This window comes from Akebia trifoliata, chromosome 16, assembly GCF_017979445.1.
Source record: "Akebia trifoliata isolate Shusen 1 chromosome 16, ASM1797944v1, whole genome shotgun sequence".
In the NCBI taxonomy this organism is placed as follows: Eukaryota; Viridiplantae; Streptophyta; class Magnoliopsida; order Ranunculales; family Lardizabalaceae; genus Akebia; species Akebia trifoliata.
The window spans coordinates 22,052,125-22,113,072 of record NC_141390.1 but is presented as its reverse complement, the minus strand read 5'-3'; the positions used below and the strand labels follow the sequence as shown (position 1 = coordinate 22,113,072).

The 60,948-nt window shown below is 34.0% G+C and overlaps 4 protein-coding genes across 5 annotated transcripts in view; 1 reads left to right on the top strand and 3 right to left on the bottom strand.

Annotated features, from left to right (window-relative positions):
- Positions 1-253: 253 nt before the first annotated feature.
- LOC147382868 (auxin-responsive protein IAA12-like) lies at positions 254-5,241 on the top strand. The gene is made up of 5 exons (XM_086428054.1): positions 254-821; positions 1,810-2,132; positions 2,726-2,858; positions 4,589-4,650; positions 4,736-5,241. Exons 1-5 carry the CDS (start codon positions 436-438, stop codon positions 4,783-4,785), a joined length of 954 nt encoding a protein of 317 aa, XP_086284180.1. The 5' UTR covers positions 254-435; the 3' UTR covers positions 4,786-5,241.
- Positions 5,242-16,237: 10,996 nt separating this feature from the next.
- On the bottom strand, positions 16,238-20,030 carry LOC147382867 (uncharacterized). Its single transcript, XM_086428050.1, has 2 exons — positions 17,219-20,030; positions 16,238-16,715 (listed from the first exon to the last, which is right to left on the bottom strand). The coding sequence occupies exons 1-2, from the start codon at positions 19,881-19,883 to the stop codon at positions 16,318-16,320; spliced, it is 3,063 nt and encodes a 1,020-aa protein (XP_086284176.1). The 5' UTR covers positions 19,884-20,030; the 3' UTR covers positions 16,238-16,317.
- Positions 20,031-39,392: 19,362 nt separating this feature from the next.
- LOC147382866 (putative folate-biopterin transporter 9, chloroplastic) lies at positions 39,393-43,273 on the bottom strand. 2 transcript variants are annotated; one of them, XM_086428939.1, is made up of 2 exons: positions 42,613-43,273; positions 39,393-40,792 (listed from the first exon to the last, which is right to left on the bottom strand). In XM_086428939.1, exons 1-2 carry the CDS (start codon positions 43,124-43,126, stop codon positions 39,684-39,686), a joined length of 1,623 nt encoding a protein of 540 aa, XP_086285065.1. In that variant the 5' UTR covers positions 43,127-43,273; the 3' UTR covers positions 39,393-39,683. The 2 variants fall into 2 exon arrangements, with proteins under 2 accessions (XP_086285065.1, XP_086285066.1); XM_086428940.1 differs by having other exon boundaries at positions 39,393-40,781; positions 42,613-43,020.
- Positions 43,274-58,764: 15,491 nt separating this feature from the next.
- LOC147382865 (uncharacterized) overlaps positions 58,765-60,948 on the bottom strand; it is an 11,620-nt gene continuing 9,436 nt past the window's right edge. Inside the window, exons 2-3 of the mRNA XM_086427445.1 lie at positions 59,684-59,838; positions 58,765-59,179 (exon numbers count right to left, since the gene is read on the bottom strand). Coding sequence (XP_086283571.1) covers positions 58,937-59,179; positions 59,684-59,838 — 398 coding nt within the window. The 3' untranslated portion in view covers positions 58,765-58,936. The remainder of the gene's footprint in view (positions 59,180-59,683; positions 59,839-60,948) is intronic.

The following is a 60,948-nucleotide window of genomic DNA, read 5'->3' as shown; positions in this document are numbered from 1 at the left end:
AGTAATTTAAGAAATTAGGTTAAACAAGTAAAAGTTGAGGTGGCAATAGCAACTCTCTTTATTAAGATGGAGGTGCTTTTTTTAACTAAAAATTAAAAAGAAAAAAAAAAAGGTTAAAGAAACGAAAATCATGATGATATATAAAGAGACAAGATGATGGCAGAGATAGTCAGAGAGGGTTTAGAGTACCTATACCAATAAACACATGGGACCCACCACCATCACTTCCTCCACCACACGCCTACCTTTCCATTAACGCTTGCTCTCTTTACAATAAACAATCTCTCTTTCCCTCTCATTTCTCTGCTTTCTCCTCTCCTTTGTCGTCTACTTTGTTCTACTGATCTTTCCCTCTCTTAAACCCACCCTCAATATTCTTTTTCTTCTTCTTCTTCTCCTCTCTTTCTCTCCTTCAATACTTCTTTTTCTTTGATCATGGAAGGTGGTTTGGATTTGTTAGGTGGTGTTGGTGGTGGTGGTGGTGGTGATGGAGGGGTTTCATTGGGAGGAGAATCGACTAATGGGTCGTCATCAACTGTGTCATCTGAGGTGTCTTCGTACCCTACAGAGGCTGATCTTGAATTGGGTCTTGGTTTGAGCCTTGGTGGTGTTGCAGTGAAGGCTAAACCCTTAATATGGGGAGATTATGGTAGAATCTTGACTGCTAATGAATTTCCTTCTAAGGTCTCTGGTGGGTCTTCTGCTTCTTCTTCGTGTTCCTCTGTTAAAGCTAATGCTTCTTCTGCAACTGGTGCTGGTGCTGGCACAAAGAGAGCAGCTGATTCTATTGCTCAGGAAGAAGGAGCTGTTCATGGTGTAAGGTGAGATTGATGGATAGAAGTGAGGAAATTTTTGTTTTCTTTTAATCTGTTTTTCAAATATCTGTTATTAATGGGTTTTGGTGATTTTGATCTCTGTTGATGTAAATAAGCTTTTATTAACTCATTTTCTGTTTTTTTTTGGGGGGGAGGTTTCTCTTTTGAAATTGTTTTTTAAATATCTGTTATTATTTATTAATGGGTTCTGGTGATTTTGATCTGAGTTGATGTGAATAAGCTTTTATTAACTCATTTTGGATCTTCTCTATCATGCTTGTGGTAGGTTTTCTTCTTCTTCTTCTTCTTTTTTTTTTTTGTTGATTGTTTGTTTGAGGTTTCTCTTTTGAATTTGTTTTTTAAATTTCTATTGTTAATGGGTTGTGGTGATTTTGATCTGAATTGATGTAAATAAGCTTTTATTTCCTCATTTTGTGTCTTCTCTATCTTGCTTGTCTTGGGTTTTCTTTCTTCTTCTTTTGTTTTTCCTGATTTCTTACTGATCTGCTATTAATGAGGTTTTAGTGTTTTTTGATTTTATTATGTAATGAGTTCTGGTGATTTTGATCTGTTGATGTAAATAAGTTTTTTTTTTCCTCATTTTGGGTCTTCTGATTTCTCATTTGTCTACTATTAATGGGTTTAGGTGATTTTTGATCTCATGACGTTTATGGGTTCTTACAATTTTCATTCCAAATTTTTCTCCTTTTTCTATTTTCTTTCCTTGATACATGTTTGATTCACTAGTTTGGGTTTTTTCTGTTTGGTGCATTAATTCCTTGGTTACTTCTGATTTCTCACTTTTCTGTTATAAATGAAGTTTGGTGATTCTTGATCTTAAATGTGTTTTTACCATTTTCATTCCAATTATTTTTCACCTTTATCTGTCTTATTTTTTCCTTGATCTTTGTTTGGTTCACTAGTTTGGGGGACTGCCTTCAATTCTTTTATATTTCTGTTTTTTGATCTGTATTTTTGTGTTCTTGGTGAACAGTCAGGTTGTGGGATGGCCACCCATAAGGGCTTTTCGGATGAATAGTTTGGTCAATCAGACCAAGGTTCCAGATGCCAAAGAAGGAGATAACATGGTTGTTGAGAACAGTAAAAATAACGATGATTTGAAGAAGACGACGTCGACTATCAACAACAAAAGTAAAGTTCAAGAGAAAGTTCATATTGGGAATTCTTTACTTGTGAAGGTCAACATGGATGGAGTACCCATTGGGAGGAAGGTGGATTTAAATGTTCATGCTTGTTATGAGACTCTTTCCCAAACATTGGAGGAAATGTTTCATGGACCCACTACCAATTCCATATGTGAGTCTCTGTTTATTTATCTTTTGTTCTGCAAATGCAGAAGTGAAAATCAAATTAAGGATTGAAATATCTGTTTAAATCTTATTTGTTGGTACACAGATTAGGAAAACGTAGTAACCAAATTCGAATTAGGCAATTATTGAGGGGAGGGGAGGGGGTGTCATAGAAAACAATTGGGGATTATATAAGTGTATTTTTAACCAATAACATAGGAGCATTAGAGAGTTAGGTTTTCGAGAGATGGAGAGAGTGAAGGTTAGGGATGATTCAGTCGATAAGACCCTTTTTTTTTTTTTCCGATTGAACAACTAGCCGATTTAAGTAACGACTAATTTGCCAGATTTTGGAAAAATTTAGAGAATTTTGTGACTGCACTTCTGCTGGCTCGGCTAATTCAGTGTGTAACTTGAATGATACATCATTTTATGGTGAAATTTTTAATACTTCCTACCTATAACACGTTTTTTTTGGTTTGCTTAGATATGTATGTGGAGGTAAATGAGTTAGGTGTGTAAACTGCCTACCATACTGGTAAGTAGTTTAGATTTTATGTTCATATGTGATGACGGTGGAATTGGGTTTTGTGTGATTAGGCACAAACAGGGAGAAGGAGCATGGTGTAGAGGCAGCAAAGCCCTCCAAACTGTTGGATGGATCATCTGAGTTTGTGCTTACTTATGAAGATAAGGAAGGAGATTTAATGCTTGTTGGAGATGTTCCTTGGGGGTATGCATTCATTCCATTCTATATTCCACATGCATGCACGCACGCACAAACACTTGTTTGCATAATCTTCGACCAAATGAGTAGCATCCATACATGTGCATGTACACGACGCACACATGCATACACACAAGACTTGATGCAGACACCTCCACTTGTACCTACTGCATTTGCACTTAATCCAGAATATACAAGTAGCATCCATTTCCTGCATGTCACAGCTCAAAATATTTTCAAATTGGGATTTAATATCTTGTCACTTTTCAAATAACTCTTATTTTCAACTATCGTTCAAACCCTACATGATTGGAAATTTATAGTGGTCATATTATTTGGATTGATGGGAATGTGAACAAATTGGGTAGTAGAAATGTTATTTTCAACTATCCTTCAAAACCTACATGATTGGTTATTTATAGTGGTCATATTAGAGCTGTGATAATCTGACTTAGACACGTGGCATACTCAATTGACTTACCTGATGTGGCAGTCTTGGAAATCGTAGATCTGCTGTCCTCAGGATACAAAACCAGATCTTTATGGGGAACCACAGTTTTGTATCTCGAGGAGAGCAGATCTACGGTTTCCGAGCCTGTCACGTCAGGTAAGTCATGGAGTATGCCACGTGCCTAAGTCAGATTATCAGTAGTGGTCATATTATTTGGATTGATGGGAATGTGAACAAATTGGGTAGTAGAAATGTTTTTTAATATAACTAGGATTTGGTTAATGGTTCATCTTACAGGAAGCTGATTGGGGGGCAGTGTTACCTTGGTATTTCAAATTGCGAAGTTTTTGCCATGCTGACATGACATGCCTAGACACATTTTTTTTTTGTTGATAACAAAGGGTATCTGGGCCAGCTTGCGCACATCCTGACTAGTCCCTACGCCCTACACCCAGGCTATGGCTGGTGCCTGCTTGGTCCAAGCCAGTGCATGGCCACCATAGGAATATAGTTGAACTTGAGACCAACTAGGGAGCAAACCTAATGATACCCAAGTCTACCACTCAACCATCCTTGCGATGGTTGACATGCCTAGACACTTGCCATGCATATGGTAAAACTAGAACCCCGAATTCTTTTTTCAAATGAATTAATGTTAAGGGTGTGAATCATATACTAGTAACTTGGGTAGGTATTCAAATTCTTCATTTCCTTCATGTGCCATAAAAGGCCAGAGTGCTACCTAGAAGATCTGTTCTACTTGTACGGTCATTGCCACCATATTGTAATTTCTGAATGTTTTTGTGCCATTGGAAGTTGGCACCCATTCCATGTGTCAAGTTGACACTGGGCGAACCAAAGAAAAAAGATGAGTCATACTTGCACAAGATAATTACCACGGCTGTATGCTTACCCACTCCAATCCTTCTTAACACAAAAATAGTGTCCCTTTATTTTAATGATTTTCTGAAATAGGCCCATCCTTCATCTTCTAATTTATTAATTTTTAAACACAACAATGATATGATTTTATAAATCTACTTATTATGAAGTTAGGGTGCATAGAAACATTTTCTTGTCATATATTTCTTTCCTTGTTTTTATTCTTTTGTAAAAGAAAACCTATTGAGTTAATATAGCTGAAATGTTATAATACAATACACACATGTCGTGACTCGTGTCATTGTCACATTGATTATGGTTTGGAAATTATGTCCACCACCTTTGCATTCTTTGATGAATCTATTACTGTTCATGATACCTATCTACTCTCATCTGTACCTAGGATGTTTCTTAACACTGTGAAGAGGCTCAGAATCATGAGGACATCTGAGGCTAATGGACTTGGTATGTAGATTTTCAATAACCCTCCTGTATACTTGTTAGTTTTCCTTAATTCTTTCATATTTAGTTACTCCATTTTCATTTGCAGCTCCTCGTTTTCAAGACGGTAGTCGGAGACAAAGAACCAAACCCATATAGCATCATCATCATCATTCTCACCTATATGCCCGACTAAAAGATGAAGAATACCCTACACCCACAGTTTAAAAGAAGAATTATAGAACTGAAGCTTCGTGTTTTTTGCGATTTTGCTAAGTATACATCGATCTACCAATACCCAATGGTTTGTCCTTTTTGTTGGTTTTCCATCCATTTACCAGAAAGTCCAGCTTTTATTTTTTTATTTTTGGGGGGTTCTTTTATTTTCAGTTGAAAGCCATACTTGCATTACCCAGCTCAGCTGAATGCCTGCTTTCTCATACTGTAAATATAGGAGTGTTTTTATTGCTCTAGGGTTTTGAGTTTGCTGAAACACATAGTGAACTTTAAAGAAAAGTTGCATTGTTTCAATTTCTTAACAATTTCATTTGTATTGGGTGGTTGCCATATCTTCTATATATTTTTATTATTTTTAATTGTTAGAAATCTGAGCTATCCATTGGTGTTCGTTTGGTACTATAATGTGGCTTCCACTAAGAAGCGTTGATGATGAGGACGATGATCTAGTTACAGTGGATTGAGTTGGTGTAGCTCCCATGAGTACAGGTGCCACACTAAACAATGGTCCCCTCTCCAGTCTCCACTAGTTAAAATTGCATGGACTTGGCATGACTATCTATCTACCTAGATGGGTGTGGCACCCAAAAACATATCTGGGTTCCATGTGGATATAAGAACACAGAAGTTTAAGAATTAAAAAAAGAGGAAAATGATATACTGACTTTATTGAACACTGCGTTTAACACTATGCAGATGATGGGGCAGTGTGTAGAGAATCGTTGATTTTTTAGCATGTATCTTGAGGAAAGAAATCTATGGTTATTGTGGCAGTGCAGTGTTGAACGCAGTAACCAGTGAAGTTAGTGCAGTGCAACTCAAAAAAAAAAAAAAAATTGGTTTACCATTTAAAATTTTTGGGAGTTCAAATCAAAAGCCAATCATTTTGGAAGTCTTTGATCAAGAAAAATACATTTTTTTTAAGTTTAATTTTTTAAATCTTACGTAATCCCGAAGAAAAATCTATGGTTCGCACATGCCACTTCGATGAGTTGAGGTCCTCATAGTGATTCATTGGCCTTTTTCCTAAAACAAGGTTATTATGAATGTATAATCAATAAAAGGACGAAATTTGGCTGTAAGGGCAGAAGTTACGAATTGTTAAATAAAGTCACCCTAAAAATTAGGGCTGGCAATGGGACGGGTATGGGTTGGATGAAGCTATTGCCATATTCTTAACTAATTCAATGTCCGATCTTTAACTCATTTATGTTAAGGATATCCATATCCGACTATTTATTCATTTTTTTAAAAGATATCCGTATCTGACTTGTATCCAAATTTCAAGTGGATATTCAAGTTGGATATATATATATATATCTCATTGTGAAGATGGAAAATTTTAATTTTGGATTATACATATATTTTATTGTGAATTTATCGTATTAACCTCGGATAAACGAATATTTGGGTTGAATGAGACACATATCCATATTTGATCCTAAAAATATTCAGATAAAAATAATTACGGATAAATTTATCCAAATTCTTAAATGGATAAAAAAATTATACCCATACCCAAATAACTTAACTTGAGTAGGATGAATTGGGTAAATGGATATTATCCGATCCATTGCCAGTCCTACCAAAAATGGAGTCATCCCAATGTATCATCCATTTTGCCCATATGATACTGCGAACAAAAAAACAAGACACAAACATGACACATTTCAATGTATAAATGTAAAGTGGGCTAAGAAGTAGTATAGTAATTTGTATCCATTCTTTAAGATCTAGGAAGATTAGTTGACCTAATCAACCAGCTCTTATGATAACGAATTAAAATGGCAATTTCAGTCAACCAACTAGTTTGTTTGGCTTAGCCCCCGCCATTCTTGAATTCTCTTTCAAGGGCTCTTTTTCAATTATCCATATTTTAATAATCTCCTCCAATTATTCTTGAGTTTCTATTTTCTATTTTATTTTTTTATTATGATTTATTCTCTTAATTCTATCATTATTTAATTCACAAAAGGCCTGCCTTAGCCGGTTCTCTAGATGGGATCACATCTAGAGATTGGAAGTAATTGAATAAAAGTAGTTTAGAGGTTGAGAAATTGGTCTTCTTGTATTTGATCAATTTGAATAGTAGAAGGTTTTAATCCTCAAGATTATGGGTATGATCCTTGTTATAGTTTCTTCAACTCCTAATCACAAAAATAAATTGATTTTAACATTGTGTTTGGATTGGGGGAAATGGAAAGAAAAGGAACTCTATTTCTCTCTGTTGTAAGATGACTCAAAAATCAATTAGGTCCAGTCCAAGTGTATATTTTTTGGTCGGTCTGAGGTAATTTGGATTGGATTTATAACTTATGTAAGTGACCCATTTTGTGGTATTTATAAAAATGATTTTATTTTCTTTTGTTGTAAGAAGTTTAACTTCAAGTCTAAGTTTTTTATATAGAAAAGAGTAAAGAAAAAAAGAAACCCAAGGTTGAGAGATTTGGGAAGATTGACATCCAGAAGACGGTGAAGCTAAGTGATAGATGTGTGTTTTCTTGTATCGATTTGTCCCATTTTCTTCATAGTAAAATCAAGCTCCAACCATCATACCTCCGTGGACGTAACCTTTAGGTGAACCACGTACAATCTCGTATTGTAGGTATTGTGTTCTTACTCTTTCTTTGTGTGGATATTTATCTTTTTTGTATTTGCTACTATTAGTTGAGTTATCCTTCATTGTCATCATCAAACGAGATTTTGGAAGGTGTGACATACAAGGTGTTTGGTGAAATATCTAATAAGTGTTTGATCAAATTACTAAGTGAACTTTACAAAGATGTTCACATACACAACAAGTGGTATTAGAGCCTAGGTTATCTATGGAGTTTGTAATGATAAGAAAAAGTACAACGATGATAAGAAGTTTTGATGGGGTGAAATTTGAAGTGAAGTCATTTGATGAAAAAACAAACTTTACATTTTGACAAAGCCTTATCCAACAAAGGCTTCATAATTGCATTCGAGATATTGAAGTGAAGTCGGAGAGCATGTCTAATGAAATATGAGAATAGTTGAATTTGAAGACTATTAGTTCCATTGAGTTACATGTTTCTGATGAAATCATGTACAACGTCATGAAAGAAAAGATGACAAAGAGAACATGGGATAAGCTTGAGAAACTTTACATGGGGAAGACTTAGTCTAATAAGCTATTCCTTAAGGACCAACTCTATAGCCTAAGGATAGAGGATGGATAAGATATCATGGAGCACCTGAACACATTCAATCAATATTTTAGTGATTTGTTGAAGGTAGAAGTGAATTTTGAAGAAGAAAATAAAGCATTACTTTTGTTGAAATCACTTCCTTATTCCTTCAAATACTTGTGACTACACTTATATTTGGTAGAGAGGCTCTCAAGTTTGAAGAGGTAGTTTAAGACCTTATCTCTCACGTGACCATAAACAAGTTAAGTGAGAATGATGCTCAAGGGGAATGACTCATTGCAAAGGATTCAAGTGAGTGGGGTTGAACAAAGGAGAAATGAAAATCTGAAAAAAAAAATTTAGATCCAAATCTAGAAATAAAAAAGAAGTGGAATATTACTATTGCGGGAAGAAATGATATTACAAAAGAGATTGTAGAAAGTACAAAGCAAAAGTAAAATAATGGAAGAAATTCGAGTCAAACTCCATGGTAAGTATAGCATCGAAAAGTGAGAGAGAGCTCTTAACGACATCTTTAGGTAATCTCACCTCTGGATGTACTTTTCATATGTGTTCCAATCGTGATTGATTTGACTCCTATAAATCTCATGACTATGGAGATGTTTTAATGGGTAACGATGCGGCATGAAAAGTCATTGGAATGAGTACCATGAAGATAAGAATGTATGATGGGGTTATTAGAACCTTGGGTTGAGGTATGTGCCGACACTTAAAAAGAATTTGATATCCTTAGACACACTCGACTCAAATGGATGATGGAATACTCAAGGTATCTAAGAGAGTCATGGTGATGATAAGATGTATGAAACTTGCAAATAACCTCTACGAGCTTTCAGTGAACACAATTTTAGGTGGAGTTTCAATAGTTACGAAAGAAAATTCTAGTAAGAATGAAACTCAACTTTGATACTTAAGACTTAGCTATATGAGTAAAATAACAATGCAATAGTTACACCAACTACAGTTGTTAAAGGGTGTTGAAGTATGCAAGTTAGAATTTTGTAAGTTTTGTGTCACGGGAAAGCAAAGTAAGGTGTCGTTCAAGCTTGCAAACAAAAGAATCAAGAATAAGGGATTGCTAGACTACATTCATTTTTGATGTGTGGGGGCTCGCACCTAGTAAATCAAAAGGTGAACCTCACAACTTTGTCATTTTCATGGATGATTTTTCACGGAAGGTTTGGATCTACTTTATGAAGGAGAAATCCGATGTCTTTACCAAGTTTGTGGAATAGAAGATCGAGATAGAAAATCAAATGGGAAGAAAAATCAAATAATTGAAAAGTGACAATGGGGATGAATATAAATATGACAAGTTCCTAAAATTTTGCAAAAAAGAAGGCATCACAAGGCATTTCATCATGAAGAAAAATTCTCAACAAAATGACATAGCCAAGGGGATGAATAGAACTCTCATGGAAAGGGAGAGATGCAGGAGGCTACATATTGAGTTGCCCAAACTATTTTGGGCGGAATCGATTAACCATGCTTGCTATTTGGTTAATCGATCACCATCTAAGCTACTTGAATTTAACTATGCCGAAGAGGTGTGAATGGAAAAATAAGTGGACTACTTTGCATTGAAGGTGTTGGATGTAATGCATATGTTCTCATTCCTAATGATGAGAGAAACAAGTTGCAATCAAAGTTACTCAAGTGCATTTTCCTCAAATTTGAGAAGAAAGTGAAGGGATTCAAGCTTAGAGATCCGGTAAACAAAAATAAAATCCTTAGTAGAGATGTAGTCTTTGATGAATGTTACATGGCAAAAGGAGAATTCAAGAAAAATGATGGTGAGAAATCGATTGTTGGTGACAATGTAGTTGTTACCGAAATTCCTATTAGTATGGAAAAGATTACAAGAGAAGAACCTCAAATTCGATTTGAGGAGGGTAGTACATTCGGTAGGAAATACCAACAACAAAAAATGGTTCATGATGAGCTTTCTACCATAGTACAAGGAATGCCAAGAAGAACCACCATACCACCTTAAAGGTATGAATGGGAAGATAAAGTGCACTTTGTACTAGTGGCAAGTGAGGGAGACCTCATTAAGCCGATTACAAGGGACAAGTTTGAGCATTGCTTGACTTGTTTAAAATTTTGCTTGTTGAGATTGGAGGGCACCTACCCACTTGAGGTGCATGGAAATGAGAGGTTTCTCATCAAGGTAGAGGTGTTATAAATACATTGAGGTTTCAACAATTTCAAGGGTCGAAGAGTTTTTTCGTCAAGGTATATATTATTGAAGTATGGCTCAAAAATTAATTAGGCACAGTCCAAGTGTGTATTTTTTGGTCGGTCCAAGGTAATTTGGATTGGATTTGTAACTTATGTAAATGACCCACTTTGTATTGTTTATAAAAAGGGTTTTGTTTTCTTTTGTTGTAAGAAATTTAACTTCAAGTCTAAGTCTTTTTTTAGAGAAAATAGTAAAGAAAGAAATAAACCCAAGAGATGAAAGGTTGAGAGATTTGGGAAGATTGAGATCTAGAAAACGGTAAAGCTAAGTGATAGAGGTGTGTTTCCTTATATCGATTTGCCCCATTTTCTTCATAGTAAAATCAAGTTCCAACGCTCATACCTCGGTGGATGTAGCCTTTGGGTAAATCACATACAATCTCGTGTTATGAGTATTGTGTTCTTACTCTTTCTTTGTGTGATTGTTTATTTTCTTTGCATTTGTTATTATTAGTTGGGTTATCCTTCATTGCCATTATTAAACAAGATTTTGAAAGGTGTGACATACAAGGTGTTTAGTGAAATTCTCAATAAGTGTTTGTTCAAATTATTAAGTAAACTTTACAAAGGTGTTCACATACACAACACTCTCCACCCCGTTTGGTTTAACAGGAGAGAGAAGTAAAGAAACTTTATTTCTCTTGTTTGATTAGCAGTCATGAGAAAAAAGAAAAGTAATTATTTTAAGTCAAATGACTATTATACCCATAAAGATATGATTATCAAAGTCCAAACTTTACAATGAAATAAAATATAAAGACTTGACATCATTTATAAATAACGTAATAGATCCGCATCTTTCAATCAACCATTATACAAAAATATAAACATAAATTAAAATAAAATCTTAAAAATTATATAATGGATCCCAAAAAAGTAACCACAATAAAAAATATCCATTAGTTATAATCAAGTTATTTATCAATCAATGATCACCAAAAGTTATGGTCAAGTTACACCACAAAAAAAAATAGTTAAATTATAAAAAAACCCAAAGTTATAGTTTAGTTACATCACAAAAAAAATTCCAAAAAGCACCATTAATTCCCAACCGAACAACCAAATGACCAATGATTTTCATGGTTATTCATCATCATCATCAAATATCGCACATGCCTCTCAAGCGGACAACCAAAGAATGCCCGTATCCTTCCTTGTTTTTCAGTGGGAAGAGAGTAGGCATGGTCAAGTAATTCATCATTAATTCCCAACCTTTCCAACTCATCAAAAACATCTTCCTCCTTGTAAACGCGTGAGCGCCTCTCAATAATATGATTTCCTCTATTGATTGCCAATGCAACTTCTCTAATTGAATTCTCTATTCTCGGATAATCATTTGAAGATGACGCCTTTCTCTTTTTGGAATATAATGAGGTGGTAGACTTGTTTGCTGGTTTAGAATTTACTTCACGAGGAGTTGTTGGTTGAGATCGATCATACATGTCATGTGTACCTCCAAAACTCTCCAAAAACACATCATTTACACTCTAAGACTACTTAATTAAATAAGCACCCACAAGACAAACAATGTATGCAGCCATATGACATTGTTGATCCCACTCTTCAATCAAATCATCCGAGTCTTCCTCAATATCCATAACTATATAAAATAATCACATTATTACAATGATATAAAAGCATTATTAAAGGCATACTTACAATTACATTACCTTCAACATATTACAAATGATGTTTTTGAGTTTGTGCCTATAGTCCAAAGAGGGCTCCCTTCATGAGCCTTAATTTGGGTTCAAGTATTCAACACATCTATGGTGATCAATCGCCAATTGGTCATTCTCTATGGGAAGTTCAAGTATCCAAAGTTTGCCAAAGTGTGCTGTTTTTTCTCCAAAAAAGTTTGTCTTGGTTGTAACCTACATACCTACTTCCTTATTCCTTTAAATGAGAGTTAAATAAGTTCACCTTGTTCAAGTTCCATAGATTTCTATGTTCAAATCACTAAGTTCACCTACATACACTAAAAACCAACTCTATATACATTTTCACAACAAGTACAATAAATCACCTGAATTCATTCATTTTTCCATGGGATTAAATTTTTTTCTAGAAAATGTTTTCTGTACATTCATGCACACCCTCAATAATCATCGAATAGGGAACATTGAATCCATGTGCTAATGTCATGGTCATAGTAATCAAATTCGGACTCGAAAATTATTAGATGGGTCAATTCTGTTAATTTAAATAAATTTGAGAAAGCTTTGAAAAAAAAATCGATTAATGTTTTCCCTCAATTTTCCTAAAGAAATTGAATTTATCATTTAAATATTTTTATTTATTTATTTTATGAAATCATTCAATGAGGATTTTCTTGAGGATTATGCCTCAAAAGTTCACTACAATCTATGAAAAAAATTAATTAATATTGCTGAAATATGGGGTGGGGTCATATTAAGTGATTGTGAGGATGATGTTTAGCAGTTTAAGTCTGAATTTGTGTCAATTTGAGGTTTTGAAGTTTACTTTTGATTAAATTTTCTGACGTTATGCATAAGAAAGTGCTGAAATGAAGAAAAGTAATCGAAGGAGATTACAAACTAAAGAATTCTGATATTGGATAAGATAAAACATATAGCTTACTCCTTCAAACAAGATTTGAAAAAAAAAAAAAACAGAGAGGAAAGAAAGATGTTTAGTGATTCCTAATCACCAAGGCCAACTCCCATGGCTAGAAATCTCCACTGAAGATACTCAAATCTATGGCTAAAATAACCTCACAATTTCTAAAATCAATCTGTACCAGAGAGAATCAGACGAGATTTATGGGGTGGGGTTTCTTTATCTCTTCGTAATCCTACTGCACAGTGGGGCTTAAAAGTAGGGAGCAAGACTTGGGACTTTCCCTCATAGTAATCAAATTTGGAATTTCTTTTCAAAAGTTTGCCAAAAAATATTGCTAGTGCACTGAACTGAAATATTCAACACATTTTCACCTCACCACAGCAACAAAAACTTCACAAATCATTCTTACATGATCCCTAATCAAGTTCAAAATCAAAATAATGGGAGAGAAAGAGACGAAAAGAGAGAAAGAACATAATACTTTAAGTTTCTCCTGTTTGGTTAGCAGTCATAAGAGGCGAGAAGAGAAGGGAAACTGTTTATAGTCAACTATTATACCCTTCACAGTCCAAAGAAAGCAAAGTTCTACAATGATATAAAATATAAACACCTAAAGATTTTTATAAAGAACATGATAAATATTCATCTCCCAACCAAATATCATCAAGCAAATCATCCAATTCTTCCTCTCTAACCATCTAGCAACTACGACAATAAGACCCAATAAAAGAAAATCATTAAAATTCATAGAACAACAGACCAATCAATAAAAATTGCACCATTAGTGCTCTTGTGGATGAGTTTCTGCTTTTAACTATCAGGATTAGTGCATGCAGCATCATGGAAAACACTATTAAATAATCCTAATTAACCTTTTGAACGGAAACACAAACCATCACACCATTTGCTTTTGAAGAAACTTTATAGCTTATATTATGTACCCATATGTAGTGGTATGTCCATTGAATTCATTCACATAAAGTTAAATTTAATGTTGAACTTGTCTCTGTCTAAGGAGTCAATATGGCTTCTCAATCTTCCTCTAATTCCAATATAATCTGATGCCAACCACTGGTAGAAGAGAGAGAGAGAGAGAGATTTGGCCTTGGGGGGAACTATAAAGTATAAATAAAGAAACCAATGAACAAAGCTTAAAGCACCAACATATGCCACATATACAGCACAGGATGATCTAAAAGAACTATTCCTCATTTTAATTTAAGGACACTCAGCATTGTATGAGAACTTTATACCTCATTACTCAAATGCAAACTTGAAACAACAAGAGAACATTATGTGGTTTGTTACTTGTTTTGTGAATAGATCATGTAAACCTTTGCTAAGAATCTAACCCCAACTAACCATCCATTGCTGGAGAAGTCTAATTTTCTCTTTATTTTTTATTTTCCCATATTATTCAAAGGTGACAATTAAGAAAAGTGAAAAGGGAAAAAAGAATAATACAATGATATTCCTCATGAATCATACCATTATCATCTTTTTTTTTTTTGCTTGGTGTGGGGTTATTGGTTAACAGTTAGCATTTAGTATAAGAAGGGGTTCGAACCAACCTCCACAAGGTCTTACCACTTAGCCAAGTGATCCTTCTTATACCATTAACATATGAGTCGTGATGAATGCACGCAGTCTTGATATGCAGCTGATGTGGCAAGGGCACAGAACCATAGATCGTTTTCATCGGGATACAAAGGAAAAAAGATGTGCGGTTTTGTGCCCTTGCCGCGTATCAAGACCGTGTGCATTCATCATTACTCTTAACATAATATAACAGGGTTATGCAATTAACACACGACGTAGCATTGTATGTGATATTGATCAATGTGTCATGGTGTATTGTTTTGTTTTGTACCTTATCCTTTTTTTCTTCCTTGCTTTTGCATCTATTTTCTTGTTATTTATACTCCAGACTGCTTCGAAAAAAACAAACGCAGAATATGAGGGTACACACATCAAGCAGTTTTGTGTTGCTTGTAATGTTGTTAAGCAGTTTTGTCCACTTTTTCTTCTCTTTGATGAATAAAGTTGATAAAAAACAATGCTAATCAAAACCAACACAAAAACAGAGAGAACAAATGGAAACCATTAGGAAACATGTAGCAACGGAAACCTAGGTTTTTATCTCGTATTTCAGTAGTAGGTTTGAGAATCATGAATTATCATAGAAATAGCAGAATACCATCAGGACAAAAGCTTGTCACAGTTCAATTCAGAACTTGTTTACGAAAAACAGATCTGGGTTGAAGCGGGTTTCTTTAAAGAAAAAAAAAAAACACATTTTTTACTTGGGGTGTGCATAGCAAAAGTTGGTGTGCTAATATTATTTCTCTTTGGAATTTTTGAAAATGATCAAGGGTGAAGTTGGAATGTAAACTTCTTTCTTTTCTCTTCTCTATATCCGAATCTCTCTAGACAAAACTTGGCATTTTATCCCTACTATATATGCTCTCGCAACTTAACAATCCAAACAAGAGAAATGGAGAGAAACTTGCGTATTTTCTCCTCTTCTCTCCAAAATGGAGAGAATATAATGTCCTTTTATCCATTTAAACTTTGCGGTAAAGAACTAGATATCTAAAGGGGTGAATTACCATTTAGTGAGTTGAAAATGAGTTATTTACGATTCAGGCTCACTCTTCATTTTAATTATCAAATGTGAATAATCACATTTTTGTTTTAAAAAATTCAGAACAAAGTGACTATTTCGCAGGTTTTAAGTGACAACTTCGCAGGTAAACCTGCAAAATAGTCATTTTAAAATCCCCCAAATTCGTTATCATTCACATTTTGATAATTAAAATGAACAGTGAGCCGAAATCATAAATTCGTCAAAAGTTGATCACTTTTTTCAATAGCAAGATGAAGAAAATTACGGTTTAGTAAATTAAGCATTTCGAACCACTTTGGCCTACTTATTTATAATTGCATTACGGCCGAAGACTTTCAAGATATGGTTATGTGATGTTCTTGTTATGGCTGTATCAAGTTTTGATCTCAAATTCAATGAATATTTTTGTAATGGTCTCTGCCAGGATTACATGTCTAGGGACTATTTGATTTCTGCTTTAGTTTCTACACGTCGTAACTCTAATTCACGAAAAGTGAAATTTAATGGAAAGAATCAGCTCATTTTGGCCAGGGATTAGGACTTCAACCATTTTTCTTCAATTAATTTAAACTTTTAAACCAATTTTGGTTTGTATTCAGATCCCCTCCTATATGAATATTGATCATAATCATTGACAGTTTTCTTAAACATAAGCGTAAGTGTTAAAATTCAACCCAACAGATTACAAAAAATGGACACTTTATTTATAACAAAGAAAAATAAAAACAATTCCAAAAAAACCCATTTATGTTCTACACACAACAAAGAAAGATTTACATGCAAAAATAAATACTGGACAAAAGAACGGCACGAGGGACACATTTCTTGTCCCTACAGAAGGCCTGCTACAGGTGACGTGCTAAAGATCGGTTTATCTTTATTAACATTGTTGCTACTGCTTTTCCTTCGAGGCTTCGCTTCACCAAGCATTGTTATAATGTCTCTCATGCAGGGTCTGTCCTTGGGTAGCTTAGCAGTACATAGAAGTGCAATCCTAAGGACTAAAAGCATCTCTTCTTGAACAGGTTTGCACTGACCACCTACGTTGGAGTCTAGTGCTTCTTCCAAGGCTATGTTATTTCTAATCTTCGTGCTTACCCATTCGACAATGTCGATGGATTCTCCAAACTCGGGATCTAAGGGCCTTTTCCCTGTGAGAAGCTCCATGAGTACAACGCCAAAGCTGTATATATCGCTCTTTTCATCGACCTTCAATGTGTATCCATATTCTGCAATTGAAGAATCCAAACATAGATTAGTTTATGGCTAATTTGCCAAAACATGCATCGAAAATTGAAAAATTCCCAAAACGATGCACTATTCAAATTAATTCTGAAAATGGTAATTTATCGTTTTCAAAAATAATTTTTTTTTTAGTAAATGCCCTTTTTTTTAATCTTTGCATTGAAATTATTTAATTACCCTTCTTTTAATTTATATTCAAATTAAAATGGTCTTTTTACTACTCAATAGCACATAAAAGAGTTGGGTTTTGATAAATGTGAAGGGTAAAATGGTAGAAGAAAGCGAAAAGGGAATTTTTGGAAAGAAAATGTAGACAGTACTGTTCATTCTTTTTTTTTTTACCGTTTCGGTAAAAAAAAAAATTTTATTCCATAAACAGTTAATTAACTTTTTTTGGATTAATTTGAATAGTGTACTGTTTTGTTAATTTTCTCATTTATTACTGAATTACTTCAAACACAAAATAAGTTCATAATTTGAAACTCACCCGGTGCAATGTACCCATAGGATCCAGCAACCTTTGAAACTGTCTCGTTCTTTGTGACCATCATTCTTGCTAGCCCAAAATCAGCGATTCTCGCTTCAAGATTCACATCGAGAAGTATGTTGTTCGACTTGACATCCCGATGGATGACTGGTGGATGGCAGTCATGGTGGAGATAGGCCAGCCCTTGTGCCACCCCGAGCGCAATATTATACCTCGAAACCCAATCAACCAACAACCTCCCTGATTGTTTTCCATGTAATGCTTCCCAAAGGCTACCATTTTGCATGAACTCGTATAATACCATCACTTGGGCATCTTTATGAAGATACCCCAACAACCTTACAATGTTCCGATGCCGAAGCCTCCCTAGGAGATTCACCTCTCCTACTAGATTGTCATCGTTACTTCCTGACTCAATATCGGTCCCTGCCCTCCATAGCTTTTTCACAGCAACAATTGTGTGCGGTCGTTGTATCTCTGCCTTGTAAACAATTCCACTCGCACCCATACCGATCACATTTGATTCCTTTATACATGCTAGGATGTCCCCAGTAGTGAAGCCAAGTCTCTGAAATGCCATCATCCTCCAGGGCCACTCCTCATTTCCTACATTGAATCGATATTCAAAGCAACCGCCGCTTGAGTACCATCTTTTATACATCCGTCTCCCAACAAAAACCGCGATCCCAATAGCCAAAACTACTGAAATTCCGACAACCCAACCAGTGATGATGTGTTTGACATGTGTCCTTCGTTCTCTTGACAATGTCACACTGGAGCTTCTAGAACATGAAGGAAGCACTCCTCCACATAGACCCACATTGCCGATAAGATCATCTGGGTTCATTGTCCTCAGCATACCATTTGTAGGGACTGGTCCCTCAAGCTTATTGTACGACACGTTGAGCATTTCTAAGGCTGGCGAGCTACCAAAATTATCTGGTAAAGCACCCGAAAGCGAATTGTTGGATAGATCGAGAATGGCTAATGTGGGCATCATCGCGATCGCTCTTGGGATTTCTCCTGTGAGCCCATTGTTTCGAAGGTTCAAATTCACTAACTTTCCACAGGAAGCAATGCTTGCTGGAACTATTCCCGTGAGGTCGTTGGTTGATAGATCGAGCATTGCAAGTGATGGGCAGTCCTGGAATTGATCTGGGATCTCACCTTTCAAATTATTATTAGAAACTAAAAAACTTTGAAGATTTGGTATCGAAAGAATGCTTGAAGGGAGGGAGGATTGGAGGTTGTTTCGAGAGAGGTCGATGAAGGAAAGTGAAATGGACGAAGAGATATCATCTGGGATTTCGCCGATGAGATTATTGTTCGCCAATTCCAACCGTTGAAGCTTTGTGAGTTTCCCAAGTCCGAGGGGAATTTTTCCTGAAAGATGATTATTTTGCACCCGAACTCGAACTAGAGAGAAACATGTCGAAAGACTAATAGGAATCGGACCCGAAAAGGCATTGTTGAAGAGAATGAGTTTAGTAAGATTACCAAGATTGCACAAACCAGGTGGAATTTCACCCGAGAATGAATTTGATGATAGATCCAACCATTGCAAAGGTGAATTCTGCCCAAGATTCATCGGCAAAGGACCCGATAAAGAATTGTTCCACAGCTCGAGCACCTCTAATCGTTTCAAATCACCAAATCCGAATGGAACGTGACCTGTTAATCTGTTGCACATCAGATTCAAGAGTTGCAAATTCTTCAACTCTGATAACTCGGCCGGGATCTCTCCTGACAAAAGATTATCAGAAATATCCAACATTACTAAGGAAGTAATGTTGCCGATTTCGAATGGAATCTTTCCCTCGAAATTGTTCTTATAGAAAAAAATCGTGTTCAGCTGCTTTAGCTTCCCCAACTCAGCTGGAATCTGCCCACCAAGATTACCGACTGACAGGTCTAAATAACGAAGATTGGTGAGATTACCAAACTCTGCTGGAATTTCACCTTCGAACTCATTGTATCCGAGAATTATACTCTCCAGTGACGAAAGCTGCCCAAGCTCTCTCGGTATTTGACCTGTGAGATTATTACCCGAGAGCCCGAGAAACTTCAATTTCATCAAATTCTTGTAGGCCGTCGGGACCAAACCTTCGAAAAAATTTCCTCGTAAATCTAGGCTCTCGAGCGACGTAACATTTCCAAGGTCTTCGGGTAGAAAACCGGAGAAATTGTTGCTTGATGAATTAATGGTCTTCAGTCCTTCCACTCTTCCAAGGCCTTTAGGGAAGTCGCCGAAGAAGTAGTTCTGACTGACATCGAAATTCTTTAAAAGCATGAGATTAGATATCGATTTAGGCAATAACGACGAGAACCCATTGCAGCAAATGTTGAGGAAAGTGAGACTATGAAGCCGTTGGATATCTTCGGATACACGACCACTAAGATTCATATAAGAAAGATCGAGCTTCTCGACTGCGCCATTGGAGTTGCACCAAATTCCATTCCAATTGCAGTGAAGTGAACTATTCTTAATCCCATTATTGTCATGCAATTTCCAATCTTTAAGGTGATCTAATGGGTCGATAAGACTTGCTTTTATCAATAATAAAGCTGATGCCTCACTGTTTGATACAATGGGCATTACTTCATTAGCAAGAACAAGAGAAATGCCAATGTAATAGTAGAAGAACAGCAAATGTTTGGTCTTCATTTCGATGTTCTTCAGCTCTCTCTCTCTCCTCTCTGTTTTTCTTATTTTTCAACCATGTTCTCTCTGAAACAACCACAGAGGAGGTGTGATGTAAGAGGGAGAATTATGGAGAGAGTGATATATATGTGGAGGGATGAGAGAAGATTGGATTAGAGTTTGTTTTTGGGTGATTAAGATTAAGACATGTCCCTTCACGTTTTGGAGAATATTTGAGACACCCTCTATGTTTTCAAACTGATGACATGCGCCCCTTGACATCATTCTACTTTAGAAGACTAATAGAAAATGAATTAATGCCCTCATCTTCAACTTATGGCCTAAAAAATTAGGTTTTTTCTTTCAAAAACCTATCATCTTCAATCTCTTGGGAAAATTGTTTTTAACCTATTCAACCTTTTATTGAATCTATTAAAAATACCAAGGTGTTAGTGATGCAAAAAGTTAAGCACGTATCTCTTGGGGTCGTAATATACCATCATATACACTGCGGTTGATGTTTGCGCATACCAATCTGTAGTGGTTTTTACTTTGATACCCTTCAGATCCCTAGGTGAATATTTATCCTAGTCACCCATTCCACTAACATCTTTTTTTTTTTTTTGATAACGAAGGGTATCCGGGCCAGTTTGCACGCACCAGACTAGTCCCTACGCCCCGCACTCAGGCTATACCCCACTACGTGGAGTGGTGCGTGGCCACCAAGGTTTTTTATGGGTAGTGGGATTTGAACTTGAGACCATAGAAAGAGTAGATTCCTTGGCCCCAAGTTACTACCATTCAGCCACCCCCATGGTGGTACCCACTTTGTGGTAATTTTCACTTTATTACCTTTTTTTTTTGAGACCTTAAGCAGTCTTTTCTCAAAGTTGCTTCTTTTGTGGTTTGACCCAAGATGTGGTACTAGTTCTAATACCCAATGATATGGATCTTACCAAAACACCAAAAATACCTAGACGTTCGTGTGCGAAAAATTGAGCCCAAATCTCTTTAGGGTCACAGAAAATTCTTGAAGGGGATAGGATCTTAAGATTGAATATGTAGGTAAAAAGTTCTATGGACGAGGTTAAAGATGACTGATTTTGGGATGAAAAAATCAAAGTAATTTGACTAGAGGTTGAAGATGAGGGCAGATAGGTAATCTTTTATTAGCTTCTCAGAGAAAACTGAGGTCAAGGGGCATGTTGCTAGTTTGAAACCACAAGGGGTATCTCAAATATTCTCAAAAACATGGAGGGTTATACCAAGATCACACTTTGTTTTTTAATAAAAAGTGTTATTAGTTTTATTTATTGTAAGCTCGTGAGGTTTCGGGTTCTGTAACAGCTGTTAATATGCTTACAACCTTTGGACTTATTGAAAATTTCCCCGACGTTAAACATACAAAGAATGTGCTGAGTTACTGAGCATATTTCTTCTTCTTCTTCTTCTCCTTCCATGAACATAGTCAACCTAAGTGGGTGATAATAATAGTAGTAATTATAATAATTTTGTTTCTTTTTTGTTTTTTATATAATTAATATTGTTTCTAATTTCAATTAAGAAAACCCTAATCATTAAATTGGAAATAGTGGAAAGGGAAGTATTCCATACACCCTTGATAATGCATTGAGGATCATGCAGCTTACCACCAAATACATTTGAAATCATAGTTTTAAAATTAGTTGAGTTGAGTCGATTGGATTGGATTTTGGGGTGACTCGTCCCAAAAACTTGATGGAATCAACTTGTCTAGTCAATTTCCCAACTAAAAAATGCAGCAAGTTAAGTTAGAGTTATTTGGTTATATATAAACTTTTTTTTTAAATATTAAAAGTTATTTATGTTGAGTTCAGTCACACATCAGAAACCCATTGCCTTGTCTCTCTCCTGATAAGTCCTTGGGCCTCTCCACTCATAGTCAATTGATTTTGAGTTAGACTCCAAACTTATCATGGTATCAGAGCGAGTCTTTCTTTACTCCACATCACCCAATGCATATCTTCACATGTTTCAGCTCACACATACGGGGGCGTGTTAAGTTTAATCCTACATTGGACACTCATTGCCTTGTCTATCTCCTTATAAACTCCTGGACCTCTCCAGTTAGAGGCAAATTGGTTTTCAACTGGACTCTCAGATTTATCAATTTATTAAATATTTATAAAATTAATATTTTTTATTTGAGTTGCATTGTGAGAGTTTTCAAGTTGACAACTTGATGGATCGGGTCAAGTTCTCAAATTTTAAAACAATGGTTGAAAGTTTTGTACCGTTCAAGATGTTTTGCTTGAGACAGTTCGGTCTTAATTACTATCAAAATGAAACATTATCTATGATACATTGCTTGGATCAAGACAATCTCTATTTTTCTTATGGTCATATCATGCAAGATTGATCTCATTTTTTTTTGGCTTTGATGGAGTACTTCTCCATTCCCATCTCTATGTCATTGAGAGTGTACTTGCCTAGGAAACCACAAATCGATCACCCTATTTTACTTACTAATTGTTTTGTTTAGAATTGCAACTTTAATTATTTAAATTTAAGTAGAGGTAATAAGCCATGAAGATGGAATTGGGTCTTAATTGGAGAATCGATGATTTATGATCATGGATTATTTAAAGATGAAAGTCTACCAAGTAATGGGTCAAGATTGATGGATGTGTACCATTTGGCGGTGAGGTGCATCTTCTCTAAATGTATTTAGTGTTCATGGAATATTGTCTCTTGAGAAGAATCTTAAGCAATTTGAATCATAGATTAAATATATTATTTATTAATAAAGCTCCTTTTAAGCACCCTACATGGGTGTGAAATCTAAAGCTGTAAAATAAAATAATTTCAAGGTGGGACTCTTTCCCTCTAATAAAACTAATAAATAGTAACCTTTGAAGTACAAGCTTTGCACCATTACATCCCAATTATGGTTTACAACATCACTTTGCTTAGTCAAGAATTAAGATCTTAGAATTATCAAGGGTGTGGACCCACACCATATCAAGATCATGGGTGGGACCCACCTATATAGTGTTTTTATACATCATCCAAGTGACAAACACAACACCCAATTTTTTCAAGGACTTATAGGGCCATTGACGTTGGACACTTGGTGATGTCCAATGAATGGTACCAAATTATGATCATTGGACGACGGAATTGGGTAGATTTTATATCACCAATAGATCGTAATGATCAATGAAATTACGGAGCTATACCACTTGGCGTAAAGTATGCCTATAGAGGCTATAAACGATCGAAAGGAGGTAACGAAGAACCCGAGTTCATCAAATTGCTACATAGAGAGCAATGTTCAAGAATCCAATCAATGATTAATTGGAACAAATATTTGTTAAATTGATCACACCACGGTCTAAAATTGGTGAATATTTACATAAATTTTTTAAAATATGTATACATTTTCCTCATCATAGAGATCATTCTTACAAAAAATCAGCCCAATTCAAAATATGTAAGTCATATAAGATCAATTTTGTCTCCCAATGTTCTCTCCCTAACGTTGTCCCCTGAACGCTACCAATATATTCGTTAGACGATTTTATTACATAGTAAACTGCCTCATTACATAACAAAATGCTTCACGTACTAACTTATCCCCAAAGTAAGTAAGTTGGTTACCTATATTTTTTTGGTGCATCGAAAACACAGAAACAGAATAAAAATGATCACAAGCTTTGTTTTATTAGTAGTTTAGATTAGAATAGATAGAAGAAGAAAACAAAGAGGGGAGATGATGGAGTCGTCAATCATGAAATGTGGGTGTGGGCCCACCAACCGCCATTCTTCTTAAAAACAACTGATAATTTTCATGTGCACACATGTGGGTTAGAGAATATTGTAAAATGGAACCATTGGCAGTTTAAGATGGGAAGCCATGTGAAAGGACAGCTTCCTTGACAAGAGGTAAAATATTTTATGATCTTTTGTAGAATAGTTTATGATCGTTTACTCTAAATTTGAGAATCCATGATAGTGCTAGTTACGTGTCATCACATGGTTTTTTGCAACCACCACTACCACCCAGCCTTTCATTGTGGATGGGTGGGACCCAATTAGAGATCTGATATCACAAGTATGAATGTAAGTTGATGGTCGAAACTGATCAGTGACTCTGATTGATCGAATGGTCGGGGATTGGTTGGAACGTGGTTTTAAAATCCGATATCTAACTTCATATGATCTCTCTCCCCATGTCACAGTCCTTACATGTCGTGATCCAACTAATGCAAATCTTCAAGTGTCTTGCACCGTATGATGCCTCGCTGTTCCAACAGCACGCACGAATGTCTAACAATGTTAATCAAGGGCTCCCCACACCCACATTAGTGTTCTTGAATTGTAATATAAATGTCTTGAGGCAACATGGGACTCACACGATGCATACGGGGCACTTCACATAGTCTACGTGCCATAACATGTCTATTTCTAGCATACGGGGCACTTGTACAATGTTATAGCATCACATGACACGGCAGTTCCTGGCCATTTGCACATTGAACAATCTATTCCGAGGAAAAAACCCATACCATGGAATTGGAATAGTCATATCCATCTATAGGGACCATTCGAGGATGACGTGCATGCCTGAGACGGAGCCATAGCAAGCATATATACATACCAAGCCTCAAGGCCCATATAAGTATTGTAGTCTTAGTTCCACAATCTGCGCGTGTCCCAGACCCACTAAGTAATGCCTATGTGATGATGGCATGTGTGACCATGGGAAAGGAGTGGGCAAGCACTTGTGTTGGACTTATATGGATATTATCTCATTATCTCAATGTTGAGGCCAAAACCCACTTGAAGGCTCCATTACTAAATATGCGCGTTTTGACCCATTGGACCAGGTAGAAACCATAGTCTTATAGCTTACATTAACACAAACTACAACGCCACCTAACCATTACCAATAAGGCTTAAATGGCTTGAATTTTGTACGAGTTTGAAAGGTTTGGGCCCTTGTGGTGGATCCAAATAAAAAAATGGGTTGAATATGGTTTGATCGATGTCCCTTGATCCAAATAGGATTTGGGTCGGATACAAATCCTTCTTTATATCTGCCTAGATCCAAATGAAAATTATTTTTCAAGGTTTTTCAAAATATCCCTTTCCTCTACTTTAATATAATATGAATTCTTAGAAAATAAAAAGGATTATAATGTTGAAATGAAATAGTGAAATAGTGTTGCAATTAGCAAAGAAGTATAGTAGAAAAAATGTTGAATAGTCCAGAATTATTTGACTCGACCCGACTGTAATCAAGCAATTCGATTAGGTCAGATTTAAATCTTGATTTAGTGAAAACAAAATGAATTCAAAAATGATTTTATCCAATTGGATCTGATTTGGATTTGGATCTAAATAATAATAAATAAATAAAAATTGGATCTGAATATGGATATACTGAGATTCGACCCGGGGCTAACCTATTTTAAGCCCTAGTTGCCAAGTCAAGTCAAATCATTAAAATCAATTTAAAATTATTTATTCATATATATTTCTATTTAATTAATTATAATTTTATTCTTATAAGGTGAATTAGTATTTGCTCAGTCACAAATTCTTATTTTAAATAAATAATGAACATTTGAATCATTAAATATCAATTGTTTTATATCAAAAGATACAAAATCCTATTGACACGGCAAAGTTTTTTTTATATATTCAAAATATGGACGAATCATCTGGAATGTCAAACGAGTCAATGCAGTCGATGATTCATATTGACCTCTCGCCTGAATCTTAGACAAGTTTTAAAACCATGGGTTGGAGTGGACCGCCATCCTAAGGTTTGTGACCATCCGATCGTCATTACGATTTTTAGTGCATGAATCGATGATTATCAATTGGTATGCTCTTGAGAGAATCATTGATCGGACTGGCATTATTACTCATTAGAAAATGCAAGATTACAAAGGATAGGCATTACCCCTCCAAATCATCTAAGGGTCGGTGAAATGGCCAACACTAGGCCTTAGGAAGTTGAGGTCTTGAGTTCAAATCCCCCCTTAGAGCAACTCCATTGCAAATAGGCAAATCCAAAAGGCTATGCATTTTATTGTGGAGAGCCAATTTGCCTATTCAGGGGTCTTCACTCCAACACAAAAGGCATGACGGTTCTCTCTCTCTCTTAATATTTTAGTTTTTTAATTCTAATAAAAATTAATTCTAAAATCAAATAAATCAAAAAATTTAAAATTTTGTTGTTCAAAAAAAAAAAAAAAAAAATTCAAAATTCCTCGCATCAAAATTCAAAATTAAAATAAAATTTCAAATTCCGCTCTCAACCAACAAATTTCAAAATCCCTCTCACAAGAATTCAAAATTAAAATAAAATTTCAAATCCCCACTCTCAACTAACAAAATTTAAATTTCAAATTCAAAATTCTACGAAAATTCAAAATTGAAATATAATTTCGAATCCCACTCTCAGTCTACAAGATTCAAAAGCCCTCTGTTAACCGATAATATTCAAATTTCAAAATCCCCCTCTCAATTAACAATATTTAAAATTCAAATTCAAAATCCCGTTCTTTAAAATTTTGAAACCATTTATAAAAATAATCATTTTCTTTCTCATTTTCACCAAGCTCTATTACATCTTCTCTCTCATTTTCACTTAGCTATACTACATCATTTTTTCTATCTCAACTTTATTTTCTCTTTAAATACTATTTTGATGTATACTTTTCCTAATATTTTAGGATTTATCCTTGATGATGAATCCAAGGATGACAATGTAGAGGTGACAAAAAGAGTGCTCAAAGAAGAAGAAAAATTGAATAGCAAATATGAACGACGCGCCGTCATAGTTCCATTCTCGACCACGTTACCATTCATCTTAATAGAGTTCAAGGTCATGAAAGACTCTATCATAATTACTTTACTGAAGATCCTGTATATAATGACATCTATTTCAGATGAGGTTTTGAATGAATCATCATCTTTTGTGCTGAATTAAAAATACAGTGGAAGTTAACAATCCATATTTTATCCAAAGAAATGATGCCCTCAAAGTTCTCGGTCTGTCTTCCATTCAGAAGATAACATTCACATTTAAGATGCTTGCTCATAGAGTACTAGCAAGTTTTGTGGACGAGTACGTGCGGATCGAAGAAAGCACCTCTATAGAAAATATGTGAAGATTTGAGAAAGTTGTTGATGTCGTGTTTGATGACAACTATATGAGATCACTAAACACAAATGATATTGCTCAGTTACTAGCAATTGGCCAAAAATGTGATTTTCCTAATATGTTGGAAAGTATCTATTGTATGCACTAGATATGGAAGAACTGTTTGACGTCATGGCAATGGATGTATATCAGTCACATCCATGAACTAACATTAATTTTGGAAATCATACCTATACAAGATTTTTGGATATGACATGCCTTCTTTAAACTACCTAGATCGGTGAATGACATCAATGTGTTAAATCGGTCTCATTTATTTTTTGAATTTGCTAATGGACGTGCCCTTCCTATCAACTATACAATTAATGGGCACGACTATACGATGGGGTATTATCTTGTTGATAGCATCTTTTCAACATGGAAAAAATTTGTAAAAACAATTTCATGTCCACAAGGCTTGAAAAATATATTTCATTGTAGAGCAAGAAAAGATATAGAATGGGCATTTGGGGTCCTCCAATCACATTTTGCAATTGTGCTTGAACCAACATGTCTTTTGGATGAAGAAACAATACATATATTATAAAAACGTGTATAATAGTGCACAACATAATCATTGAGGATGAATGAGATATGTATGACTATGAGTTCGATACATTTGATGCAAGTCCGCATGTATTAGTGTTGCATGAGCATACACATGAATTGGTAGACTTCTTTAAAATCCGTTATGACATCAAAGACAGAGAGATCTTATCGAATATTTGTGGGAACAACACAACCTAATAAGAAACTTGTTGCTAAGTATTATACATTTTAATTTTCTAAGAAACGTGAACATTGTTGTAAATTTATTGCTAACTTGTTATAAGCTTGTTGTTAAATATTATGAATTTTAATTTTCCAATAATAAAAAACTTGTTGATAAGTACTATGAATTTTAATTTTCCAAGAATAGAAAGCTTGTTGTAAGTTTTTTGTTAAGTATTATGGATTTTAAAATTTGCATTTTCACTTAAATTTAAAAACTAAATGTTGCATTAATAACATCAATTGAATTTCTCGAAATACAATACATTACACATTTACTAAACATTAAAACCTCTTTTTGCAAGAATCACCATCTTAAAGCCAGTATAATTTTGTGAAGTGATCGGATTTAAAACCTCTTTTTGCAAGAATCACCATCTTAAAGCTGGTATAATTTTGTACAGTGATTGGATCCATGTTGGTAATGTCGGTTATCATTATTTGCTCCTCGTGTATATGACTCTCAAGTTGCATTCTTTCAACATCAATTGTTAATTGTTTATCATGTTGAACTAATACTCTATCAAGTTGTTCGATTTTAATATATTCAAATTCCATCTTCTTTTGCATGTAACCATCCAAAACAATTCCTGAAGGTGATTCTTGAATGCCTCCTTTGCCTTTATTTTTAAGTGCCTTTTTTGAAGCATTTCTGCCCAATGGTCAGTTTAAATTGGGAGAGAGTTCACTATCATCCTCTAAAGTAACTGAATATGGAGTTGCAGGAGAAGACGAAGCAGGACTCACATTGCTATGATTTTTTTATTTCTTGACATTGATGGTATTATCAGCCCATTTTTGCTCATTCCTCAATATTTGCCAACAATGCTCATGCAGAAATGGTTTTTTCATAATTTTTTTTATACATTTCCATCATTTCGTTGAGTTAAAAAATATATAAACAATTATAAAAATTTAAAATTCAAAAAATAAAATCATTATAATTCTAATAACACAATTATTACCTTGTCTTGCTCGGTCTATCCATTTTGTTATTTCCTTCAATTTGTTTGCGCAACTCAATAAATTTACCATACTTTATAATTTCCAAACAACAGTTTAAGAGAGAGGTTTGCATACACTCGGTTCCTCCATTCTCTTTAAAGTAGGCATGAATACAATTTCAAAAGGAACCATGATGTTGTTCGTCCCCCGTAATTGCATCTTTGCTCGTGTTGATCCATCCAGATATGAGGAGAAGATCCTCGGCTTGGGTGAAATTTTTAGCTCGTTGTAATTTTTTCATTGTGGCATCAACTTCATTAGGGTCTCGGGAAGGTAGGGTGGAATTAGAGTCGGCCGTGAGGAGACTAGTATGGTCACCACATTGATAAGCCATCCACACAATAATTTTACAAAATTAATTTCACAAATCCCCAAATTCTTAAATTATTCACACCCCAATAAAATAATTTCACAAACCAATTTCACCCTAATTTCTTAAATTATTCATACCCCTATTAAATGTTAAAACATTCTCTTCAAACATTACATGATGTATGTTGTCAAAGACTAAAACAAAGGCTAATTCAAAAAAATAATAATAATAATAATTGACAGAATTTATGTGGGCATTCCAACATTTACTTATTCACAATCATTCATTTATTTTCTTTATTTATACTTGTCTGCAAACATTACAAAACTTATGTTGTGAAAGGCTAATTCAAAAAAATTTGATAGAATTTATATAGGCAGCCCAAGATTTCCTTACTCTCAACCATTTATTTATTTTCTTTATTAATATTTGGGTGTATAAGTAAAAGTTGGGGTGCCAATAGCAACTCGAACAAAAAATCAGGACTCCATAAAGTTGAAATGAAGAACAACTCTCCATTCATCCACTTAACCCAAAACCCTTATTTTCATTAATGGAAGAGGGGTTTCTAAGGTCTCTTCTACATTTTTTTTATAAAAAAAAAATCTAAGCACATCTTTAGCAGAAACTCAACAAAAAAAGAAGAAGATTTGGGGTTTACCTTATCGAAGAACAAATCTGCTGTTGAAACCCTTGGAGAGCAAATCCTTGAAAAGAAGAACGAAATAGAGGATTGATCAGCAGAAGTTGGGGTTCTTTGTAGTTGAAACCTTGAAGAATGTTCAGTCTTGAAGGAGGAAGAAGAAGAAAGAGTCGTTCGAATTTAAGGAAGAAACTCCAACGATCTTCAGCCCCAACGGTCAGATTCGTTCCCGCGCAGAGATCGAGAGAGAGAAACCCACTCTTCTCTTGTTTCTCATCTACTTTCTCTCTCTCCAAAAAAATTAAAGTAGCGAGAACCAATCTGACTGCGTTGGAGCACTTTATTGGGCTCTGGCTCTGCAAATCAACGGTTGGGAGGTGATGCCTAGCTTGAACTCGAATGCGTTGGAATTGTTCTTAGGGGTTTATCCCAGAAATTACGTGTACGAGGCTCAGATTAGGGATGCACACTGGATCGGACAAATCCGAGATCCGAACCAATCCGAAGCCTTTTAGATTGGTTTGGTTGGGATTGAACATGATTTGATTCGGGTACGAATTGTAAAAAACTGATTGATTTGATTCGATTTCAGATTATGGGTATAATAGAATCGAACCAATTTTTAAATTTATTATAAAGGGGTGGATCATAGGACATATGTAAAAACAATGATTTTTCAAAATATGGGTTAGAGGTTTTGAATTGAGCTGATTTTTTGTGAGGATAGTCTTTTTGATGAGAAAATCATTCTCACAAAAAATCAGCTCAATCTGAAACTTGTAAGCCCATCAAAAGTGGTTTACAAATTATTGATAAAAAATTGACGGTCCACATTAATTCAAGTAGCGAGAACCAATCTGACTGCGTTGGGCTCTGGCTCTGCAAATCAACGGTTGGGAGGTGATGCCTAGCTTGAACTCGAATGCGTTGGAATTGTTCTTAGGGGTTTATCCCAGAAATTACCTAGTACGAGGCTCAGATTAGGGATGCACACTAGATCGGACAAATCCGAGATCCGAACCAATCGGAAGCCTTTTGGATTTGAACATGATTTGGTTTGGGTACAAATTGTAAAAAATTGATTGATTTGGTTCGATTTCAGATCTTGGGTGTAATAGAATCGAACCAATTTTTAAATTTATTATAAAGGGACGGATCATAGGACATATGTAAAAACAATGATTTTTCAAAATATGGGTTAGAGGTTTTGAATTGAACTGATTTTTTGTGAGGATAGTCTTTCTGATGAGAAGATTATTCTAACAAAAAAATCAGCTCAATCTGAAACTTGTAAGTCCATCAAAAGTGGTTTACAAATTATTGGTAAAAAGTCGACGGTCCACATTCTAAATTACTTTTGATGGGGTTATGAGTTTCAAATTGGACTATTTTTTTTAGGATGATCTTCTCACCATAGAAATCATCCTCACAAAAAATAAACTCAATCCAAAACCTCTAACTCATATTTTAAAATTTTATTATTATTATATTATTTTTACATATGTCCCATGTTCTGTCTCTTTATTATATATATAATCTTAAAAGATAAAAGGTAAAAACATTCAAACAATACTCAAAGTTTCAAATCCCTTTATTTATGTTTGTTAGGTGTTATGTGTGATGCTTTATTTAATATTTATTTTGTTTAGTTTTAAGTTTTAATTATTTTGATTTTACTATTGAAAATAATAAGTATGAGAACTAAGAACTGATCCGAACTAAGGTTGGTTTGGTTTTATAAGGTAATTGGATTGGTTCGATTCCGATTTTACACAAATCCGAACCATGTACACCCCTAACTCAGATACAATCGTTTCAAGAAAACATAGGGTGAGTTAGACATGCTTCCTATGTTTACCCTATGTTTTGGCCAATAATAGAGATACATACTGATAACATATCGCTCTTGATCTAGGTTTTGCCTAGAAAATTAATAGAAAATTACCTAAAAACCATTGTCTTCAACCTTTAGTTGATTTTCTTTCCAAAATTAATCCTCTTCAGTCCCCAAAAATGGTCATCTTCAACAAATGAAGTTTTTCACCCTCTTTTCAGAGGCAAAGTTAGTAAGAAGACAATGGGGGCAATTGCTCCCACTCCACTTTTGGGGGCATTTTAGATATCCTTGAATTTATGCTTAAATTTGAGATACCCCTACATTTTGAACTATTAACATGCCCAATTTGACCCTGTTGCCCCCACTCCCCCATCTTCCTCCACTTTTTGCCCCCTCCCCCTCTAATTAACTATAAGTTTGCCCCCATTAAAAGAAAACCCTGGCTCCGCCCCTGCCTCTTTTTTAAGCTTAAGTTCCTATCTTCCACAATCTTCAAGTCGTAAGAGTAAGACGTTTTTTTTTTTTTTTGTTAATATCAACAAAATTTTGGGTAAAAAAATTCAAGGGTTACTTACAGTCATCGAATATGCAATTGAGTAGATAAAAAATAATGATTTTATGGTCTAATAGCTTGGAGATTGAAGATTTTTTAATAGCTTGCCATTCAATCTTCGAGGGTTTGTATGCAAAAACAGACTGCCATGTTTTGCAATTGATAGGAGTGGACATGGTTCTGGGTGCTCAATGGTTGGCCACACTCATTGAGATCAGATGAAATTTCTCACTGTTATGTATGTCTTTCACATATAATGGACAAAAATAGATTCTCCAAGGTCTACCAATATAACTCTAGAACTAATCGGCAACCGTCTTACCAATCAACTCATTAAGTGAGTCAAAATTCAGGTATGTTCGTTCAATTATTTGCAATAGAAGTAGAAATGATACATTCACCATGCCCCAAAGATCTCCAAAAGGTATTGGAGCCATTCGATGTCGTGTTTGATGAATCGCAAGGATTACCTCGGGTTCGATCTCATGGTCATCACATTGTCTTGGAACCTGGAAGTCGACCCACAAATATTGTTTGACCTTACAAATTTCCCTACTTCCAAAAAAATGAGATGGAAAAATATTGTTGGCAAAATAATAGCATCTGGAATCATAAGACCAAGCTCAAGTCCTTACTCTTCACCAATATTGTTGGTTCGAAAAAAAAAAAAAAAATGGGACGTGGTTCACGTATGTCGACTATCAGACCTTGAATAGGATCACCGTCAAGAATAAGTTTCCAATACCATTAGTTGATGACTTATTGGATGAATTAAATGGAGCCCGTTTCTTTTCAAAATTGGATTTAAGATCTAGGTACCTTCAAATCAGAATGCACGAGAAAGACATTCCCAAGACTCCATTTAGAACACATGAAGAGCACTACAAATTTTTTGTAATGCAATTTGGCCTCACCAACACCCCATCCACATTTCAAAGCTTGATGAATGATATTTTTGAAAATATTTGTCGAAATTTATTCTTGTGTTCTTCGATAACATTTTGATCTATAATAAGAATTGTGAGGCACACCTAAGCCATGTTGCAATGACAGTCCAGCTTCTTCATGAGAATCAACTCTATGTAGATCCATCCAAATGCAGTTTTGGAACCACCAGTGTGGAGTACCTTGAGCACATCATCTTCCATGAAGGTGTGTAGGTCGATCCAAAGAAAATTGATTGTATGGTGCAATGGAAAGAACCCAAAACCATCCGTGAGTTACGTGGATTTTTAAGACTTACCAGGTACCACCTCAAGTTCATTCATGTTATGGGCGAATTAGTGATCCCTTGACAAAATTGCTCAGGAAGAACTCCTTATGGGTGGTTGAAATTTTAAAACTGTTATGACTAATGCCCCAGTCCTAGCATTGCTCGACTTCACCAAAACTTTTGTAGTTGAATGTGATGTGTCAGACACGGGCATTGGGAATGTTCTTATGCAGGAGGGTAGGTCTATAGCCTTTTCTAGCAATGCGTTATCTAATAAAAATATTGGGTTATCCACTTATGAGAAGGAGATGTTGTCCATATCTGGATCAAAGAATTGTTTTCACAGTCCAACAAAAATGACTTACAAAATTGATTGGATATGATTTTGAATTGGTATACAAGAAGGGGATCGAAAATTTTGCTGCCAATGCCAGAAGTGGAGAATATCCACATCACCTACGAAGATGTGCCACTATCCTCAAGTTGATCCTTCGGCTCTCCCAATTAGGTGAAAATGTTGCCCCATACATCTATGTTGATGGAATATTGAAATACTAGTGGCGATTGGTGATTCAATCATCCACCCCACTTTGCTAAAAAAATTGCATGAGTTTCATGATTTGGCTATGGCTGGTCATTCTGGGTTTGCCAAAATCTACAAACAAATTTCTCAAAACTTCTATTTTCATGGTACGAAGAAAGATATCAAGACTTATGTGGCTGAGTGTGATGTCTACCAACGTCATAAGTATGAATGTTTGAGCCCTCTTGGACTAACATCTCCCTATCCAAGAATGCATATGGAGTGAGATTTCCATGGATTTTATTGAAGGCTTGCCTAACTCTCAAGGTAAAGGTGTAATCTTGATCGTGATAGATCGGCTCTTTAAATATTCTCATTTCATTGCACTATCACATCCATATAAAATAATTTCAGTGGCACAAGCATTTATATATTAGTCATGTATTCAAACTATATGGCATGCTTATCTCTATTGCTAGTAGTAGAGATCAGATAATCACTAGCACTTTTTGGAGAAAATTATGGAAGTTGCAAGGTATATGTTGTTATGCAATTTTCGAGTCTGAAGATCGCTACTACTTGGATTTGGAGTCGTTACCATTCCTTTTTAGAATAGGGTGTGAATGGGTACTTGAAATGATTTTATTTTAAATTTTTTATTTTTGGTGAGACTTGTATGGATTCGGTGATAGCCTACCTAAGATCTAGGAAAGAGGTGCATTTAGAAAATAAGGAAAGTGTTAAGCACCTTATTTTTTTCACCTTAAGTGGTAATCTATAAATTGGTCTTTTTTTAAAAAAAAATTGATAAAGAAATTGATGGAAATAAAAATTTGTACCCTTAAAATTTAAAGGATTTTGTTTTGACCTTAGATCATGGGGTCACCTCATTAAGAGAGGGATCCCATTTTTTAGGCCTCAAGAGCTTACATGTTAAAAGAGATGGACCTTCAAAACTTTTTTTTTTTAATGTGAGAAATAGATAGAAGAGGGAGATGGAGAGGGGAGAAATGGGGGATTATTTTCCTATACCCACCTTGATACTTGAATATCCTCCCTTCTTCTTCTTCGATAGAGGAGCCTTGAGTTCTTTGTAGAGAGTTGGGAGATGGTTGAGAGTTCTTGAGTTGAGAGTTAACTTGAGGGAGGGTTAAAGGTGTTGCGTGGGGATTTTGGTAGAGTTTTAAATTTTTAAGGGGACTTGAGAGCACAAGTTGTGTTGTGGAAAGATGAGGTTTATATAGAATTTAAAAATGATTTTTGAGAGTAAAAGGGTCTAACCCTAAAAAAAAATGAAAATGACATGAGTGTTGCTTGATTTTTTATAAATTTTTTAATTGTACGAGAGTAGAGATGAAAATTTTCTAGGATTTTTAGGATGGTGAATGTATGAGTGACAAGTGAAATTTTGATCAAGACATGATATGATGCGATTTGAAATGGGAGACATGGAATGATAGAAAGTTCCATTATTGAGGTAGAGGCATATGAAGAGGATAGAGAATATATAAAATGAGAGACATGAAATGATGAAAGTTGAATTATTGGTATGGAGACATGTGATTAACGTATGGATTTGGGTTTTGGATCTTGGGTAGGATTTGAATATGGGATTTTGAATTGGACCACTTAGTATTGGGCTTAAGAATTGGCTTGGGTGCATGAGGAAACTTGTCATGTAATGGGCTATTTAATAGCCCCTAGTCATCTTATCCTAAGCAAAATTGTAATTTTCATATATTTTGGCTCTTTGATGATTTTTTGGATTAAAATTTTTTTTTTGAGACTTTTTCGAATGGCTTGTGCAAAATTGGGGTGTCCATAGTACATAATTAAAGATGAGTATGACTTTCCACCCTCAAGCTGATGATCAAACTGATATTGTGAATTGTTGCCTTCAGACCCATTTAAGGTGCTTCACCAGTGATCGACCACATCAATGGACATGTTGGCTTCCATGGGCCGAATGGTGGTATAATACTACCTATCATGAATCATCTAAATCAACCCCATATGATGTTGTGTATGGGCAAACTCCCCCTACTCTACGTACATACTAAAAGTGTCGAGTTCGACTATAAATAAAAGTGTTGAATTCAACAGTAAATAGTGGTGAGTTCGACAGTAAAAATTGTGAACTCGTACCTTGGAGGCCCATCTACACCCATCACTAGGCCCATGTCCACATGTTATAGGCCCATTAGTTCAAGATCCACACGGTTTTGCCTTGCTATTGTTGTTTTACTTGTTCCAGATTCACACAATTTTGCCACAGCTGCGAATTCACTTCTTATTGAAATCTCGGATTAGTTTTATTTCAAGTAAATGGTTTATACCAAATAAAACTCTTTGGAGGCAGGCTGTATATATATATATATATAAGGAGCAAAGGTCTACAAAAGAGGCCTTGAAAAATCAAGAAAGTCTAAGGAGGTTTGACCCCCTCGAAGTGGTCCAACGCCGATTTCCTTCCTTCATCCACCTATGTTCTCTCTTCTAGACATGGTTTTAAAACTTGGTTTCGCGTCTCGTCTCATCCAGGCCTGATATCAAGTCGTCTCAAACGAATTTTCTGATATGTTTGAGACGTCTCGTGAGACCAATCAAAAAATTGAACGTGAGTCCTAAATCTCAGTAAAAAAAGTGACTCTGTGAGTTGGTCTCATCCACCTCCGATACCGAGTTAACTCGGGCAATACGTCTCAGTCTCGGACGAATTTTAAAACCATTCTTCTAATTGTCTTTCTTCAGTAATGTTTCCTAGATTAATGGTTTCAGTGTATCCTAGTTGCAATATGGAAATTATAGGATTTTTTGGCTTGAGGTTAAAAATAATACCATTTAGTTTTTTCTATTATTCTCTTAGACAATGCCTAGGTCAAGGGGAGCATGTTATCAATTTGAAAATATAGGGAGTATCTCTAAAACTGACCAAAATGTGGTGGGCATGTCTAAATCATCCGAAAAAAACATGAAACACGAAAGCAAAAAAGCCATTACCCCTCCATATTTTGTTGAATATTTGAGATTCTCGTATAAAACAGATGACATCCCCTCCCCTTAACCCCAGTATTCTCAAAGATATTAACTTAAAATGACCTAAATGTCTTCATCTTCAACCTCAAGCCAAAAACCCTTGGTATTTCTCCTTTGAACTCGGTTGAATGTCTTCAAACATATAAAAAAATTTATCTCCTTCAACCTTCAAACCTAAAAAAACAAGATAAGATTTGAAGTAAATAGAATTTGATGAAATTTTTGCATAAAAAAATTAAGGATTTTTTACAAGAGATTGAAGATAAGGTCGAATTGATTAAAAATAATAAATCCCCGATGAGAGGATTTATGTCATTGTTGTTATTCGTTCCTAATTGACGGACATCAAGTATTCACCAAAAATGGAGCATGCCTAGAACCTGCTTGTTTTTATCAATGGAGACGTCAAAGGTGTTGCCATCGATCACACTTACGAAAATTAATTGTCAAATCGCTATTGTTGTTGCTCAGCAATGGCATTAATTGAGAGACAGTTTCCAAACACAGCTTAAATTAACTTGTTTTGACAATATCTTGTTATCACATTTTCATCTCTACTTAGATGGGCTGATTTAACACTATCGGTGTATATTTCTTTTGTCAATCACTATCACATATGCCCACATTGTTTATCATAATAAGTTATCATTATATTATTGTAAGACCATCATTAATAAATTCAACAAGTCTATCACGAGAATAAACTATCGGTCCCATCATATTCTGAAATTATTTATATGAGTCATGATAATCTGACGCCCCCTCTGACATACCACCCTCTACGCCCACATCACAGAAACATAGATCATTTGCCTCGGGATACACAAGAAAAAGATTTATGATTATGCGTATCTTGATGCAAATCATCTATGGTTCTGTGATGGGGGCGTACGTCAGAGGGGGGCGTCAGAATATCATTGTTCTTTAATATTTGAGAAAATTGTAAACTTAAAAGAATTTCTTTAGTATTTTATTACATTATTTGTGTTCTTGTTGTCGTTATCTTTTTCTCCAACAAAATATATAGTCAAAGTGATATTCCCATAATATAATAACTTATCACACCAACGATCGGGAATGACCTGTTGATATCAGCAGGATTGAATTCTTTGTGTGGTCTATATATGATTGATTGCTCATGGAGAATGGCCATGAAGATGTTTTCCTTTAAAAATGTGATTTTTTAAGTATATGATTGTACATTTTCCTTGCAATTTATTTTCTTGCCCAAAATAATTTTCAAACCTGGGCGGGAAATTTTTTTCGTCCCCCCAGGAAAATGATTTTCCCGCCTCATGTTTTAATCGCTTACGATTATCTCACATCCCCAAAACTAAAAGCCAACTTATATTTTTCGAAGTTTTCCCAAGTACAATCAAGCAGTTGAATTCATTGAATTTATATTTCCTTGAGAATGAATTCCCTTCTTGTAACTTACTCCTATAATTGACCGTTTTCAATGTAGACTATGGTTTGGTTAAATTGAAGGGAGAGGATCAAAACTTAGTCACCTCTTAACATGAATCTTGATTGTGTGGGTATAATTCAAATAAAAATGTTTTCTAAATCGAGAGAACGTCCCCTACTCTCGGTTGGAAATATAGTATGATGACTTCTTGAGAAGTGAAATTCTTTCATCACCTTCTGAATGAGAGGAGTCAGTCACTTAACTTGTTAAAGCTCGGATCGTACACAAGCATTTACAACTTCAATGTCATATCCCAGCAAGGTCCATGAAGAAGAAAGAAAAAAAGAAAAAAACATGCCAATGTAGCTATTATGGCACCTTATAATCTACATTTCAGGGGTGGAGAATTTTCTGAATTCTAAAAGAGAAGATTATTAGACCATGGATAGCATTTCATAGTACAGGAAACAACTCATTATGGTAATGATATGGGTATCGTAGTTTGGATTCGACATTGAAAATTATATAAAAACCTGTGAACAATGATGGTCGTTGATGTTCTCTTCTTTTTTCTATTTGTATGGAGCCCCTCTTGTAGCCCACAAATAATTCGTCTGGGTATGTAAGTTTGAAAGTTTCCATGAATTATATAAATTGGTCAGTCAAATCAAGCATTTTCTTAAGAGCAACTGACTAATCCTCGGGGCACATGCAGCTCCCTCTATGATAAATCCCTGAAGGTGGCCTCTAAGGAGGGATTCAAACTGACTCTAGATGGTTAAAAATTAACTTCAGACTGCCCTTACGAAATGCTGCTGAAGAAGGAAATGGGCTTTTTAACCTGATTCTAAAAGCTTTTGGAGCCAAAGATCTTACTCAAAGAATAGAATGTAAAGTTTTGCACCCTTTATGCCAGATTATGCATAGAATTGAAAAGAATTTTGTTTACCTTCTCCTATCCTCCCCCACTGTCTTCCTAATATTTTAGAAGAGAATTTATAATTCTTTAGCTAACGGAAGAAAATAATAAATGAAGTGAAACTCCAAGAAAAAGAAACAGAGAAGAATAATTTGCTCACAGAATTGATTGTTATGAATATACACTAACTTGCAATTGTACAACCTTCCAAGAAAAAACCCGAATTTCATCTCCAGAACATTTCAGTTAAATCTTGACTGGGTGAACGTGTTCACCGTCCAGTTTGAGCTTCATGGCTTACACGTAGGGTCTGAACCAGTTCGCTGGATTACAAATGGCATGGCATTTTACGATTGCTCCAACAGTTTTCTTCCATCTATTTCAATCCAATATCATAGTAAAACTCGTCTACTTTCTATACTCTCTGACTCTGGTATTCCTTCGACTTCTCTTAATTTTACTTCTCTTTCTTTCTATTTCATCCCCTGATTGATACATGGGCACATAAGATATCCATCCGAGTGGAACCAAAGCTGCAAGAAACTGTAGTATAATCCCCAATGGCAAGCTTGAGTAATCAGTAGACGATATTCCAATCAAAGAAGCCAATCCAACACCCAAAAACCCGCTAATGATGGATGATAAACAAAGGGCTGAAGCCAAGAAAGAAGTGAGTGATCCCTCACACCCCGGAGGGCATAATTTTGCAAACAGTACTGAGAAAGGCAAGAGCCTAAATTGAGCTACCGTTTCTGCTATACCCGACAAGCACAAGACATAAGCCTCGTTGGAAACTCCGAGTCTGAGATTGATCTGTTTTACTAAGATCAGGTCTAGAAGAAGTGATGTTGCATACACGATCTGCACCGTACCTATTAGTTTCCTCATAGGGATTCTTTTCCAGTATCGATCGTAGAATACGGTTGCCGATAGAAGCATCAATTGGCCGACAACTTTAGACATTCCGATGATTGAAGCATCAAGCTTTAAGCAGTGAGTTTGGTAGCAAAATGTAGTTCCGGAGAGAATAGGAACCACAGCAATAGAAGCAACAATCCAATAAAGAGGAAAGAAAATTCTCTCTTCAACAATTGCTGTGATGAGGTTAGAGAATCGTTCGCGTAAATTTTCTGAGATGGACTTTTTTACAAGATAGTGATTTGATGGTCGTGGAAAACCGAGAGAATCCTCTCTTGTCATCAAGGAAATTGTGAGTTGAAAGGATAGTAGGAGAGTGAATAAAAGAAACATGGTCTTGGGTTGTTGGGTTTTGAGTAAGAAATGTCCACCAAAGAGATTGCCTAAGAGTGCCCCGGCAACAAGAACCATGAATGCGTAAGATTGGAGACCACTTATTTTGTGTTTTTGGCCGTATTCAGCGATAAGAGCGTCTTTTGCAACTTCTGTGATTGATGCCCCAAAGTTGCTAACTAGAATGCACACCATTAGTGTAGGAAGAGCTTCCCCCGCAATTGGGATCAATGCTACTGAACCCCAAGACAGAACCTGCAAAAGAACTGTTGATTTTGATCCATATCAATAACTTAAGCCAGAATGAATTTTCTAAATCATTTAAAAGCCTTTGAAAAGCAAAGCCAAAGTAATGTATCCATTTATTATCTTAGTTTCATAGGCCTTTTGAGTGAAAACATCTTAGGTACCTCATGGTATTAATTTAGGAGTTATAACAGTCGATGTTTTAATCATTTAAAACATCTTAGTTGTGACTTGATAGGAGATGGAAGATAGATCGTTCCTCCATGGGAAACTCCAATGCCAAAATATCAGCCAAATCAGATTATCATTACCATCTTAACCACAATCATGTTACTAGTCTGTCTTTTATGGTCTTCCCAATGACCCATTAGGATGAGAATGCAAGGGTGTTTATTATCATCCAACACACCACATGATTGTCAATGTGATGGGTAAACTAGATTCCAAAGCTATAATTTAAAAACCTACTAATCTCAAGTAAGAAAAGAAAGAGCCTAAACGATCAAAGAGAGCATATTTCATTTGTTCTACAACTAGATTGTTAGTTTGGTTTCCAAAATTTACATCTCAACCAAGACCAGAAGTTTCAAGGAACAACAGAAGTTTCAAGGCCTAATTGATGATGTTCATGAGAACTGTGATTGACTAAGGCCCTATTTGGCGCAGCGCTGCTTTCAACCAAAGTGCTCCTATGGAGTCACTTATCTTAGAATCACTCTAAGAAATGTGATTGCGCACGGTAAAGATGAGATGAGAAAATTAACCCTAGAAACAGGAATATTCCTCATTAACTAAGACAATGTGGGCATTTTTGTCCCAAAATCATGTAATTTTCACCCCGTCTGGCTTCTTGCAAAAGCAAGTCCAGGCAGCTTCGGATTCTGGTCCCTTGCTGCCTTGACTTTTGCAGGAGTCTGGAAGCTAAAAGCTACCCCGCAACATGCAACTTAAAGTATTCTGGTTCTGCTGATTCTCAAGAGTATTTCCAGCGCAAAATGTAATGAAACATTCTAACTAAAGTACCTAACTTCATATAATTCAACATATTCTTCAAAGTCTGTGCCTAATCTTGAACTTAATTTCTCGGTTTGATATTAACCTAAAATGCCAAATGAAGCAACAATAGGATCAAAGTTGAGCCTTCGACCGTTTCTCGACAATGAAATGGTTTTCTTGATTCTAAAGATTAAATGATATTCCCAAGACAAATTATAAATGAAAAACATTGACAAAATTTGGGAAACTTGTGAGTTTAGGACTGAGGAAGAGAAGACAGCACATCCCTGATAAATATTGCAATAAAACCTTACTAAAATTACATAACAGAGATTTCACCATGATATATTGAGTCCTCAGGATTATCTATAAAATTCACAGAATAAACTTTAAAAAAAAAAAAATTATCACTAATATTTCTGTTTGAAATCCATCTAAACAAACTGAAGCTTATCAAGAAGAAACAAATATTACAAAACTTGAAAAAAAATACCAAAGAAAAGGTAAAAGAAATCCAACATTAGCAGCAATAAATTAAATTATAGAGATTTCACAATGATATATTGAGTCTTCAATAGAATCTGTAAAATTGATATACACAACTTAAAAACTAGTATTACTAATCCTTTTTAGTATCTGAAATTTTTTCTTAAAAAAATAAAAATTGTAAAATTGAAAACAACAACTATTATGGCTAATCCTTTTTAGTATCTAAAATATTTCATAAAAATGGATAAATAAATCACAGAAATAACTTATTAAGAAATTAAAAAAAACTACAATTAATATTTCAGCTTTGAAGTCTATCTAAAGATAAAGAACAAAAAGAGAGAACTAAACCAACCTCCAATAGAAATATAAGGTATTCTGCGAGCACCACCAATGTATAGAGCATCAGAAAGGACACCATAGAAAGGCTTGGCAACCATGGGCAAGTTAGCTGAGTTCTGCACAAGTTGCAATATTGAAGGGTGTAGGTTAAGATTTTGAGCCATGTGGAAGTTAAGAGCCAACCATGGAAAACATCTGAACCCTTGTACCCAATAACCAAATCCACATAAAACCAACATCTGTTGACTACCCACTTTAGAAAAAGTTGTGTTTTTGCCATTTTTCTTCTTAATGTTCTTGTTTATGAGAGGGACTTGATTTGGGTTTAATATGATGGGTTTTAAGATATGGGTTTTGGGTTTCATGGGAATGTTCATTGAGTTTGATTTTGATGAGAGTTTTGGTATATGGTGGTGACAGTTATAGATAGAATTGAAGTTAAGAAGAGATGGTTTTCTTGGTTGTGGATTTTTGATTGTTTGGATGAATGGGTTTCTATTGGGTGTTGTTTTGTGACAGTAAATCATGATTTTGGTTGAGATTAAACTGTTTTAAGATCTGGTTTAAGAGAAAACTGGAGAAGGAAACAGAGGTGAAGTTCTTTCAAGGTCAACAGAGAGATAGAACTTCACAATGCTTAGGAGGGAGAGAACGAATATTCTAGAGTGGTGTAGCCGTGTAGAGGAGAGTGTGGGACCTAAAGAAAAAAAAAAATTGTGATGGGTCCCAGTCAAAAGATCTTCTCATTAGTTGGAAAATAAATTATTATTAATGAAAGAAAAACAAAACAAAGGATGGGTCGACATCCAATCTTATATAGGATCGAGATAGATGATTTCTAAGTTTTGAACTCTCCTCAAACTCATCTCAGCTTATAATATTTTTAAAATACCCAAAGTACCCTTTAATTGCAGGGAAAATATTGCCTGGCAAATCAGTTTCCTCTATTTTAGTATTTCATGAAAAAGTTTGAAGAAAATTATTTTATATTCTTTGAGTGGCATAGAAAAAAATTATTTTAAATTAACTTTTACCTTAAATATAAAAAAATCATGATAAAATTATTCAAAATTGTATATATATATATATATTATGTTAAGAGAATTTCCTTTCATAAAATGAGATTAAAAAAATTCATTGAACATAAAAACACTAAAATACCTTAGAAATATAATATTTAGGCAAGAGTTAATTTTCAGTGTTGAATTTTATTAATATTCAAAACCTTGAAAGAAAATAAAAAACAAGATAACTTTCATTATTGAATTTTATTTTAAATTTGTCAGAACCCGATAGCCATCCATTTCGAAACTTCGATTAAGTGAACGACGCTTAATAAGACTTTAAATCTTACTAACTTGACAAGGAAAGTGTTTTTCAATCAACAAAGACACTTTCCTTACTAACTTGGTAAGATTTCAAATCTTACTAAACGGTCCTTAAGATCAAATAGATTATCAAATTGGCAATCTAATATCACGTCCCTCTAGATTTTATTGAAAAACTCATTAAAAAAATTCAAAAAAAATTTCGATCTTTATGCAAGGTCTTCAAAATGGATAGATGTTGAACCCCCAAATTTAAAATCAAGATTTAATTGTGAGAAATAATTTTACGTTTTTTTTTCTAAAGTTCATAGAATTTTGTCCACTAAATCCCTTTGTAATAGGATCATGTTTTTTACATGCTACAAGGTGAGCTCAATGACCTTAATACCAACACCTACAAATAAAGGTGTAAAGCCAAGACTTACTATCAACAACTTACACATAAACGTGTAACATAGGCTTTCTACCAACAATTTACAAAGAAACGTCCAAACAATGTGGTCCGACTACCTTACTAAGTCAGTAAATTCACCCTTGCTAAGGTCCTTGGGCTCACCTTGTGACATCCAAAAATATGATCCGATGCTCCAAGGTTGCAAAGAACAAAATTCAATAGACTTTGAAAAAAAAAAAATAATTAAAAATTATATATATATATATATATATATATCACCACTGAATTTTAATTTTAAATTTTGGAGTTAGGTGGAACTTCAATAGCCGTCCATTTTCGAAACCTTGGATCAAGTCCAAAAATTATTGTTTTATTTTTATTTTTTTATGAGATTTAGAGGCCTGTGGTGTTGATTGCTAATGTGGTATTCCATTTGAGCAAAATGAACCCTTTGTATGGCTTAAAGTATTTACTAAGTTAGTAAGAAAAATATTTCCCAGAGGTATTTAGCTGGAGATGTGCAGGTCACAACTTTTTTTTTTTTTGTTCATATTAACTGTGACAAACCATGTGCAGGTTTCAACTTTTTTTTGTTGTTGTTCATATTAACTGTGGCAAACCATTCTGTCTTTTTCTAATTTTTGTTGTTGTCAAACACCGAAAAGTAGCAGTTTTCTACAGTAAATGATTTGCCACGATAGTTTTTGTGTAATCAAACACACCATTAGGTTTTCCAACGATGACTCAAATCATTTTTGATGATTTTTTATCGTGAATTATGAATGAAAATGATATATTTCTAATTGTGAACATTTAGATTTTTTTTTTCAACGATTTATATAAAAAATATGAAGAGTGAAACTAAGATTCAGAATTTTTTATACAATATCGAGCTCACCAATTTTTTGTCCTTGAAACTCCGTCTTTTTCAAATTTTTGGTGCTAGCAAACACCGAAAAATAGCAACTTTCTACAGCAAATGATTTGCCACGGTATATTTTGTATAATCAAACACACCATTAGGTTTTCCAACGATGATTCCAATCATTTTTGCTGATTTTTTATCGTGAATGATGAATGACAATGATATATTTCTAATTGCGAACATTTAGATGTGATTTTTTTTCAACGATTTATACAAAAAAAATGAAGAGCGAAACTGAGATTCAGAATTTTTTATACAGTATTGAGCTCACCAATTTTTTGTCCTTGAAACTCCGTCTTTTTCTAATTTTTGTTGCTGTCAAACACCGAAAAATAGTAGTTTTCCCCAACAAATGATTTGCCATGGTAATTTTTGTGTAATCAAACACACCATTAGGTTTTCCAATGATGATTCCAATCATTTTTGGTGATTTTTTTTATTGTGAATGATGAATGAAAATGATATATTTCTAATTGCGAATATTTAGATGTATTTTTTTTTCAACGATTTAGTAAAAAAAAAATGAAGAGCGAAACTAAGATTCAAAATTTTTTATACAGTATCGAGCCCACCAATTTTTATTTTTTGTCGACCTCACCAGTTCATTTATTTTTTAACTCACCGATTTTATTATCGAGTTCAACAATTTTTATTAAAATGTCAAACTCGACAATAAAAATGTTGAACCCGAAAAATAAGAAGTGGTGAGCTCGTTGCTAGTAAAATCTGCCCGTTTTCATTTTTCGAGTTTTTAAACTAAAATACATAGAAATATTGATTAAAATCTTAACATAATGACTTTGTAGATGATGTCAAACCAAAAGAACCACCCTTAATCAACTTTCATCCAAAAACGAAACAAAAATTGAAAAAAAAATCCTAACTTTCTTTCATACATTTTCAAAATACTTGAAAAACCCCTTGAAAATGACTTATTTCTTCTCAAATCCTTTTCATTAGAGTGGAGTCTCTGAAATTCCACTAGGATGTTGAAAATCAATTTTTTTTTTTTTTTTTACGAAAATGATAAGTTCAAATGATTAGGGTAATTCGACATTTCAATCATAAGAGGTGTGTGGAGTGGGGTTTAAGGACTAATTAGAAATAAAAATCCAACTAAATGAACTATTAATAGAAAACCTAAAACTTAGGGATTTATTAGAAAAAATCCCTCTGCCAGCAAGAAGCCAAATCCCCTTATTTTTGGGTGATGTGTCGAGGCATTTTTCTTTCTTGATCCTCTTTCCACCCCTGTCTATCATGTAGTATTGGGTATTATAGAAACACCCCCTGCAAAATGCAAGATTAGGTTTACCTCCTTGACAGTCAATGTTGTATTTTTTTTTTTTTTTAATGATTTAACACTGTAATTTGATTTAGTAATTTAAGTATTTGACAAGCATTTTGAAAAAAAAAAAAATTCAAAATTTCACTATTAAATCATCAAGAAAACACAATGTTAACTTACAATCAAGGGGCGTAAATTTAATCTTATATTTCACAAGTGGGTAAACCTAATATCACCAATTTTACAATGGGTGTTTCTAAAATACCCTATAATATTTTAAAAATTGGGCTTGACCGACCAATTTAATAGGTTGGACTAGACCAATTAGCTTCTACAGGTCAAGTCAACTGAAAAAACCTAATTTTTAAAAACTAATTGACCCGTCCGATTCAACCGATGACCCGGTTAGGTATGTGAAAGAATCGATCCAATTTCACATACCCCTCCACTATTTGGTGAATATTTGAGATGCCCCATGTGTTCTAAAATTGATGACATGCCCCATTGACCTTAGGTCTTATCTTCAAATAATGGAAAATGATCACACTTAGCAAGATTTTACTTGTTGGGTCCACATGCTTAGTAAGATAACCCCTAAAAGTCATGTTTAGGCCAGGTTTAAAATAAATAAATAAAATAAAATTAATTTTTGGGAGCTTGATCAATACTTTGAAAATGAACAGCCATGAAACTCTTACATTTCAAATTCAAATTCAACGGGTGAAGTTTTTTCTTTTATTTTTGTAAAAATTCTTAAAATCTTATAATCTACATTATGTGACATTGGATCATGTTTTTGAAGTTGAAAATTACTTAATTGAGAAAGAACCCAAAAATACTTAATTAATATTTCAGTTTTGGGACCAACCGGTTAGGCCCACCAGTCAAACCGCGTTGGACCAAACCGATCAGTCATAAGAATCAATGACCAGTCTGATTTTTGAAACATTGTTGGTAGGGTTAAGCTAGGTTAAGTTCGGACTGGATCCGAATCCAAATTCTATTAGCTAAAACCATATCCAAATCATTTTGCTTTGACTATATCCGGATTTGGATTTGACCTGATCCAACCAAATAATTGGTTCATTTGATGAGAATTCATGTTATACTAAAGTAGTAAAAGAAATATATTTTGAAAAACAAAACAAAAAAGAATCATTTTGAAAGCAATATATGATTCATATCTAGGTAGATATAGGGATAGTTTCGTATCCGATCTGGATCCGACTCAGATCAAGGGGAACCAATCCATATTTGACCCATTTTTTTATTTGGATCTACTCCAATTGTCCAAACCCGTTAAATTCATATTTAGATCACTCATTTTTTGAATAAATCCAACCCATTTTATGCCTTAGGGATTGTGATCCACTAATGATTGGTGATGGTGAACAACGAATGGATAATGAATAAGGGTGTCAATGGGTACCAATTTAATCAAAACCGAAAATCATACCGGATCTTTTTTATATATCCCACTAGAGCCGGGTTTAAAGAAATTGAACCAATTTGTTTCTTTATAATATATACCAATGGGTACCTCCAACTAGGGGTGTCAATGGGTACCCATTTAACCAAAACCAAACCGGAACTGAAAACCTTTGTTGGAATGATTAGAGTTGGGTTTAAAATGGAATCAACCAATATGAATCGAAATCGTGAGGTTCTATCCAATGGGTACTTAGAACCGATTTAATTTGTCATTTCTTTCATACCATAGATGATTTGAGGTATTTTTTATATTAAAATAAATGGACGTCATATAAAATTCTTCAATTTTTCATATAAATTATCGATTGGAGCTTAAAATGAGTTCTCTTCTAAAAATTTATTACTTTTAACTAAGATAAATTTTTATTTTTGAAAAAAAAATATTAATTTGTATCTTCGGTATAAAAAATTATAACCAAGTTAATAATTTTGTTGATAATATGTTAATTTTTTGAAAGGAAAAAAAGATTTATAATGCTTTGAAATACTTTTTTTCTCATTCGATCATTGACAATCAAAACCTATGGGTACCCGTGATTTTTGGCGGTTCCATTTATGTTGGACCGGATCCGGAACCAATAAGAACCAGAACCGAACTAAATATAATGGTTATGATTCTAAGTTCCTTAAGAACCGAATCAGAACCAACTCATTGACACCCCTATACCTCGAACTTTTTATTTAGTTATTTCTTTTGTATATTGTAGATAATTGAAGGCTGCCATACCCTTTAAATTTAATAAATATGACATGATGTTCTTCAAGTTCCCATATAAACGGTATTCAAGGTTTAAAAGGGGTAATCTTTCCTAAAAGTTTATTATTGGCAAAGCAGATGAATTTTGATTTTCTAAAAAAGACATTAACCATATATTTTTTAGTAGAGCAAATTGTAATTATGTTGTTGATAATTTTTTTTTTTTTAAATAATGTGTTGTATTCTTGAAAAAAAAATATTTTTTAATGATGGATAAGTATCCTTTTATTCATATTTGTGAAGAAAAAAGGTTTGCATGTAAGGGGGGTATTATTAGTGTATATCTAGAAGATCTATCCGGTGTGGAACTAAAAACAAAATCAAAAAATCAAAATTTTCGAGATCATAATTCAATCATTGAGATCCACGATTCAAATGTTGGTTTTGACGATTGAATCATCGATCTCAATGATTTTGATTTTTGGTTTTTAAAGCTCAACTCTAGATGGACATTTCTGAAATATCTAAAATGCGTATATGATAGTGGCAAAACAGAAACTCGTATCAAACATTATGACTACATCTTTAAAATTATGATTATGTCATTCTCCGATCGTTATTCAATGTTACAAATCATCAAAAAGAACGGAAGTTACATCTAAATGTTCGAGATTATGAGTATATCTTTTTAGGAGTGTCAATGGGTACTCATCATATCCGGGAGAACCCTGATTTCGGTTCTCTTTTTATTAGAATCGATTAGAGTTAGGTCTAAAATGGAACCCAAAAGATAGAAACTAGAACCGTGATGGGTACCCGACTTACTATTTCATTTTTTTTTTTTTATCATAGATGATTTAAGGGTTTTCTATATTTGAAAATTAATATATTTAGTGCATAGAGTTCTTCAATGATTTTCTATATAAACAATGCACTGGAACTTAAAATGGGTCATTTCTTCTAAATGTTAAATGATTGTAAAAAGAATATATTAAAAAAAAAAAAAAACCCCATTAACTCATATTTTTAGTAGAATAAATTGTAGTTAAGATTATACTTTTATAGAAAACATGTCATCATATGGCAAGACTCACTAGGTTTGCTCTTCAGTTCATGACTTCAAATCTCTATATGTCCCTTCCACTAAAAAAGTGGCTATCTAATTATTGTACACATGTTGAATGAGATGATACGTACGGCCCGCCAAAATAAAATAATAATAATAATAATAATAATAATAATAATAATAATAATAACATGACGATTTAAAAAAAAATAAAAAAATAAAATATAGTGTTGACCTATTTTTTTCTTAACAACCGGAACCAATGTGTACTCATGATTCTTGGACATTCTGGTTTTGGTTCCTCTTATTTTAAAATTGGAACGATCAAAGGACCATATAGAGTCCGGACTGAGTTCATCTTTTGGGACATATAAACTATCATTTTGGCTCAAAGGATCCTCAGCCTTTATGGCTCAGGTTTAGATTAGGTTTTAAAATTTTTTTTTTTTTCTTGATCAAGGACTTCAAAAATGGACGCTGGCTGGACTTCCAAATGTACAATGCATTTACAGACAATGAAAAATGCACTTTTAAAATTCTTCATTTTTAGAATTTCTAAACGGATTGACTAGTTGCATACCACCCATTACCAATTGCACTCCATCACTTAAAATTTCCCTTTGCACTCAATTTTCATGATTACACTCCAAGAATGATAGAAAAAAATATACTTATTTTCTTCTTTTTCCCCAACTTTGCCCACATAAATTATTGTTGGTTTAATTAATTTTTTTATAATCTAATCTATGTGCAAATATCACAAATCCCCTGTAATCATCATGTATTCAGATTGATAAACTAAGGATGGACTGATTTTGACAATTTTAAAATCATTGAGAGGCTTAAGAAACCATTTGAAATCCTTGCGGACACTTCAAATTACTCTGTGTTCATGGAATTCCAAGAGATAAGCATAGGCTCCCTTATCAATTTCTAAACAAAGCCCAAATAGAGATAACTAATGCTGTCAATTGGTGCCAACCGAATTTTAGCAAAATCAATCATAAGGAAAATGCAAGACAAACATAAAAGAAGCCAAGGGAAGATGAGTAAGCCCCTAAGAACAACTCCAACGGATAGCTCTATTTTTTGTCTCTATTTTGGCATATTCTCTCATTATAGAGATGATTCTCTCCTCTGAACCTAAACGAACTCCAACAGTTCCCACGATTCATGTCTCTAATTCACTATTCATATAATAAAAAATGATAGACCTGCTATTTGCAACCCAACATTACTAATTACACCCCAGGTTAAATATATATAGTTTGCTATTGGCAACCCAACTTTACTTGTTACACCTCAAGTTAAATTTTAAAGATACAAGAAAAATATTTTTTTATTACAAATTCACACACAAAAAAAAAAAAAAAATTAATATTCATGATCAAAATTATTTTTTATTATAATATTTTGTCAAATTTGGTCAAACAATTGATTAAATCTGAGTTTTAAAATATTTTTATAAATATTTAATAAAAAATTAAAAAATAATAATTAAAAATAAGAAAGAGACAAAATTTATATTTAAAATATATTTTTATTGAAAAAGGGAATTAAGAATGACATTTATGTAAAATGATGGGGACACAATTGGTATTTGTACAAGATGAATTGTGAAATAGAGATCATCTCTATTTTTATTTTTATTTTTATTTTGACTTCGTCTCTAATTCTAGAGACGTAAATAATGATTTAGCGGGAGGGTGTGTCAGAAATTAAGAGACTGGTTGAAGATAGGTTCGGAGGTCTCTATCTCTAAATATAGAGATATAGAGACCCATTGGAGTTGTCCTAAATAATAAGATTACCATGATGAAGTGCAACTAATAGGTTGAAATTGAGTTTTTTTATTTATCTTAAAAGAAGGTTTTTTTTTTTTGGAAGATTAGAGTGCATCCAACAATTAGTGGTGTGCAACTAGTCTGCCCCTTTCTTAAAATCTTGTGGTCTAAATCGATCCACATTTCACCAGACCATGATTTTGCATGTTATATGAGAGACTGGGCCGGGTTTCATGGACCGATGGACCACCTATTTTTATAGACCGCATATGTGTGAATTACCCTTAAATAAATGTGGCGAGGGGGTGGCTTTGCATGTCTGTATCACACTTAAATTGACAGGAAAGTTGGTTTAATTGATGTGGAATGAATTATAGATTACTTTTTTGTATGGAACATATAGTCCAAAGAATGTCTAAATCACCTTTAAATTGGCATGAAAGTTGGTTCGAAGGATTTGGAATGATTTGTAGATGAGTTGTGCTGGGGTGACACAGGATTTACTGTGATTCTCACAATTCTGACGTGGAGATGCGTACATAATCATAGATGGTTTTTACTTGTATCGTGAGAAAACACATCTAGGGTTATGTGCACATCCCACATCAGAATTGTGAGAATCATGGTGAATACCTTGTGTCACCTCAGCATTAGTGATTGTAGATTACTTTTTGCAAGGACATATTGTTGAAAGAATGAGTTCACTTTTTTTATATTACCAAATGATCCTAATAAAACAAAGCGTATTATAACTTTTAAAGATATTTGACATCCAACAAAAATATGGGACAGGTTACCATGGTTTTAAAACTCTTTTTCTTGTTTCGACTGTTTCAAATACAGAGTCGTCTCGGACGAGTTTTCTGATATGTTTGAGATGTCTCATTCAAAAATGAGAAAAATGAACGGGGTTTTCAAATCTTGTTCAGAAAAATTGACTTGTATGTCCGTCTCGTCCTTGCATGATATTGAGACGACTCGGGCTATACATCTTAGTCTCGGACAAGTTTTGAAATCATGGAGGTTACTAACATCCCGATGAAACATTGGACGTTAGCATTCTCATGTATATAAGTTGGAAATGTATGTGGAATGTTGATCTCATAACATGGGATCAAAATCCGTTTATCTCCACCACTTATGGTGACGAGACTAAATTAAAATCTATATTTGAAAACCATGATCATATTGAAAACTCAGGCAACTTGTGTGCAGTATTCAACGTTTCTCTTCAAAAAAAAATATAGAGTAAATCTTCATCCTCGAAGATTTATTTCAAAGATATCTTGGTTTTTTCATTTCACTTTGTGTAGATCCATAAAATTATATTATCTTCGATGATATCAATATAACTTTTCTTCTTCTTATCTTTTTTTATAAGTAAAATTTTATTAAAAGTTGTCAATGGGACCATATGGGGTGGTTGAGCTTTATTGAGTGTCGCACAAGCCGTTTCCAAGGTAGAACACCAAACTGTTTATATAAAAAACCAAAAAACAAAAAACAAAAAAACAAAAAAAGAAAAGCTTTAGTTTCCTGTAAGATATCATCTCCATGACTCTGAGTGCTAAAAATCCTTTATAAAATAAAGAAGCGACTTAGACAAAAAGAGAAGTGATTTGGATAAAAATGAACGAAGTGGCTTAGAGAAACCTTGTTTCTCATTAACTTCAGACCAATCAATCGAATATTCACTAATACATAATTGATAGACCACTACTTGAAAATGGCTCTTCTGCTCAACATGAAATATTTCAAATGTTCCTGAAAATTCTTGCTCCCATTAAACCATTCTCATCTACATCCATCCATTTCTTCTGACCTTGATCGCTCATTTCATTATATTTCTATGATTCAGAGTATCATTTTCTATTCATAAGAAATGAATTGATTCAATACATTTCCTACGTGCCCATAGGTGCTACATAGGATTTGAATCAGATTTTAGATCAATCTATATTGATTGACGTCCTTCATTAAGTTGTTGCTAGGAAATGCCACTATTTTATGGGTTTTGTTAACAAGTGGCACACGTTAAAGCGCAATAAAAACACGTTGGGAATAAGTATTCAGGGGTATTATTAGTAAAAAAAGATTTTTTTGTAGTGCATTTTTGGTTACAAGAAACAATTTCCCGAATGTATTTATTGCACTTTAAGGTGTGCCCTTATGCACCCATTAACACGACCCCCTTTTTTTCATCTTCCAAATCGTGTCAAACTTTATGGGTGAAGGGGAACAACAAATTCTCCAAGAGTAGGATCGTAAATGGATCAGACAAAATCTATTCCATTCCGATAGGATAACTATGGATTGGGTATTTTGGAAACAGCGCCTGTTAAATTGTGTTAGGATCCTCAAGCTAAGACTTCAATTTTCCAATCCATTAATGCCTAGGTATTTTTGGAGCATTGGTTTGGGTCTTAACATTTGGTGTTAGAGAACCCACGTCAAGGTTCAAGTCATGGGAAGGTGATTATAGAAGAAAAAAAAGTCAAAAAATTGTGGGCCTCCTTTATAGTATGGGATATGGAATGGTCCTTGAAAATTACAAAAGGGTTTCGCCATATTAGGGGATATGGAAGGGCCCGTCATAATAAGCCACCATGGTTTCCTTGGAAAGGGGTGACTACGGAAAAAAGAAAAAGGGGTACCTAAAACCCCAAGGTGTCGATAAGCAGTGAGAGTCCATAGGTTGTGAGTTCAATACCCAATATCAACAATATTTCCTCGGGACTACCCACGAGGACGCATCCTCACTTATCGGTGCGTGTGATGTGCAGGAGTTGCACGTGCCTAGGGGAGGGATCCATGTGTCTTGGCTCCAGCCCTGACTCTTTTGGTCCCCCTAGTCGGAAGTAGACCCCCGTCATAAAAAATAGGGGGGGGGGGGGGTTTACTTGGTACTTGGAAGAAAGTTAAAGGGTTGGGGGGGCTCGCCATAAAATGGGCCAACGAGGGCATCGGGGTACGTTAGGATACTTAGGTTAAGACTTAAACTTCACTCCATTAACTTCTATGCATTTTTGGAGCATTTATTTGGGTATTTACAAATTGGTGATATTAGATTTACCCCTTGATCATAAGCGACAACAGAATTACATAAGGACAAGGGGGGGGGGGGGGGGGCATGGCCCCACAAAAATTTCAAAAATTATTATTTTTCTATACTTAACTCATTTACAAACGATGGCTGAAGCACTTGTACTATGTTTAGATGTTATGTGGCCCTCACAAAATATTTTCACATATAAAATAGGGACAAAGACCACAAAGACCTATTTTTTGAAAATATATACAAAAAAATCTCTTTTAAAAAAAATATGGAGTACCCAATTTATGAAATATTAGTGTAAAAAGGATTTTTGAAACGAAAATATCATGATTACCCTTTCAATGATTTTAGAAGTTTAAAAAAAGTGTTTATTTGAAATTATATTAACTACTCCGATGTTTTATAATTAATGACATGCTCCTTAACTATGATCATCTCTTATAGATTAATTAGAAAAAAATTTGTTTCTTTTACCAAAATTATTAATCTTTAAATCACGTAGATGATGATGACTACACCAATGATGTGTAAGGATCATAGGATCCCCACTACCTATGGAAAGAAAGCTATTCAACCTTTATCCTCATCGGCTGCCCCGTACTTCCGATATTCCTTTTGAAACCCCTTATCAAAGAATGCAAATTCATACCTACAGTATGATCCCATGTCAAACTTAGAGGAAAAATAGCCACTTGGCTGATTGATATATCATCTCTTGTCCCTAAATGCTCTTGCAACTCCCCTAACTGTTTGCCCATCGACTCGTGAGTCCAAATTCAAAGATTTGTTGTTTATGAACCGTAATGGAGACGAGTATGATCATCATCAAACTGATTTGATCATGTATAATAAATTTATTAAAGTATATAAATAATTTTAAATAATGAAAACATAATTTTAAAATTCAACTTGAATGTTCATCAAATTCATTAAACTCAAAAATTAGCTAGTCAACATAAATGAGTCAAATAAAATTATATTGAATTTAGCTTTTAATAAATAAAATATTTATTTTTTATTTTCATAAAAATATTAATAATTAAATAAATTGGTCAAGTTTTTTATTTGACTCTTTATTTTTTTAGATCAAACACTTCGTACAATTGTTAAAAGGGTATTTTAAGTATTTTTTCTTTTAAAAAAATCTTCAAAAGATTCTTAATACACTAATATTTTATTAAGTGGGACTTAAATGATCCATATTTTTACTATGAGACTATTCGGTACATATTCTCAATAAAGAGTTTTCACATTAATTTTCCCTATAAAAAGATTAAGATAAAAAGATTATTTCATAATTCTACAGTGTGAGGCGCTAATTGACATGTGTGTGGTCCCCATGATATTTTAAGAGAGATTTACCAAGAAGACTTATATGTTGTAATTTTATTACAAAAACTCTTTCACTTTATCAAGTTTGTTTATGAACAAAACTTTCTTTATGGAGTAGGCTAGCATGACTAGGCTTAGATTTCAATTCTTACTAAGGTCATTGGGCTCACATGGATCATCAAATTGGCAATCCAACACCTCAGCCTTCTAGATTTCATGGAAAAACTCAGAGTAAAAAAAAAAAAACAATAACAAAAAAAAAAATTTCTTTTTTGAGCTTGATCTAAGGTGTTGAATTTTTTTTAACAGTTCTTAGAATTTAGTCCTCTATAACCTGTGGCATCATATCATGTTTTTGAATGTCACATATTGATGTGGTTAGGATCCACTCCAAGGTTTGTTCAGCAATTAGGTCTGTCGGTTTAATGTCTCGTATTTTTATATGGAGAAACACTTTATTTACTAACTTAGTAAGATTTCAAATCTTACTAAATGTAATTGAACACAAATGGATTATGAAATTGACAAATCCAATATCACAATCCTCTAGATTTTGTGGAAAAATTTAGTTTCAAAAGAAAATTTAAAAAAAATAATTTTTTGGGAGCTTGATCCAAGGTTTTGAAAATGGATGATTACTGAATTCTAAAATTTAAATTTTAAATTTAACATTGAAAGATTAACTTTTTAAGATTTATTATTATTATTAAAGTTTATAGAATTTTGTCTTCTACATCCCTTTGGCATCGGACCATGTTTTAGGATACTACAAAGTGAACTCAATGAGATTTGAAATCTTACTAAGTTAGTAAGGTTAGACAAAAGAAAAACCCTTTCACAGTTTCACTAACCTGTTATATGCTTAAACAATGGTCAACTTTACTCAATAATTTTGGGGGTTTTTTTTAAAATAAATATTATTATAGTCAAAATGGCATAAAACTAATTATTAGGATTTGTACTTAGTTCGTCTTCTCCACTTCTTTACTTTGAGAGTTTAAAATGCAAAAAATCTATAAACCTTACTTTCTCCTTTTTAAAGATTTTTCTTCTAAGTCCTCTTTTTATTTGAATATAGAAATTTGATTTTATAAAATTAAATTAGTATTATAATTTTCCTAATTTCATCTTCATACTATTAGTTTGGTTCCCACAAGTAAAATTCTCAAGGTCCGCCTATGCATGAGTCAACGTCGCTTTTTTTCTTTCTTGATGATATAATAGAGAAATTTTGATTTTGAATTCCCCCCTACCCCAAATTTTGGTTTAGTAAATTAAAAAAAAAAAAAAATTACTCTTAAATCATTAAAAAAAAAACCAATGTTAAACCTAAATTTTGGTTCATAATCCGATGACATTTAATAAGTTTTGTAATTTTGTGATAAAAATAAGGATAATTTAGACATGCCCCCCTATGTTTTGCTAAATATTAGAGATACCCCTATGCTTTGAAAATGATGACTTGCATCCTTTCATCTCCCTTAGATACATAGACTAAGAGGAAAAGACTTGAACACCCTCATCTTAATCTCGAATAAAAAAAATCCAAATTTTTTTTTCTAAAAATCAATTAGCTTCAACCTCATTGGATAAAAATTTTAACATTCGTCAACTATCTTAGGAATTTATGTACTTCAAAGTCTTCAACCTTCCAATCTCAAGCAAGATTGAATTTTTGATGAAATATAAAATGATAAATTATGGGTTGAAAAATATAGGATTAATATAAGGTTAATATATTAAAATTACCTTAGAAGTTGAAGAGTTTGAAGATGACTTGTTTTGAGAAGAAAAAATAAATAATGTTTTGAAAAAAATCTAAAATGATGGGATTTCATGTAGAAAAATCTAGGGGGGGGGGGGGCATGTCTAAATCACCCTAAAATTAATTAATTTTTTTACTTATTTAAATATTTATTTTAAAATTGAAATTGATCATGTAAGAATCTTCTAATTAACTATTTTCTTATAAACATATATAATTTTATGAATGATCATACTCTAATAATGGGATGACTCAAACAAGTCAACTCGATAATTGTGTAGAGAGATGGTCACAAGAATATACAAACGATAAAAATCAATGGGTCTCGTTTGAGATGGGATGACTCAGACAAGTCAACTTGGTAGTGCTTTGGGTAGGTAGAATACCCTATTTTAAAATTCTTGGGTAGACAGAAAAGAGTTTGGGTAGAATTTAAAGAGATTGGATGCAAAATATTTAAAATATAAAATTTGCACAACACCCTTAACTTATTTGATGTCTCAAATAGAAAAAAATCCTCCAAAATTTTATCTTAATTTTTATGCGAAGAGTGCCTTTCATTAATTTCTCATGTTGAAATTAACAAAAATTATCACTTTTCTTGTGCCACATGTCAAGTTTTAGAGGGAAGTAACTCCCACGACTCATATTTTAAAATATAAAAAATCCTTTACATTATAATGGGAGAAGGGTGAATATTATTTATTCAAATCTAAATTAGTTATGTTTTCTTAAATTTAAAAAAAAACAAAAAACAAAAAAACTGTCAATTACATGTATTAAATGACACAACAGTTATAACTTCTTATCATATAGATATTAATTTTAAAATTTTAGAATTATCTCTTAATTAATTATAAAGATAATTCTAAGCTTACAGATGCAAAAAAATGCAAATACCACCTACTAGTTAGTAATAATGGAATGAACTGATTGATTTCATTTTCTTTTTTTATTATTATTTTTATAATTATTAAGAAGCTATCATGATATGGAAAATGACTCAACATTCAGTTCAAATGTTGATCACATGAAAAAAAGAGTACAAAAGGATGACTGTTTTATTATATAATACACCAAATATGGAAAATATTGTCCTCTGGTGCAGAATTGAACAGTCGAAGAAGCATAAGCTACTCTTACATTGATCAATTGGAAAAGGGGGTGCCCCCGAAGCGGAATATAGGGCACTTACACACAAAGTGAATATAATCAGTCATCATTTAACATTCCCAGGAGGGGATCCTTGTTCACAGGGTTATCGTTTGTAGTTGCAGTTGAATCAGATGACAATGTTGAAATATCTGCATCAGCTACTGTTGATATTGAAATTACTGGATCGGCAATATCTTTGGTGGAGGGTGGTGTTGTTATCTTTGTAGATAGGGGAATGAACCCTTGTGCTTCACGTGCCGCTTTTTCCTTGGCCTTTTTCGCCCTTTCCAGCACATCCTCCTGCATGCAACATTTCACTAATCATTTTCCCTATATTGCATCCATCGATTAGTAAAAATCATTCAAAGGGGAAGAACCATAACTACTTACTAAAAGGAAAAAAAAAAAAAAAAAAGAACGAGAATGGGAAGGATGATAGGCAACCAGGTTAATTAGATTACTATTACATCGGTGGGGAGGGGTTACATAGAAAGTGAAGTTCTCGAATACAATGGTAGACTCAAAATTACCTAAAGTTGATACGTTTGAGCTGATTTTAGGTAAATAGCACAAAAATCGAATAAACTTTTTTCATTGGAGAAATATTAAGAATAAAACTTATTGTTGTAAGGCGACTCTGAAGACTAGGCTGTATAAGAACAAAGCCTTCAATGCCAAATTAGTAGAGAGTATTAGTAATGGAAATAAAAACGCAAAAGCTAATAACATAGTGATGAAACTTTGATTCCAGCTTACCCAACAAAAAAAGAAAGAAAGAAAGAGAAAATCTTAAATTGTGCTTACCTGGAAGTCTTGTACTTGTTTTTGTTGCTCAGCTTGCAACCTACCAACTGTACTCAACAACTCCCCTACCGTAGATTCGATCCGTTCATTAATTGCTTCTGCTAAAGCCTTGCCCAAGAAAAAGGCATCCAGGACACCCCTTGTATCACTTTCACCTACAACATACAAGCATTGACTTACACAAAGAAAGAATATAAGAAGCAACCAACAATAGCGAGGCTGTAATAACGCTGCGATTAATCTGTTTTGTTGTCACGATCAACCACATTATCCAAACTGAAGCAGAGAACTTTGTGACGCAATGGATGCCGAAATGTCCTCGTTACAGTCCCTTTTCTTTTCCTCTTATCTTCCTCCTTTCAGGGTTTATATTGCTCATTTTCTGAAATAAAAGCTCCAGAATAGACCAGTAATGGATGATTTAAACAAGAATATGTAAAAAATCACAACTTTGTATTCTAAACGATAATTAGGAGGATGAAGAGAAAAAGAAAAAATGATCAAGGCACATAAACACGTGCTCAACACCAGTTACTTAGTACAGAAGGAAGATCAGATCGTTTGAAGAATAATGCACAATGAGAATAAGCTTTACATGTTTCAAAAGCTCTTTGACACTGCATTACTGACACATGGAAGCATGGCACAGGTATCAATTTCCACACTGTCCACAACAATCAGGAGCAGAAACCTCAAGGAATTTAAACATAAAACTTTTGATGCATTGGTTAATTAATCTAATACATTTGGAAAATAAGAAGAAAATTATTTAGAAACTAAATAATGGATCTACCCAGGATATAGTAAGCACCAACAATATGTACTGCTGTGCCTTGTATAAAAGTTAATATAATTTTGCACAGCACTCACTATAGTATACAGAGAGCCCAATCCAATAGATGCTTTGAAAAAACAGGATAATAATTGTGATCAACATATTGGCAGGTTTCCAAGATGGCAGGCCCAATTTAAGGAATTAAGCGATGCATTAGAGGAAAAGGGATGGACAGTTTAATGATGATGAGTTTCAATCATTAGAGAGATTTGACACATCCGATTGTTTAAATTCCAATAATATACATCATGGTTAGATGAGGAACTGAGTGCAACCATGGATGATTTTCAACTACTCCACATTGGATTGAGCAATTACAAAAGCAAACCCAAAAGCTTCATCTAAAAAAAGGCTTCAAAGCCTTCCTATCAATCTAAGAAAGACTAAGCTTTTTGCCATTGGAGAGTTTCTTGACTAAAGGCTTGAGTTG

Coding starts and splice junctions, on each gene's coding strand:
- LOC147382868 (XM_086428054.1), top strand. CDS start 436: ATGGAAGGTGGTTTGGATTTGTTAGGTGGTGTTGGTGGTGGTGGTGGT. Junction 2,133..2,725: donor ACCCACTACCAATTCCATAT/GTGAGTCTCTGT, acceptor TTGTGTGATTAG/GCACAAACAGGGAGAAGGAG. Junction 4,651..4,735: donor ATCTGAGGCTAATGGACTTG/GTATGTAGATTT, acceptor TTTCATTTGCAG/CTCCTCGTTTTCAAGACGGT.
- LOC147382867 (XM_086428050.1), bottom strand. CDS start 19,883: ATGAAGACCAAACATTTGCTGTTCTTCTACTATTACATTGGCATTTCT. Junction 16,716..17,218: donor CTATGGGTACATTGCACCGG/GTGAGTTTCAAA, acceptor CTTCAATTGCAG/AATATGGATACACATTGAAG.
- LOC147382866 (XM_086428939.1), bottom strand. CDS start 43,126: ATGATTTACTGTCACAAAACAACACCCAATAGAAACCCATTCATCCAA. Junction 40,793..42,612: donor ACCTTATATTTCTATTGGAG/GTTGGTTTAGTT, acceptor CAAAATCAACAG/TTCTTTTGCAGGTTCTGTCT.